The sequence below is a fragment of the Populus alba genome, chromosome 1, assembly GCF_005239225.2.
Source record: "Populus alba chromosome 1, ASM523922v2, whole genome shotgun sequence".
In the NCBI taxonomy this organism is placed as follows: Eukaryota; Viridiplantae; Streptophyta; class Magnoliopsida; order Malpighiales; family Salicaceae; genus Populus; species Populus alba.
Genome location: NC_133284.1, coordinates 10,370,652 through 10,431,599, shown reverse-complemented (window position 1 = coordinate 10,431,599; position 60,948 = coordinate 10,370,652). Strand labels below are relative to the sequence as shown.

General features: G+C 34.9%; 4 protein-coding genes and 1 pseudogene across 8 annotated transcripts; 3 read left to right on the top strand and 2 right to left on the bottom strand.

Moving 5' to 3' along the window:
- Positions 1–386: 386 nt before the first annotated feature.
- On the top strand, positions 387–6,985 carry LOC118036037 (geraniol 8-hydroxylase). 2 transcript variants are annotated; one of them, XM_035041728.2, is made up of 3 exons: positions 387–1,428; positions 1,546–2,152; positions 6,659–6,985. In XM_035041728.2, the coding sequence occupies exons 1-2, from the start codon at positions 526–528 to the stop codon at positions 2,149–2,151; spliced, it is 1,509 nt and encodes a 502-aa protein (XP_034897619.1). In that variant the 5' UTR covers positions 387–525; the 3' UTR covers position 2,152; positions 6,659–6,985. The 2 variants fall into 2 exon arrangements, with proteins under 2 accessions (XP_034897619.1, XP_034897620.1); XM_035041729.2 differs by lacking the exon at positions 6,659–6,985 and adding an exon at positions 2,489–2,921.
- A 656-nt stretch (positions 6,986–7,641) lies between these two features.
- LOC118036038 (copper chaperone for superoxide dismutase, chloroplastic/cytosolic) lies at positions 7,642–10,184 on the bottom strand. Its single transcript, XM_035041731.2, has 6 exons — positions 9,813–10,184; positions 9,696–9,722; positions 9,477–9,549; positions 9,228–9,362; positions 8,288–8,511; positions 7,642–8,029 (listed from the first exon to the last, which is right to left on the bottom strand). Exons 1-6 carry the CDS (start codon positions 10,059–10,061, stop codon positions 7,766–7,768), a joined length of 972 nt encoding a protein of 323 aa, XP_034897622.1. The 5' UTR covers positions 10,062–10,184; the 3' UTR covers positions 7,642–7,765.
- Positions 10,185–14,779: 4,595 nt separating this feature from the next.
- On the top strand, positions 14,780–16,629 carry LOC118036080 (subtilisin-like protease 4; annotated as a pseudogene).
- Positions 16,630–18,685: 2,056 nt separating this feature from the next.
- Positions 18,686–20,582, top strand: LOC118036039 (trihelix transcription factor ENAP1-like). The gene has a single exon (XM_035041732.2). The coding sequence runs from the start codon at positions 19,058–19,060 to the stop codon at positions 19,958–19,960; it is 903 nt and encodes a 300-aa protein (XP_034897623.1). The 5' UTR covers positions 18,686–19,057; the 3' UTR covers positions 19,961–20,582.
- A 9,222-nt stretch (positions 20,583–29,804) lies between these two features.
- On the bottom strand, positions 29,805–35,816 carry LOC118036032 (uncharacterized). 4 transcript variants are annotated; one of them, XM_035041724.2, is made up of 9 exons: positions 35,352–35,812; positions 34,373–34,504; positions 32,691–32,914; positions 32,356–32,607; positions 32,198–32,274; positions 31,742–32,111; positions 31,002–31,058; positions 30,467–30,528; positions 29,805–30,381 (listed from the first exon to the last, which is right to left on the bottom strand). In XM_035041724.2, exons 2-9 carry the CDS (start codon positions 34,461–34,463, stop codon positions 30,309–30,311), a joined length of 1,206 nt encoding a protein of 401 aa, XP_034897615.1. In that variant the 5' UTR covers positions 34,464–34,504; positions 35,352–35,812; the 3' UTR covers positions 29,805–30,308. The 4 variants fall into 4 exon arrangements, with proteins under 4 accessions (XP_034897615.1, XP_034897616.1, XP_073261210.1 ...); XM_035041725.2 differs by having other exon boundaries at positions 31,742–32,102; positions 35,352–35,802; XM_073405109.1 differs by lacking the exon at positions 32,356–32,607 and having other exon boundaries at positions 35,352–35,816.
- Positions 35,817–60,948: the final 25,132 nt, after the last annotated feature.

The window sequence follows — 60,948 nt, the reverse complement described above, 5'->3', positions numbered from 1 at the left end:
GTTAGGAAAACAAAAATCTTTTAGTAATATTTTACATTTCTACCTGCAACTTGTTAGATAATGCCCTACATATACCAATAATTTTTTTTAATTATTATTTTTATTTATAAAAATAGTAATTTGCCAATAATTCAAATAAAATATAATAAAAAAAAAAACACGAGAAAAATACTAAAATATCTTTTAATTTCCTTTACTTTATCGACAATGAAGTATTTGTCCTATTTGAAAAAAGGAAATTACACAAAATTCCTCTTAGCGTTTCATTTTGGTTTTTGTTTTTTTTAAGATAATCTATGCTATTCAATTGTACAAAAAATAAAAATATAAACTACTAAATTTTCCCAATCAATTTGCAAATGACTTCTGGGTTTGGTTTTATAGAAAATATCATCTCACCTTTTTGCAAAATGCCGTGTCCAAATTCTCTACAAACAGACCAGAAAAGAATAAGAGAAGTGTACAAAGATTAGCGATCACAATCGATTGATTTCGGATTTCCAACAGTTTATATTAGAGAGACAAATGGAATCCTTGATAAATCTTGTGCTATGTGTTCTCTTCACATCTCTCTTAGTCAAGATACTTCATTTCATTGCAAGGGGAAGCAAAACTGAGAGTTCGGGAAAGCTTCCTCCAGGTCCAGCCGCTTTACCGATTATAGGCAGCCTCTTGGATCTTGGTGACAAACCTCACAAGTCTCTGGCAAGGCTTGCCAAGATTCATGGTCCCTTGATGAGTTTGAAGTTAGGCCAAATCACCACAGTAGTTGTATCTTCCTCAACCCTGGCAAAAGAAGTCCTCCAAAAGCATGATGTCTCCTTTTCTAACCGAACCATTCCTGATGCAATTCGAGCTCACAAACATCATGAAGTTGGTCTGCCTTGGGTGCCAATAGCCATGCGGTGGAGAAACCTTAGAAAGGTTTGCAACTCCTACATTTTCACAAATCAAAAACTCGACGCTAACCAAGACCTGAGGCGCAAGAAGATTCAAGAGCTGGTTGCTCTTGTTCAAGAGCATTGTCTTGCTGGTGAGGCGATGGATATAGGCCAAGCAGCGTTTACAACCGCAGTAAATGCCTTGTCAAATAGTATTTTTTCCTTGAATCTGTCCGATTCAAATTCTGATACTGCAAGTCAGTTAAAGGAGGTTGTTGGGTGTATCATGGAAGAGGCAGGAAAACCAAACTTAGCAGACTATTTCCCTGTACTTAGAGGGGTTGACCTGCAGGGCATAAAGCGTCGCATGGCAATTCATTTTGGGAAGATACTCAACATCTTTGATGGCATAGTCAATGAACGGTTACAATTAAGAAAAATGCAGGGCTATGTCCCGGTCAATGACATGCTAGATACTCTTCTCACAATCAGCGAAGACAATAACGAGGGCATCATGGAAACTAGTCAGATTAAACATTTGTTCTTGGTTACTTCCTTTTCTCCTCCTTTTACCAACTGTTTCATTTACGTTTTTCATTTGAAGTTTTCGAATTTTCTGTTATTTTAAGAGAATTCTCCTTGTTAACTTCCTTGTTTGTTACAGGATTTATTTGCTGCTGGTACAGATACAACTTCTAGTACACTGGAATGGGCTATGGCAGAACTACTCCACAATCCCAGGACATTATCTAAAGCCAGAACAGAGCTTGAGCAGACTATTGGTAAAGGCAGCTTGATTGAGGAATCAGACATTGTCCGGTTGCCTTATCTGCAAGCAGTTATCAAAGAAACCTTCAGATTGCATCCAGCAGTTCCTCTCCTACTCCCTCGGAAAGCTGGAGAGAACGTAGAAATAAGTGGTTACACTATCCCAAAAGGTGCACAATTGTTTGTTAATGCATGGGCCATAGGTAGAGATCCAAGCTTATGGGAGGATCCAGAGTCATTCGTGCCGGAGAGATTCTTGGGGTCAGATATTGATGCCCGTGGCCGGAATTTTGAGCTTATTCCATTTGGTGCTGGACGGCGAATTTGCCCTGGATTGCCTTTGGCAATGAGGATGTTACACATGATGTTGGGTTCACTTATTCACTCTTTTGATTGGAAGCTAGAAAATGGAGTGACACCAGAGAGCATGGACATGGAAGATAAGTGCAGCCTCACCTTAGAGAAGGCTCAATCCCTGCGAGCCGTACCAATACAATTGTAAGGTAAATTGCTTGTTTTGTTTGAGATTAGTAGAAGAGTAAGGGACATAACGCAATTATTTGAGAGGATATGTTTTGTCTTGGAGCCAAAAACTGGGTCACTATCTATCTTTAGCCATCCGTGCATTTATGGTCTCAATTCATTTCATTTTTCTGTCTCATCTTCTGGCCTCTGTTCAATTACAATAATCTGACAAGAAAAGCAGAAAACTTCAATAATTTAATATCTCTGTCACGCAACGGGCAACTTGTTTGGGCTAAATGCCAGTAAGATTATATATTTATAGCCCTTTTCGACCTTTTGAGATCCTGCTTGAGCTTTATTGTGATTTGTCTCAGGAGTGGCCGAAGGATTTGCATAGATCCGTTTGTGTTCAGAAACTGTAGGTGATAGTAACACTTATGGAATGTTTTTTTTTTTCAATCTCCAGCAATATATATGAATAGACATTTTTCTGAGAAGACTTTCAACACAGCAACAGAGCTGTAAGATTTTCTCAATAAACCTTCAAACTTCAATCAAGATCTCGAATCATTGGAACACTTGTGTAGAAGTGTCAAAGCATTTGTTGATGTTGATATGAAATCTTTCTTTATTCTTTTCAAGAGTAGTGTTAAAAACCATTGTAGAAAATGCACTCAATGATCTTTATGAGGAAATTCGGATCTAATTTTTTTAAAATTTCAGATCTTTATGCACTCAATGATCTTTCTCTCGAGACTTAAATATTCATAGACGGGAAGTGAATTAGGAAGTCGTTATATCAAAGATAGTTTTTTTATTTTATACCTCGCTTGTAAATCACTATTAAATTTACTTGGTTAAATTAATGAATATAATATCTTAAATTATTTAATTTTTCATATGAATTAAGACAATAATATGATATTTACAATATCTAATTTTTTCATGTCAAATTTATTAATCAATAATTTCTTAGTAAATCCAATCATGCATTTATTGTTATCCAAAATTAACTCAAAATTAACTTTTCATCCACATAGAGATATATAATGACATAACTTTATTTATGGTGTTTTTTTTACATAAACATATTTGTTAACCTTGTTAATTTAAACTCATTTGATAACATAACATCATCAAACTTTTATGTTATTATTTAGAAGCTTGTTTCAAACTATATAATAACTTAACAAACTCAAAACTTTATTTTCATTCTCTTTAATGACAAACTTCTAAAGTTGTTCCATGTAAACTTCTTCATTAATGTCATCATTAAGGAAGACTATTTTTACATTTATTTGATATATTTAAAGCTTGTTAATATATAAGATAACTATTAATGTCCATATAAAAGTTATTATTGACACAAGTGAATATGTGTTAAAATAGTTCATATTTTCTTGTTGTTTGAATCCTTTAACAACAAATCTTGCCTTGTAATTTTCAACAATTTCATCAACTTTCATCTTTCACTTGAAAATTCATTCATGTTCTAATAACATACTTCTAAGAGAAAGATTTACTAGCTCTCATGTATGATTTAGCATGATGAACTCAATCTCATTATTTATTGTCTCTTTCCAATAGAAAGTTTCAAAGTAGAGAATTTTCTCAGAGTAGCTTCAATGCTTATTTTCTAACAAGTTAGAAAATCAATACCGAATGTTTTTATCGTCTTCTCCTTGTTACTCTTTCTTAGTTGGATTTCATTGTCAATACAGATTTTTCATCTATAATTTGATGATGACAACTTAAGCTTGCTTCATTTGACCTTTAAGTCAATGAATTTCTTAAGCTTCATTAAAAGAAAACACATCTTCTAAGAATGTAGCATTTCTTACTTCTTTTATTGTATTAGGATAAATATTCTCACTACTTGACTTATGTACGAGAGATTCTTATGCATTATTATCATAAGCATATCCAATGAATACATAATCCATAGTTTTAGACCTTATCCTGACCTTTTTAGGATAAAGTATTGTCACTTTCACATGGTGCTCTATACTTTGATGCATTTACAGGAAGGTCTTTTCCTTTTCATAACTTAGACGAGTCTTTTTTTAACTTTTATAAGGTACTTTATTAAGCATATATTTGGTAGTTAAAATTTTGCTTGATGAACTCAATCTCACTATTTATTGTCTCTTTCCAATAGAAAGCTTTAAGGCAGGACACTACCTTGGAGTAGCTTCAAAGCTCATTTGCTAACAAATAAGTTAGAAAATCAAGATTGAATGTTTTTATTATTTGCACTATCTTACTCCTTCTTAGCTCAATTTCATCATCTTTTACAAATCTTTCATATATAATTTGATGATGACCGCTTAAATTTGGTTTGTTTATCCTTTAAATGAATGGACTTCTTGTGCTTCCTTGAAACACAACATCTTTACAAAGTGATGCAATTAGAATGTGGAAACTAAAGGTTATGAGCATTTGAGTGAGGATATGACGCAACTAGATGAGGATCTGACTTAGACAAACTAATTTAGTTTATGAGCATTCAAGTGAGGATCTGACGCAACTAGATGGGGATCTAACCTAAACAAACTAATTTAGTTTATGAGCATTCGAGTGAGGATTTGATGCAACTAGATGGGGATATAACCTAGACACACTATATGGATAAGCTAATAGAGTCTTTAATAGATTAATAGGATAAATTTAAGTTCAAGAAAAGGTCCGGTCATGCCAAACTAAGTTAACACCTTAAAAAAAAACTCTAAAAAGAGATTCAACTACGATAATCTTCATTACTTATTGAACTACTGTATTTGGGCTAATTTTGTAACTTTTCTTAGATTTTTTTTGGATTTAATATTTTATTTTAGATTCCTTTTTAATTTTCCTCATGTTTTCAAATATTTGAACACTAAGATGGTCTTTATAGCCTATTTAAAGGTCTTGTAAATCTCTAAAGAGAAAAACCACATTATTTTTTTTTTTTTCAGAGAATACAATTATGAATTTAGATTTTACATTTATAGCCTTTTTCGCTCATCAAATCTTCTGTGTTTTATTTGTTGTTGTTATCCTTATAGCTTCTGTCTACATAACAAAGAATGCATCATTCTTTTGTATCATTATTGTGTTGGGATGAATATACTCAATACTTGATTTGTGTACAAGAAACCAATATACACTACTATTATAAGCATATCTAATAAATACAAGATCCATAATTTTTAGTTCTTCTATTGACTTTTTAAAAAATATATGTGCCATTTTTCAAGGCAGTCCCATACTTTAAGGTATTTTAGGGAAGATTATTTTTTTTTTCATAATTTATATGGTATCTTTTCCAACTTCTTATGAGCTACTTTGTTAAGAATATAATTTATAGTAAAAAATTGCCTCTTAAACATGGCATTTGTTATTTATTTTAGAATTATATTTTTATATTAGCAATGTCATTATATTATGGTAAATAAAGAGAAGTTGTTTAATGGATAATATCATTTTGAGAGCAAAATTCATCAAAATATACCTCATATTCTCAACTTATATCATTTTTTATTGTCTTTATCTTTTTATTAAGTTGATTTTTAACTTCATACTTGTGATATTTAAAAATTTCAAGAGTCTTATCTTTACTTAACAAATAGGTATAAGAATACCTTGTATAATCATCTATAAATATAGTATAATATTTTTACTCATTTGCGGTTTGCATAATTCTTAAATTGTCAATATCATATTGAATTAAATATATAGCTTCACTACTTTTAATTATTAGAAAAAAGGGTCTTTTTGAATTTTGAATCTACATAAACTTCACATATATCATTTGATACGATTCAAGTAAGGTTAAATTTAGATTTTGTCTTAAAATTTTATGCTATTTAGTTTTACGCTTTTAAGCATAATTGAAAATTCAACTGTTGGATCGAATTGAAACTTGACTTGAAGATCCCAAAGGCATTGGTCTATGTTGGCGTAACGTTTTAGATGAATAGGGGTTTAAAAAGGACTTGCAATATAGGTCAGAACAAGTTGTATGAATTTTGTTATTTATTTCCTTTTGACTTGTGGACTTTCTATTTGACAAAGATCGTTTTCCTATAAGAATATGGGATCTTGTTTTGAAAATTTCCTAGTTCCATAAGGATTTTTAATGAGTTACACAATGAAAGAAAGGTTGATGGTATTTAATGATATATTAGTTATTTTTATTTTTTTCTTTTATGTTTGAACTTAATTAATCTTAATTAATACTTTGTTTTTCAGCTAGGATCTAAGACTTGCTTGAATTGGGCTATGAGCTTTTCAATTTAGGGTTTTTGGGTCAGTTTTGTATGCAAGTCAGTTTAATCCACTAGGATAGATCTATTAGGGTTAATTTTTAAGAACTGTTTAGACAAATGTAACCAGAATTTTGGCAACCATTGATGAACATTACTTTTGAATTCTTCAGTTTTAACATTTGAGAATGATTTTTGCATTTTTCAGTTCTTGAACGAACTGAATTTGACATATTGAAGATTAATTAGCTTTGTTACATTATTTTACTTCATTCTAATAATGTTGGTTTTTTGGGGTAGGTTTACATTTGTGTCACACAAATTTACCAACATTTTATGTTGTGACATTGGAAGATGGTATCAGATCAAGATTCATTGAGATTGGGAGTCATTGTCTGTTCACAAGAAAGGAACTGGAACTTTCATTGTAGAATAATGCAGGTCTAAATATTTCTTTTCCATTATGCCCCTTCTGTGCCCTTCGTGTTTCAAATGATCAGTGCTATTGTTGGATAACGTTGCATTTGTATCTTTTAACGAATTCAAATTCTACGTTTATGAGTCTTGTAAGCTGTCAAAGTATATGCTTTTGAAATTTTATCCGGCCTTTGAGTTGCTTAACGATCATATATTATCTTGACAAGGATGCCATTCATTTACTCTGTTTTTGGCCCAGTACCATTCAAACGACTTGCTTGCTTTTCCTCGGGTGGGGACGATGCGTTGATAAACAAATTATCATGCCCCGTCCGGGAGAATGCGTTGCACCAAAGTTTCCAAACCAAAAGTTCCCCTTTTGTTTTGCAGCTGTGCGTTAACTGATGGAACGCGGTCTCATGAATTGATCATTCAGACCACGGGAATCCGTCTAGAAATTCCTGCCTTGGATCGGCTCTTGTGGGTACTCGAAATTCGTTCCATGTTTAAAGTACTTGATGAACTTTTTTGATAGAATTCACAAACATTGGCATTGCCAACGGGCTTGGCAAAATCAGTTTTCATGGTCGCGTCCATTTACTTAACACAAACAGGAACCTTCCCAGAATTTAAAACCTGAATAAACCTTGTACAATGGCAGCGCATATAAAGCGGTGCTCAAGCAACATAAAAAGATTTCAGCTTCTCGCGGTCAACATGATGCCCATGGTCATTAAAACCAATCCAATATTACAGCCGCTACTGACTACTACATTAGACGAGTCCATCACCATGACAACTAGGGGAGCGAACAAATTGCAGAGTTCTAAACCCAAGCCCTAATATAGAGCTGGGAGTCGCTGTCCTGATTCAATGTAAAGCATCTTATTCCATAACCAAAACGGTTACACAACAAAGTTATGTGCTCATATACAGTGAACATAGTAAAAAACAAACACAAAGATACTTGTGTGGGGTTTTACTTGAATATCAAACCTTACCAGCAACAAAATCGTTATTACTGGATTCCCATATGGTCGTCCCATCACAGGTACAAATCTTTTTGTAATTCTCACCAACTCCTGCACTTCTAGCAATTACTGCAGCTGTTAGACCTTTATCTGACTTATCTTCAGTTCCATATACTACTAGTGATCTCCCAATCAGATCTGCAACTCTTAGCTTCTGTATGGTGCCCGAGAAGAAGGCATCTCCTTTCTCATCGACAAATAATGTTCCCAGGTCGCCAAGGGGCTATCAAAAAGAAACTCAGTTAGAAAATGCTATTATTACATCACTTCAAATATAATCAAGCAAAAGTACTCAATATAAAAAGAGAAAATCAAAATAAGCTAAATGAAGTTCAAACCACAAATCCCAGGCTTCAAACTAAGCTAAATTAAGTTCACAACCCTAGTCTTAGTACCATCGTATTGATTTGCCAATTGAATATTTGTGGCAAGATAGATAATTGCATGAAGATATTCAGAGAAGGCATGTGCTGATGCAAACCTTTAGTTCAGTTCCTTGATTTGTTGGATTAAACACTTTCCCAGTGCTTGCTGCTCCTTCTGTTAGATCACCAAACTCATTGATAGACCAGCCGTGTTTACCAAGTGACAATCCAGTAAAGTTGGCTTCGATCCTAGCTAGATCCATATTCACCTGAGCAAAGCGAACAACACCAAAAATATCTGGACCTTTGAATTCAGCAACAGCAGCAGACACTAAAAAGTCTGAAATGCAGAGCATGAGGTAAGTTACTTGAGAAACTGAAATTACATTTTGATAAGACACCACGCTTTTCTGATTAGAGAAGCAATGGGCTGGGGAGTGGGGTGGGGGGGTGTTTACAAATGCCACAAAAAATGAATGAGGATTACATTGATGAACTAAAAAAAACAGCTATGGTTGCCAAGAGTGTCTTAATATGATAATGGCTCACAATCAAAGATCTGGTTTCGTTTTGATTTATTTGAAATAATTTATAAAATAATAATTTGTTTATAATTTCATCTTGATACAACTTTTTCATTAGTCAAATTTGATATCCATTCTTTTAATAAACTTTTTTTTTTTAAAACAATTAATAAATATTTTTTTCATAGCATAGTCAAACACTAAAAAGTGTTTTCTAACTCATTTTCATGACACCACCGCACATAGAAAACAATCAACTTTCCATGAAAACCATTTGCCGAAAGAAAACTACTTCCAGCAAATAAAAGAGGCTACTGTATGCCATAGAAACGACCCTCATGCTCAAGACACCTTGTTTGGAAATCAGGTTCGAAAAATATATAAAGTGAATTATACTCTCCATGCAGTTTAGGCACTTCAGAAAAGCACACCGCTTGAGATGGTATGTAAATATTAAAGTTGCATATTAAAAAAAATACAGAAGGGGATATCAAAGTTGCATGTAAAAGAACTGACAATTCAGTTAACCAACCTTCAGGGATCCCTTGGCCAATTAATTTAGCATTTCGACCAGTCTGCTCTAAAGCTTCAGTCATAGTCTTCACTGGAGACGACCCGAGGATTCTCACCACTTGATTCGCTAAATCAACCTCCACATTCTTCACTCCTAATTGTTTTTCCCACAATGGAAAACAAAACACAACACTATAAGAAGAACAAGGAAAACTCCATTTCATACCAGTCAATGATTGAGTATTTAAAAATTGGAGTCACGACATACCATTAACACTCTGTAATTTATTCTTGACTGAATTAACACAACCCTCACACTTCATATCCACCATAAATTCTGTCTGTTTATCAAAACAAGCTCACAAATTTCAATCAACAGAGGTCAACAAAAAGAATCAATGAACAATCAAATAAACACCCAAATGAAAAAACTATCAAATAAAAAGTCAAAGACGAAACGGGGAAAAATGAAAAGGTTTTAACTTACAAATAACTCAGGCAGGGTTACATTATCCTGGAAAAAAAAAGATTAAATATTCAAACTTTAATCCTCAATATGAAAGATTTTGATACAAAAAGAAATGGGTAGATGATAAATTTGAACCTGTGAGATGGACATGTGATTCGATGCAGGTGTTTCCATGCTAAGGGCAGAACGAGGCTGAGTCAAATTCTTTACAAGGCCAGAGGCAGTTGAGGAGAGAAGAGAAGACGATGGGGAGAGAAAAGAGAGGTTTCGGGGTTTGGGATTTGGAGAAGAAGGAGAGATAGATGAGAGAGCAGAGGCATCAGGTAAAGCAGAGGCAGGTATGGCAACCTTTGTTGTGTATGTTACTGACCTGAGAAAAGCCATTTTATTTGTGGGATTTTGATTCTACTGTTGTTGTCTCTCTGTATCTAGATTTTTCCTTTAAACTCTCTCTCTCTCTCTCTCCCTCTCTCCCTGCCTCTCTCTCTCAAACAAATTCTGTAGAATAAATTTTGACATGTTGCAACCCAAATAAGAAAAAAAAAAAAAAAGACTGAACTTCTGAAACAATATTTCTTTTGTAGATTTTTTTTTTTGGTTTTGCCGTTAATTTAAATTCGATTTTTGATATTTAAACTAACTTTTTGTGATATATACTAATAAAAATTGAATACATCTTCACAATTAATTTTGGAATTATTTGAAGGTGGAAATTTTATTTTTTATTTTCTAAACAATAAAAACTCAATAAATTATGAAAAAATAAGCTGGAATTATCTCATTTTTTATCTTTATAGAGGCCGTGTGAATTTATATAGATAATTTTAGTGTAATATTTAACACTTTTGCATGTACGGTGCTTAAAATTAACCTATTTTAAGCTTTGTTTGATGTTACATGTTTGATCATTAAATATTTTAAAAACTCTACTAAAACTAAGTAGATAAATTTATATGATATTTTTAGGATTCCTAACAAAATTCAAGATTATTTCAAATTATTTTTCTATTTTGCTTTGCAATTTTATAATTCTTTAATGTTTAAGAAATTTTATTAATGTAGGTGACATTTTTAGTTCAAAATATCAAAAATTGATTTTTTTAAGGAGTTTTTGGTCAATAATATATAGCGGTTAAATAAAAAAAATTTATTCAAAATAGAATAATTTAAGAATAAAATTAACAAAATTATAATATATACACACACACACACGCCTTAATTTATTCAGTGATCCTATCTATATCTCTATTTATACCACCTTGGAGATAAATAAAAGCGACAACCAATGGACCAGTCGGAATTCCTCATGCATTCAACAGTGGTCGCAGTGTTAATTGGAGGCAAATGATCACCATGTTACTTCATAAATCTAAATAAATATTTTTATTTATTATTTGAGACTATTTACAAGATAAATAAATATTTTATTTAATATGGAACCATTGAAGTTTTTTCCTTTTAGAACACTTGGATCAATCAAAACAATTTTGATGAATAACATAATTGGAATACAATGGAATACAAATCCTTTTTGGTCTTGCATAAATTTTAACTTATTATTGAAAAAAAAAGTAAAAGGGCACTGTCATTAATTATACACCAAGACATAAATAATTATGGATTGAAACAATAAAATGACCATATTCTCATTCTCATACAAAATAAAATAACTTGTTTATAGGGGTAATACAATCTTTTCAATATGATTTATTGGTCATTATTAAATTGATTAGAATAAATTAATTTTTTTAAATTTTTTTCCATACAATAAAATGACTTAATTACCTTTAAAATAAATAAAAATATTAAGCTAGCATTCAAAGGGTGTGTATGTGTGTTCATGTTAACTTAGGAGTGATTTGATAATTTAATTAATATAAATATTATTAAACAAAGATTGTTGATGCATGCACGCATCAACGTGTGGGTCTCAGGGAGCGCACGTAAGCAATCATATGTCAGCTTCTAGCACGATGTTCAAATCATCTTGGATGTCCCTCCATCCTTAGATGGAGCATTTGGTCAACGGACCTTTGGTTTAACATCAACAATTTTTTTTTCCCTTTTATTTTGTCTTTTCTTCTTGATTTCCATGCCTAACTCTCAAGTTTTCAAAAAAGATCTTTAAATTGTTTTCTCTATAAAAACCCAAGCTCTCTTGCACTCTTATAATTCTTATCATTTGATGCTTCAGATTTCTCTATCCCATTAAGTTTTTATTCATCTTTTAAATCTTTAGAAAAGTTTTGAATCCTAAAATGCACAAATTATATTTTTCACTTCCTTAAGTTGGATTATATTTTTATAAAGACTTGAGCTTATCTATTGTAATCTTATCATCTTGTAAGAAGTGAATATTCTTTGCTAGAGACACACTAAATTGTAAAAGTATATGTGACACTTGAACTACTTGGGTTTATTATTTGAGTGTGAGCCAAAAAGAGGTTTTCAATCATGATCATTAAAGAAGATTATTTGTAAGGTTTTCTCATCTTTAGCCCATAAAAAAATTAGGTGATAGGTTTGATCTTAAATCTGTAAAATGATCGAGTTTGATTTTGAGCCCGCAAGAGTATTGGGTTTGATCCTAAACCCAAAAAGCGATTGAGGAAGGTTTTGAATCTTTGATATATGAAAAAGATTGTATAAAGGTTTGATTTTACCTGCTAAAAAGATCATGAGTGATAATGAATACTTCAACAGAGATTCAAGCAGTGGAGAAAACGATTGTCCAAACCACTATAAACTTGGTGTGTCTTTTTCTCTTTATCTCAATTTACTTGTGTATTTGTTAATAATTGTATATTGTTGTTCTCGCCCAATTTGAAGAGAAAAAAATTGTTTTTTAATATTGTTTATAGATTTCTACATTCTTAAAGTAATTAAAGATTTTTTTTAGAAAAGTACTAGAATTTTAGATAAAACCATAATTCACTACCACTAAGGCAATTTTAAAATTTCATAAGTAAAGGAAAAAAACATTTCAATTTATTATGATGGTAAACTCAATAGCACTATGCACTACTATAATGTTGATGAGTCTGACCCATTATTTTCCTTAAAAAACTATTCATTTTGATTACTATTTTTTTTTTTTATATTCCATGTAATATTTACATGATTTTAAGTTTAATAATTTGTTTTGGTTTGTGTGATACATCGTACCATTAAATGCATGCTTAATTTTGCAAAATAGTATTTTATTTTATCAATTATAAAAATGGAAACATGGACCAAATTTAACACAGAAACGAAAAAAAAACCCTTTCTCCTTTTTACTGTTTATGAAGTATTACAAAAATACTATAGTTTGATTTATGATTTTTTTTACATTTTTCATTTTGGTTTCTATTTTTAGAGTTTTTTTATTTTGGTCCTAAAGTTCATTTATTTTATATTTCAGTCTCTAAAATTTGAGAAAAGAGAGAGGGTTACCGGAAAATAGGAGATGAGAAAAAAAAAAGTGGTTGATCAACCATATTTTGACTACCAAAATTAACAATTTTTGTGTTAATGAGTTCGTTTTAAATAGGAATTTGAATGAAAGTAGTGTTTTTATTTGAACATGTCATAAAAACTAGATTAAGACTCGTAAATGTTTTTTTTTTATTGGATTTTTTTATTTTTTTAGAGTGATTATAGGCTTTTTGGATGTTTAGAATGGTTTGTTCAAGTTTGTAGGATGTTGTGAGGTTTTTGTTTTCAAATAAAAGCTAGTTGATTTTTTTTTTTATTATTATGAAGATTCTAGTTTCTAGCCATCAAAGGTGGCTAAAAAACAACACATTATTAAAAAAAAACCTAAGCAAGTGGGCCTAGCCTTCCAGGTCTAAGCCCACTTACCTTGTTTTTCTAGGTCAAGCACACATGGTCTTTTACTTAGATAACATTTGTTTTATTTTTTTTTTAATTTTTGACATGAAATCTCTTTAAATCAATTTATTAAAAATGATATTTAATTGATTACCAAATTATGTCATTGTTTTTAAGAATATTATAGCTTTTAATGATGATATTATCGATTGCTTTACAGAGTATTATGTATTAGCTTAATATGTATAATTTTTAAAATAATTTGTTCATTAAAATTTAATGAGAATAAAATATTTTTTTGAAATTTTTTAATATGATTTTCTTAAATTTATCTTTCTCATATTTTTTTATATAGGTGTTTGAAAATGATAAATTCAATTTTTTTTTATAGATATTTTAATTAAAACTTGCTTTCACGATCATAATAAGTTTTTACTTTAAAAACAAAGCTTCTCATTAAAAAAAAACATATTTTCATTAAGGTAAAAATAAATGTGTGAACAAAAAATATGGTTTTTGATTAAAAAATATGTTATTTTCTTTTTAGTTCAAATCATTATAATTTTTTTAATACATTTTTTTTTTCTAATTACTGTTGTTTTATTGTTCAATGAACCATGATGCTAATAAAAAAACTATTTTATTGTCAAAATTAAAAAAAAAATCATATAAATAGAAAAAAAATAATTTTAATGAAAAAAAATACATTTTTCATTTGTTAATTTTTCTTTTTGCTAATATTTATTTTTATTATTATATACTTAAATAAAAAATAAATTCTTAAGAGTAAAATTATTAAACTCAATTAGACCCATGACTTGGGTCAATTGATGGGTGTGCTATTCCAAGTTAATCTGATTAATTAAAATTATTATCGTTTTAATATTTAAAGTATAAGCTTGATTTTTTTTTAAATAATCAAATTAAATTTTAATTTATGAATTAACCATTAAGTTTATCGACTTAAGCTCAACCTGATTAATTTAAAACCAGACTTGAGCCTCACCAAGTCTTACACTGAGGTTGAATTGAGTTAAATAATACAGCAAAAAAATTCCATGCGGCGAGGCGATAACCATGCTGGTTAGTTTCTATTCAAACAGATCCAAGATTGCTTTGTCCTCAACAATTGAACTTGTACTAAAAGTTATGCACACGAATCCAGCGTATACAGATCGCTCCTTTTAGATGAAAGGGGTCAGCTATGTTCTTAACAAAAAAACATAAACCAGTTGACAATGGAGCACCATCCAAGTATACATAAGATTCATCGCAGCTTCGTTCTGACAATGACTAGCGGGGTTATCGAGTCCTCATACACAATTCTTGGATGTACTTTTGGTGTCTTGTGTAAACAAGTAACAACAAGTTTTGCTACAATGATCCAACCACAAACATATTGATCAAAGAAAGTTTCCAAACACTTGCTGGATGCCGGCTATCGTTGATACCAACAAAGTAAAAACATTATCTTCCTTTGTCTCCCTTTCGTGTCAGCCCATCCCCAGAAGGTTTTCCGCGTGAAGACAACTCATACTTCTAACTTCTTGGGTCTACAGCAAAATTTAGGATTTTGGAACCACTCCAATTATGGAAAAGGAGTGATAATTGGAGTCTTGGACACTGGAATAACACCAAGTCACCCTTCATTTAGTGACGAAGGAATGCCTCCTCCGCCAGCAAAATGGAAAGGGAAATGTGAATTTAATGGAACTCTATGTAAGAACAAGCTTATTGGTGGTGGATCGCTACCATTCTACGAGGATTCAATTGCAATAGGTGCATTTAGTGCAATTCAAAAGGGCATTTTTGTGAGTTGTGCTGCAGGGAATGAAGGACCTTTTAAAGAATCATTATCAAATAAGGTCCCATGGATCCTCACTGTGGGAGCAAGTACCGTTGACAGAAGCACAAGAGCAACGGTGTTGCTTGGAAATAAGGCGTCATATGATGGGCAATCCTTTTTCCAGCCAATAATTTTTTCTTCAACGTTGTTGCCACTTATTTATGCTGGTGCTAATGGTAGTGATACAGTGGCATTCTGCGATCCAGGGTCCTTGAAAGATGTTGATGTCAAGGGAAATGTTGTGTTGTGTGAGAGTGGTGGATTTTCAGAATCAGTTGATAAAGGCCAAGAAGTGAAGAATGCTGGTGGTGCTGCAATGATTATCATGAATGATGAGCTTTCTGGCAACATTACCACAGCCGATTTCCATGTACTGCCGGCATCAGATGTTACTTATGTAGATGGCTTGAGTATCAAAACCTATATAAACTCAACATCATCACCGATGGCCACGATACTTTTCAAAGGAACTGTTTTAGGGGTTCCGTACGCGCCCCCAGCTTGCTTACTTTTCCTCAAGAGGCCCAAGTTTGGAAAGTCCAAGGATCTTGAAGCCAGACATTATAGGCCCTGGCGTTGACATTCTAGCTGCATGGCCCTATGCTGTGGACAACAACAGGAATACAAAATCCACATTTAATATGATTTCAGGCACCTCAATGGCTACTCCTACTCCCCATCTTAGTGGGATTGCAGCATTGCTTAAAAGCTCGCACCCTGACCGGTCACCTGCTGCCATAAAATCTGCAATAATGACTGCTGCTAATTTAACGAATCTTGGAGGAACGCCAATTACTGATGATAGCTTTGGTCCAGTTGATGTGTTTGCCATTGGTTCAGGCCATGTGAACCCAACAAAAGCAGATGATCCAGGGCTTGTTTATGATATCCAACCCGACGATTACATTTCTTACTTATGCGGTCTTGGCTACAGTAACACAGAGGTAGGAATCACCTGTGACATGCTCAAACAGTTCCAGCATACCAGAAGCACAGCTAAACTATCCTTCATTTTCTATAAAATTGGGGTCAAGTCCTCAGACTTACACAAGAACAGCAACAAATGTTGGCCCTTTCAATTCATCTTACATTGCTGGGATCATTGCACCACAAGGTGTTGATGTTAAAGTAACACCCAATGCAATTCCATTTGGCGGGGGGGATCCAAAAGCAACCTCTTCAGTGACATTTTACTCGAACTGCCAGATGAACTTGCCATTTTCTCAGGGATATCTGATTTGGGTTTCTGCTGATCATGTTGTTAGAAACCCAATTGCAGTTACATTTGAATAAGAAAAGTCTTAGGGTCTTGGCCATGTCATCTGATGTTCTTATAGGTTGTGTGATTTATGCCGTTATACATACATCACTTTGAATAAATTGAAACTAAAAACCAACTTGTTTGAGAAATTGATTTGTGTATTTGCAGTGTATATCTACAATAAATATATTGCTATTTTTATCTGACATGAATATATTTTGTACTAGGGTTACTTGTCATCATTTAGATACTGAGTGTAGGAAAAAAAAAAAACCAACCAATCAAAATTTAATTTGATGTCATTTTTATTTTATTTTATTTTTGCATAAAAATAAAATAAAAATAAATTAAAATAAATGACATGAAAAATAAATGAGCTTTTGTATATTTCTTGATCAATGAAAGGTTCACACAAATAATGCCATATTTAATATATTTTATCATAAATATAATATCTCATAAATAAAAAATAACTAATAAAATATTGTCATGTAGTATCGACAAAAAATCTGAGTGTTCTACAAATTTCTATAAATAGAGAATCTCACCCTAAACAAGAAGAAAGAATTTTGCTAGGAGATGCACAAATTTTGTAAAGACAAGCTCTTCAAGTAAGGAATCTTTTCTTAAAAGCTCTTAAATCCTTTTTTATATATATACTTGAAATATACAAGGAACAAAACTCTATTAGATCAAGCTTAAAGTCCCATAAAAATTCTTTAACAAAACTTTAAAGATTAATCAAATATACTTTTCAAAGCATCTAATAATCAAATTTCACTCTACAATGCATATCTAAATTTGTGAATATAACACAAATCTTGTTTGAATTCACAAATTAATAAATCAAGTCACCATAAATTAAATTCAAGGAAAGAATCAAAGAATCGTTTTATCCTTTTGTAAAAATATTTTAAATATGGATTATACTTGATTATATATTTTAATAAAATCAAATATTTGTATATATGTGATTATCTAATTTTCAGATAAGATGTTTTGAGGGTTTCCATTAATTTCAAATATTTAAATATGGATTATACTTGATCATATATTTTAATTATAATCATATTAGCCTTAATTGTATTTTAAAAACCTAAAATCACAACAACAAATAACAAATTTGAATTACAAAATCTTATAATATTAATTTAATAGTTAATACAAATATTTTAATTACAATAAAAAAAATTCCTAATAAAATGGAATTAGAGGCGAAGAAAGAGAAAAAAAATCCTAGACTGGGAGGTCCCGAGAGGGGAGGATAATATACCAAAAAGCATGCTTGTATTTGGTTGCAATACTTCTTACTTTGTTCTTCATGATTTGCCTCTTGATTAGCTTTTAAAAAAGATATCTTTTATCAATTTGTTATTGGATCATCTTTTAAATGACTTAGTGATTACTTATTGGAGTCGGATTGTAAGGTGTCATAATAATAAAAAAAACTACAATCCATCCTTATATTTTATGTCATAATCATAAATATTGTAAACTCAATTTATATAGGGTTTATTAATAGCTCTAGCATTCAATCACAACTGAGAATCGTATTCTAGATTGATTGAAGTGTCATCTTCGTGTTTGTATGTATGCTAGCATTAGTTCTAAAAGCAAAAGGTCAAATTTCATAATCCAAGTAAAATATAAATAATAAAAAAAAATCAAACCTATTATAACTTTTCAAAAAATATTTACAACGAACGTTTCCACTCTGCCGTTGACAAAGAGTTTTCATTTAGCACCTGCCAGAAAATAGTAGTTTGTGAGCAACAAAACAAACATGTTATAAAGTATTTTAAATAATATATTAACATTTTTCACTGTTTATTAAAACTGGCTCCATTCAGTTTAGTTGTAAAATCACTCAGATAGGCTTGGGATGATGAGAAGGAGAGTAACATATCACTATCCTTCTCGTCATCTTTCAGTTTAGTTGTAAAATCACTCATGAACACGGATTTTAACATCTTTTAAAACTCTCGAGATTTTCTTTTTCTTTTTCTTTTATTTTTAGGGTGGGGGGGGGGGGGGTGCTTTATTTTAATCCTCCTCTCTTCTGTAGTTCTGTTCTCTTCTCTTGCCTTGCCTTGCCCCTCCTTTCACTGCTATAAATATTGCAAGTTATTAACGCTCAAGGAATCAGAATAATGACGACGGCTAACCTTATTACAAGAATCTCAATTCTCGACACGACACAACACAACACAACCCTATTACTTGGTCGGACCGACTCGTCACGATATGTCCCACCCCGACACGTCGTCTCAAATACTATTGCTGTTGTTGTTGTTGTTCACGTTGTCCAAAACTACTGTCCGGCGCGTCACCTTCGCCGCACCGAAGTCATCCTCCCTCTTTTTATCTCCCACATTAAAATCCCCAAACGCGAAACCAAAACCTAAAATTCACCTAATCAAACCAATCAGCCGCCATCTCCTTCTCCATCCTTAATTGATTATGGAAGATCTGATCGAATCATCTTCTGTTACTCCGTCAACCGCACCACACTCTCGTTCATTGCCCATCCGTGAAGATTGTTGGAGTGAAGAAGCTACCTCTACTCTTGTTGATGCTTGGGGACGCCGTTATCTTGAACTTAACAGAGGTAATCTCCGTCAGAAGGACTGGCAAGATGTTGCTGATACCGTCAACGCTCTTCACGGCCATACCAAGAAAACGCACCGTACTGATGTCCAGTGCAAGAACCGGATAGACACCATTAAGAAGAAATACAAGATCGAGAAATCTCGTGTCGTTTCCTCCAACGGTACCCTCACGTCGTCTTGGCCCTTTTTTGAACGCCTTGACTCTTTGATTGGATCTAATTTTAATTCATCTATTAAGAAACCGCCCTCTCCGTCCCTCTCCCCGTCTCCTCCCGTGGCTCTCCCGCTGCATCCTTCTTACCGGAGGACTCCTCCGGTTAGTTCTACTCCGCCGCCGCAGCCAGCGGCCCTGGCGGTGGCGTTGCCACAGAAGAGGACTTTGCCGGTGGATGATGGTGGTTATTTTAGGAGGAATTATTCGGCAATGGCAGCGGCAGCGGCAGCACAAGAGTCAGATAGTGAGGAGGAGGAGGAGGAGGAGGAGGAGTTTGAGGCAGGGGAGAGAGAGAGCGTAGAGGAGGACGGGGAGGGGGAAGGGATTAAGAGATTGGCACGTGCGGTAGAGAGATTTGGGGAGGTTTATGAGAGGGTGGAGAGCGACAAGTTGAAGCAAATGGTGGATTTGGAGAAGCAAAGGATGAAGTTTGCTAAGGATTTGGAAATGGAAAGGATGAGGATCTTCACCGAGACGCAGATTCAGATTGAGAAGATCAAGAAGGGTAAGCGTGCACCGGATAATGAGAGGGATTATTGATACTTGAGAAATTGAGAAATCAACAATGAAATTGATCCTTCTTCTTTCTGTAAAAAAACTTTGTTGTAAGATTAGGGTTTGATTTGATGAACGAATTTTAATGTTATAATTGTGGATTTTGTGCACAATTTGATAATGTTCGAGGAAAATTAGTTACAGATAATGATATTTATTTTGTTAGATTAGTTCAATTTAGTTACTTTGTTGTCACCTATTTAATTGGCTGAGCAGTGGGGGAGGGGCTGTTTTGTTGTAAAATTGGAGTTTCTTGAAGAAGGCATCATGAGGGTGGGACATGGTTGTAATGAAACGCTTACTGGGTATGGCAGATTATAATGTCAAGCAGATGGCAATGTTACTTGGTGACCTTCTGCAAAACAGCTCAGGGAAACGATATGGAGTCAACTGTTGGAGGATACTAGAGATGGGTTCCTGTTCGGCTTTGGTTAGAAGGGCCCGGTTTTGTTTCTATCCTCCAGTGAAGATAAGGTACCAGTACCAGATTATTTAAGGTCTGCCGGTAGAGATGGCAATCTGAAAACATATTTGAGTACTGTGTTACACCAGAGGTTCTTGTGCCTGGTTTCAGAGTATTTTCAATGATGAACAACAAACTTGCTTACCTGCTGGTGCAAATGCTCTTCAAATTACATCATCCCGTGCATTCTTTATTTTTTCCTCCCATTATTCACACATGATGCATCTGAATCCTATGATGCTGTGGTTTTAGTTCTAATCTCCTGGATGCTCCTTGTTGTGGAAGTCTATTTTGCTTGTCCTTGTCTGTGTCAAAGTTTGCTGCAGGTTTCTGTTTCTGATAAGTGTTATTGAGCTCTTTTTGTCTCAACATGGTGCCTATGCAAAGCGATTCCAAGTAGTTGCGATCTTTGTCCATTGCTGAACTGCTTGTGCTCTTCATTGGTGAAATTTATTCCTCATGTTTTCTGGTGGTCCATTATTCGTGGTCCTCTCAGCCGAAGTGTTTTGCCCCCCTCCCCCACCCCCTCCTTCTCTTCTTGTCTGCTGGATAGATTAAGTTCTAATATGAAGTTTCCGTAGCTCCCTTTTTGGTGATATGTTTTACTGGTACTCCTACTGCATGCTAGTTGTTACAATTATCTGCAGCAGATGGATTCTGGTTTTGAAATATGGATGTTTTAAAATCGCTGGGAAGCTGCAGCTGCTGCTATCAATGTTTATGTTTGTGCCTCTCCTGTTGCGAGCTCCTTGCACTGGTTCCGTTTATGGTACTGCAGGCCTTTAGTTAATCATTTGTTTTTGTCAGTTTTATGCTATGCCAATATTTGGCCTCTATCAAGTATCAACCTTTGTGTAGCGTGCAGCATATTTATTTCCTGGCATGGAAAGGGTGATGCAATCACCTGGAATAATTAAACAAGATTAAGATCAGCGTCCAAGGTCAATCAAGCATATCGCAGAAGATCAATCACCATTACACCTTGTTGATTGCATAGACAAGCATTGGCAGTGTTACCAAGTTCACACCCCTCCTGCTGTATGTGGCAATTATGTCAAACAGGTTGGAAAAGACCCATCCATCAACTTCCAAAATACCAGAAATGGCGGCCGTCGTTCATTTCCATATGCAAACTCTCTCTACTACGCTATATAAATGCGTGTTTAGGTTCTTGCGTTGACTCACAAAATCTATCATTCTCTAGTTCTTTCCCTAGAATGGAAAACAACAGTTCATGTTTCCAACCATGGGGATTATCTCTCGTTGGTCTCATCTCCATGTTTTTAGCTTCTCTCAAGCGTGCACTTAGGGAGGGGAACCACTAGGAACTTTGGAAACTGATCAAGAAAGCCTATTTGAAACTTACTGTCTTTGTAAAGAAACCAGAGGGGGGAGTCATTCTTACCGGCCACCATTCCAAGTTCAAACCACCAAAAACGCATGGTGTATTCCTACAGAAATATTGTCACTGGGTTTGCTGCAGAACTAACAGCAGAAGAAGCAAAAGCTGTGGAAGATAAGGATGGATTTTTGTCAGCAATGGAACTGTGTGTAACAACAAAGTCATTGGTGCAAGAGATTCCATTTCATCAAAAGCGGCACCATCATTTGACGATGAAGGCCATGGGACTCACACGGCCAGCACAGCAGCTGGAAATTTTGTAAATGACGCCAATGTTAGGCAACGCTAATGGCACAGCAGTTGGTATGACACCTCTGGCTCACTTGACCATTTACAAAGTTTGCTCTGATTTCGGTTGCTTGGACAGTGTTATATTGACTGCAATGGATGCTGCCGTTGAGGATGGGATGGGTGTGCTTTCCCTTTCCCTTGGCGGTGGTTCAGCACCTATTTTTGAAGATTCAATGGCAGGGGGAGCTTTGGAGATGCTCATAGAGGAATTTTCGTGATTTGTTCAGCAGGGAATGAAGGTCCATATAATGGTTCAAATTTTGCAGTGTTTGGCATTGTGGTTACTCACGGGTTTTTAAAAAAATTGATTTGTTTTTATTGTTTTAAATTATTATTTTGTGTTTTTTATTTTAATATTTTAATAAAAAAATTAAATTTTATTTAGAAAAAAATATGATTTTAATACATTATAAAAAACATTTTAAAAATTAATATTTATCACTATTCTAAACACCCGGTTATCAAATGATGCCTCATGGATTCTCACTATTGGAGCGAGCACCATTAATAGAAGCTTAAGAGTAGATGTATTGTTGGCTAATTCTATGCGTTTTTTGGTGAAACCCTCTTTCAGCCAAATTCACCCCATATATGAGTCGTGTTTATACAAATTCTAACGGTTTTGAATCAGCAGCATTTTGTGTACCGGAATCATTGACCGATATAGATGCCTAAGGCAAGATTGTTCTTTGCGAGAGAGGTTGTTTTGAATTGTGTTACTGTGTTTTGTGCAGGTGAAGGGATGAACAATCAAGAACAACAGTGCTGGGTATTGAAGAACACAAACTACACACAAGGTGTTTGATAAAATGTCTCAGTTATTATTTTATTAACTGTATGTCTTTAAATACATGAGAAAACTTAACAAACTTCCCTAATTAACAGCCACTAACTGTAGTGGAAATGTACTGCCACTATCTCAGCAACAACTTCAGAAAAACAAGGGATTTACTTTGACGAAATCAAAACAGAAATGAAAGAAAAGAAAACAGACAATACTTGATTGAATAACAATTAAATAAACTGAAACACTAGAGTTAAAATGTCAATTATCTAAAACTCCTCCTTGACATTTTGAAGACAAATTTCAATCATTTGTCTTAATGTCTCAAATCTCTCTTTAGGTAGTGGTTTGATAAATATATCTGCAAGTTGTTCTTCAAAAGAACAATGAATCAGCATCACTTCATTAGATTGTTGAACTTCTCTAATAAAATGAAACTTGATTTTGATATGCTTTGTACGTCCATGAAAGACTGGATTCTTTGAAATTGATACTGCAGAACTATTATCACACATGATTTTAGTAGCTTCAACATGTTCATGTCCCAAATTCTTTAACATTTTCCTTAACCAAATTGCTTAGTTGACAGCAGAGGCAGCAGCAATGTACTCTGCTTCTGTAGTGGACTGAGCTGTTGTCTCTTGCTTCTTTGAACTCCAAGTGAAGACACCTGAATTGACTGAGAATAAATACCCTGAAGTGCTTCTTGAATCATCAAAACAGCCTCCCTAGTCAATGTCAGTATAGCCTCTTAGTTCCACAACCCCTTACAATGATCTTGGACAGAAAATACCAAGATTAATGGTACCTTTGATGTATCTAAGTATCCTTTTTGCTGCAATAACATGAGTCTCCCTTAGAGAATGCATGAACCTTGAAAGAATACTTACAACAAACAATATGTCAGGTCTGCTTATTGTGAGATATTGAAGGCTGCCAATTAAGCATTTATACAAACTTTCATCCACTTTTTCATATTCATCATCCTTGTTAAGCTTGATACTTATTGTCATAGGAGTCCCCACTGGTTTACAATCCTACATTTTGAATATTTTTAGGATGTCTAAAGCATACTTTTTTTGACATGTAAAACTGTTATGGCTAGATTGCATCACTTCCATTCCAAGGAAGTAATTCATCATTCCAAGGTCAGACATCTCAAACATCTTCTTCATTTCATCTTTGAACTCTTGGATCATTCCAAGTTCACTTCCTGTGATAAACATATCATCTATATAAATAGATACAATTAGAAAATGGTTACCACAGGATTTCACATATAAAATTGCTTCATTTTGCCTTCTGCTGAACCCAAGTTGAAGCAGATGTGTGTCCATTCTATCATACCAAGCTCGGGGAGCTTGTTTCAACCCATAAAAGGCCTTCTTAAGTAGATACACATGATCTTCTTTATCTTTAAAAACATATCCATCGGGTTGCTCTACAAAGATTTCTTTAGTAAGAAATCCATTCAAGAAGGTAGACTTGACATCAAGTTGGTGAATCTGCCAAGAGTTATGTGCTACAAGTGCAATGAAAAGTCTAATAGTATCATACATTGCTACTGGAGCAAAGGTCTCTAGGTAGTCCACACCATATTGCGAGCATAACCTTTTACCACCAATCTAGCCTTGTGTTTGCATATTGACCCATCTGGATTGAGTTTTGTTTTAAAAACCCATCCTACACTTATTACCTTGTGATACTTAGGCCTTTCAATCAGCTGCTATATTGTATTTTTATTGATCATTTATATTTCTGCCTTCATTGCTCTCCTTCATACTGGAAATTCTTGAGCTTCAGTATAGCTGGTTGGTTCTAGAATTGCCATATTGCATCTTAGGTGAATATCTTTCACTGATCTTGTGCCTTTAACTGGAAAGTCATCCACTGATTTATCAGCTACCAGCTGAGGCTGAATGGTGAATGGTTGATCAGAAATCATATTTTTCTGATGTTCCCAATCCTATGTGGTTGCTTCATCAACCTTCACATCTCTGCTGAGAATTACCTTCTCTGTTCGTAAGCAAAGGATTATGTATCCTTTGGTTGTCGTTCCATAGCCCACAAGAACTCTCTTCTAAGCTTTGTTGTCAAGTTTGCTCCTCTTTGGCTCAACTATATGATCATAACATATGCTGCCAAAGATTTGAAGATGATTTACAACAGGTTTAACACCATTCTAGCCTTCATACGGTGTCTTGTCCTCAAGTGCTTTGGTTGGAAGTCGGTTCAACAAGTAAACAAAGGTATTGACTGCCTCTACCCATAATTTGTTTGGCATTTTCTTTTCAAGTAAAAGACATCTAGCCATCTTTATTACTGTCTTGTTCTTCCTCTCACACACACCATTTTGTTGTGGTGTGTATGGTGTAATGTACTAGTGCATAATGCCTCTACTGTTGCAATACTCAAGAAACTGATTTGAGGTATATTCAGTATCATTGTCAGATCTTAAGCATTTAATTAGCATGTCACTTTAATTCTCAACTAAAGCTTTAAATGTTTGAAAGATTGTAAATACTTCACTTTTAAATTTGATGAAATACACCCAACACATCCTAGTATAATCATCAATAAAGAGAATGAAATACTTGTTACCACATAATGAGGTTATCTTCATAGGTCCACACAAGTCAGTGTGGATGAGCTGAAGCTTTTAGCTGGCTTTTCAAGCTTGCTTTTTAGGAAATGGTGGCCTTGATTGCTTACCAAATTGACTTGTTTCACATAATTGAATCTCACCTTTCAATATGGGTAATGCTTCAACCATTTATTTTTGTTTCAGAATTAATAAGCCCTTTTGATTGAAATGTCCAAATCTTTTATGCTAAAGATTTAAAACATCCTGAGTAGGACTCACATATGCATGATTGGATACTTTATACCAGTCAACAACAAAGCTTCTGTTTTTCATCTTTATACAGAACACTTGTTCTCTAGAAGGATAAAAAATAGTTCATTTATGATCCTTAAACTGAAGAGAATAGTTTTTCTCCATCATTTGTCCAACACTTAACAAATTTTGACTGATTTCAGGTATAAATAATACATCAGGAATGATTTTGATACCTGAACTTGTTTGAACATTTACTGACCCTTTGCCTTTGACCTCAAGAAATTCTCCATTGCCAACCTCTACTTTGGATTTATAAGATTCATCAAGTGTTTTGAACATTCTAGCATCATTGCACAAATGGTGTGTGCATCCACTATCAATAAGCCAAGTATAAGTTGAATCATTTGTTGAGAAACAAGTGATAACAAAGAATTGCTCCTCCTGTGTATCAACTTCATCTGCTAGGTAAGCTTAATGAGGTTTTGGATCTGAATTTTTAAACTTGCAGACCTTTGTGATGTGCCCTGATTGCTTGCAATTTCCACAAATTGCATCTAGCCTCCACCAACAATATTTTTTTGAATGTGTGTTTCTTTTACAGTGAGTGCAAAGAAGAACCTTTTTTTTTTTTTTTTTGAACCTTCATTAGTGTTGCCCCCTTCATTTCTGCCTTTAATTCTCAGATTAAGCAACTTTTTTCCTTTTCTAGCCTTTTGTTTTTGCACATAAAAGGCTCCATCAGTCAATCTGTCTTGCCTGATTATTCTTCGTTGATCTTGTGCTTGAAGAGCACTTATTAGTTCACCTAATGAGATTTTATTAAGGTCCTTTGATTCTTCTAGAGAGGAGATTTTAGATTCAAACCTCTTAGGAAGAGTCACAAGAACCTTCTCCACAATCCTACTGTCAGAAAAGTCTTCTCCAAGTAATCTGATGTTGTTGATAATTAGTGAAATTCGATCAGAATACTTGGAGATTGTTTCATCTTCTTGAATGTTAAGTGCCTCAAAATCTCTCTTCAAATTCAACACTTGCATTTGCCTTGTTCTATCAATGCCTTGGTATTCTTCTTTTAGTTTGTTCCAAGCCTCTTTGGCTGAATTGCATGCCATAATTCTGTAGAAAATGCTTTCTGCCACAGAATTCTGGATGATTAATTTTGCCTTGGATTTCTTTGCCTTTTCCTCACTGCTGAACTTGATTTGAGCCACAATGGGATTTGTTAGTAAAAGGGCTACTGGTTTGTCTTCGAAAACAATTTCCCAAAGATCATAAGCTTCAAGAAAAGCTTGCATCTTCACTGACCAAATGTGGTAGTTTTCGCCGGTGAACATAATGGGGGAGTTTAAAAGTAGGTTGTTGGATGTCATTTTGAGATTTTGAAAAAAGTGTTTTGGTCCTATAAGATCTAAGAGTGCTCTGATACCACTGTTTTGAATTGTATTGCTATGTTTTGTGCAGATGAAGGGATACACAATCAAGAACAACAATGCTAGGTATTGAAGAATACGAACTACACACAAGGTGTTTGATAAAATATCTCAGTTATTATTGTATTAATTGCATGTCTTTAAATACATGAGAAAACTTAACAAACTTCTCTAGTTAATAGCCACTAACTGTAGTGGACAATGTGCTGCTACTAACTCAGCAACAACTTTAGAAAAACAAGGGATTTACTTTGACATTTAACATTATTTCAGGAACCTCAATGTCTTGCCCACTTCTCAATGGCATTGCTGCTCTGCTTAACCACTGATGCAGCTATCCATGATGGAGTCAATGTGCTTTGACTTTCCCTTGAAGGAGATTCAATTCCATTCTTTAAGGATAGGGTTTCCATATGCTCATTTGTAGCCATATAGAAGGGAATATTTGTAAGCTGAGTAGCTAGAAATTTTGGCCCTTTTAAAATCACATTATCTAATGAAGTTCCATGGATTCTAACAGTTGGAGCAAGCACTCTAGACAGAAGAATTGTTGCTACTGCAAAGCTTGGAAATGGTGAACGGATTGATGGTGAATTTATTTCCTTCCCTACATAGCAACGATAATTCAATAGTCTTACCTCTTATTTATGCTAGCATGAAAGGTAAGTCGAATTCCTCTTTATATGGTGAGGGAGCTTTGGAAGGTTAAGCATGGATGTGAAAGGCAAAATAAAGTGTGTTTGGTATTGTAGTAACTGTTGTGGTTGTGGTTTGAAAAAATTTGTTTTTATAAAAAGTACTTTTAGTTGAGGTTGGTTTGAAAAAATAGATGTTTGGTTAAAACTGTAGTTGAAATTGAGGTTGAAGAAAAAGTAGTTTAATGTGTTTGGTTAAGAATGCTTTTAAAATTGAGGTTATAAAATAATTTTAAAAAATATATATATTAATATTGATAATTTTTAATTTAAATATTGTGGATTTAACTATTGTTATTACATCATAAAATAAATCATACTTTATATAAAATATTTTTATTATTATTTCATTGAACTATTACAATTCCATCACGTCTGAAATACATCTGACAATTTTCTTGGTTTCTTTAACACGCAACAACATAACTTGTAAAATATAATCAGGAACAAATTACAATTGTGATCAAATTCTGCAAATACTACGTTATCAAGCGAATAAAACACAATTAAAAAATAAAAAAATATTTTTTTATTACTTGGTCAGCAATTCAATGCATTTTATGTGCGCTGCTCCATTGTACACTGTTCACTGGACACTTGCCTCCACACCGTTCAATGAACAAATTAAATCCCGATACAGGTTTTTTGAAAAAGGAACACTTGTATGTGAATTGAGAGATACAATCGAATAGGGTAGGCATTTGTCCATGTAATTATTTAACTTATTTTTTATGAAGTTTATATTTGACGTATAGGGATTTTTTTTTTTTAAATCATTCAATGACTAAATTGTATGTGGCTATAAATATGATAACAAAAGATATTTCAATTAAAGACTTGTTTATAAGACAAACATAATACAATGACCAAAATAAAGTTTTCAAAATTATATGGAATGAAATGTGCTTTAGAGAAGAATCATGTTTTAAGCATGTGACACGTGCCAATTTATAATGGTGTTAGTGATACAACTAATAAAATGATGTACAAATAATAAAAATTTAAAGTACATAGTTGATATTAAAATAAAAAATATTAAATAAACCTTTTTAAATATAAAATAAAAATTACAGGGATGAGAGAAGCATTGACCTATTTACTTTAACCTGTGTTTTTTTTTAATCATTTGAGTATGTGCGTGTGTGTGTGTGTATATGTATATTATTTTCTAGCGACATTAAAATCAAAATTATTAATAAAAAACTAGTCACTTGAGAGCATTCTTTTCTAAAATTTTATAGTGACTTACTTTCTCTCCCATGTTTTAAAATTTAGGGATTAAAATATAAAAACAATAATTAAATAAATTTTAGTATCAAAATGAAAAATCCAAAAATAAAAGGGATCAAAAATTAAAAACTTAGGGATTAGAGTGTAATTTTGCATGCATTATAAACAATAGACATGGGGAAAAAAGGCTTTATTTTTATAATGAACTTTGTGATTTAACCGTCCCCTATTTGTTAATAATAAACACAATATAGACAAATCATTCATGTCTAAATCTGTTCCCAAGCCTTTTCCCGAGATATTATAACGTGAAGAGCAAAATACCCGGGTCCATGGCTCAAAATCAGAAGTATTTTCTAACATTTTTTTGTTACAAATGCATACAAGAGAGATCTGGATCCCAAATTCTAGTTCCACCATTATCAATTCAGAGGAAACCGAGCCACAGTACCACCATATTCATACACATAGAACCTAACATTTTTCGCTTATAATTTGGGCTCTTCAGTGCACAAGAATTTTCCATTTTCAATCAAATTCTCAGCTAAATCCTCAAACTATGGATGGTGATTCACAAAGGTAAGCTGGGAACTGGATCCCCAGACGAGGCCAGGACCTGCCACCTGCCACCTGCCACCTGCCTTAAAATTTGTAGAATTCAGAGAGTACAAGAACTACAATACCAATGCCAATCATTCTGAAAAGTGCTTCCAAACCTGTGTACATGCTCTTAATATTCTATTCACAACAGTTGGTTCAGAGTTATACGGCATTGGAAGACATACTAAAAGGTTGACTATTTTACATCCCTTTTTTCTACTGTCCTTCAGTCAAAAGAATGTTATGCCTAACCAAAACGAAGGCATTTGAGTATCTAAATCTAGTTCAGCACTACACAATTCCACCCTCCATCAGAGAGGAGAGGGTGAAAAAAAATGAAATAACACAATTAGTAAAAATAGGAGGGACAGCGTAGCCAATTTAATCTGTACAGGTTGGTCACAAACCCCCAGTAAAAATCTACTATGTAATCAGATCATCGAATAGAGTACATAAGTATACAACATAACAACATGAGTCCCGATTCCTGGGATACAACTGACTGAGTGCCTGCCTTATGGCAAATTCCAACACTCTACCAGATACAACCCCTTCATCAGGAGAAACTCCAGCAACCTCAACCTCTGGTGCATATTCAATCATTTCTCAGATGAATTACGCGAGTGTGACCTTTTACGAGGGCGGCCAAGGTCGGTTACAAAACTTGAGTTTCTGCAAAATACATCATTAAATCAGCGAAGAAAGATTTATAGGATCACAAATTTGGGTTTCCAGAAATAAAAAGACATGAACTTACAAATTGTCATCATGTTTCCTACTTCTTGATGGCTCTTGTGTTGTCTGAGATGGTCCAGCTGCCTGTCAAAGGTACAATAGCTTAGTTTATATACTTTGCATTGGCAGGTGTAGATTTTCATGTTTCATTGAAAGATGCATGTCAGCACCAATACTGTATATAATGGTAATTGCAATAGCTGTATTTATGACACTGCTGACATCAACTGATGAGTTTTCACACCATATATCTGAAGGCCCAACTAATGGACCAGTGGTATACTTGAAAAATAGGCACATGATAAAAAATTACTAATAAAACAATTCAATACTAAGAAGATATCATTTGCTTAGAAAAAATCAAAACAACAAATATTGGAAGATAGAAGTTCTGAAATAGAATACTGTCCCGCTGATCTGCATAGTATAAATCACTTGTAAGAAGCACCAATTGCTGGTGGGGTACATAAATATTTTGACAGGATTATTATATCAATATATATCTTCAGAAAGCACTCGTTCAATTCTGTAAGATTTTTGCAGATAAGCATACTAACAGGGGGATTTAATTGCTTGATGCTCCTGCTATGGGCTTCCAGGTACTCTTCATATGTCTGCAAAAATCAGGAAAAAGACATTTAAGGGTGTAAAAGATGTAAGGATAATCTATCATCATTAAGTTTTCTCAACAGAAGATAATTGTGCCAATTTCACATACAATAACAGATGATCATCTAGAAAAAGATAAATTTGAGTGTCGAGAACAATGAATATCCATAGCCATTCACCACAACCACTCTTCATAGTTTATCTTGCAGCAGCCAGGAATGGGATAAAGCATGTGAACCTAAAATTTATTGTGGATTCGATGTCTATTTGACCAGATGTGTGTATTGCTTGATGAACATTTTGGCAGCATGCTACATCCTTGTTGATCTATAAAGATTAACATTAGAATGAATAATTCTTCCTTTAGACATTAAAGAAAGATGATGATGCAGGGGTTGGAGTTCAATTAATTATGTAATCTAATCCGATGAAAATTGAATTTTTCTTCATGAGAGATTCAGAATTGTTGACTAATATGAAAATAAGTAGAAGAAAACAATGGGATAATAACGCTAACAAATTGAGAATCAGATGCAAGATGTTGAGATCACTTACTACTTGTGTTTACTTCATCTATCTAATTCACAGAAAAGTGCATTCAATATCTCATAAAAGAAGAGACACAAAAAACCAGGTGTATATATGCTTTATTCCAAGTTCAGAGAAACTAAGGTGGGAAACGTCATACCATTTCAAGAAAATCATCATCAGTCAGAGTACTAGTAAGAGGGCTTTCTGCTGACAAACCCCAAATATCAGTTCGTGAAGGCATTTCACAGTGTATTCGCAAATTAGTGGAGTTTCGAGACTGTTTCATCCTTGCAACTTTTGAAGCACCAGAGCTAAGAGCATTGTCAGTGAAACCAGCAGCAGTAGGTCCCTGATGCGCTAAATGAAATCTACTTGCTTCATCATGTTGCTGGTAGAGGAAGGAAGGATAAGGTGTGGGTGTCCTGCCCCAAGGCATCTGCAGTGGAGGGACAGTATACTCTCCATCTCCTGTGTAAGATGAAGGATCAATGCAAGGCCTTTTCATAGGAAGATCATCCCTGGGAAAACTGTTACTATGAGAATTCAAAACAAAAAACTCAATTGCTTAATTTTGGCAAAATGCATAAGCTTGAAGCTTACAGGAAAATAATACCTTTTCACCATGCCATCAGTGTCTCTCTCCCCATCAATTAGCTCACAAAGGGCTTCTCCTATATCTTCAGGTAGTTCCTGGAAAAACAGAATTGCAGTTAAACAATTAACTTAGAAGTGCAGCAAGGAGTATAAAAGCACTCTACAAAAAAGAGACACCTGGCAGTCTCTGCTAATTTTAACAGGTTTGTAGTCATTCAGTGGATTCTTGAGATGAAGCGTCTTTTGGAAAGGCAAGTCATTTAATCGCAGCCACTTAACCTTAAAACTGCGACCCCAAGGATTACTTTTACCACTTCCTTCGCTCCATAAATTGTCGTGCCTCCACCCAACAGAAGATATCATTTGGGCATACCCTTGGAAGAAACCACTCATGTTGACACTATATATTAGAATGACTCTACCAGAATTCTGCAAGACAGGCATATGCTTCTCTATAAAGCATCAAGATTAAGAAAGCACCACATGACATTTTAAAATTAATGGGATCTTACATGAAAGGCTTCTTCCAAAATTGGTTCATTCCTGACTTGAGTAGCCCATATCCCATTCTCAATTGATAGTTGGATATTATGATGATTCAAACTCTTAATGATGAAATATCTTGTATTACACAATTTTCCCTTTTTGTTTATAGATGAATTTCCCACCCGATCATGACCTGCTTTTTCAGCCATATTAGGATAGCCATCCTCATTACCTTTGTAGCTTGGGCTTTCTGACAAGAAACAAAGATCCTATGTTAAACTTAATATGCATTCTGACACATGAATATGATTGTGAAAAGTTCAAGAAGAAGAGGGGAAAAAGTCAGAAAAGAGAAAGAGAAAATGCATGGCTGAAAAAGGGCTGAGAAAATATAATCACTATCATCTCTACCTCTTATATCATCGCAAGCAGTAGCCCAAAGCTTACAAACCTTAACTGAAATGTATGCCAATGCTCATATAGTGGGCAAATCAAGCCCGCATTGAACTCTGAATTGCCAGGTTACATAAAAAACAGTACAACATCAAGAGTAGACCTTTTTCATCAACAGAACCAACCCAATCAACACCCATGCATGGTTTCACCTTCTAGTGTCCATGGTTGGAGAATAGTGGTCCTGTCAATGATCCCCCCAGTCCTGTGATTTGCTCAGTATAAGTATCAACATGCTTGTATCCCACCATCTGAGTTTTCTTCAATACAATATAGCACATATTTCTTAAGGAGTAAAATATACATTATTCTAATCTGGCTCCCTCAAGTCCAAGTATCTAGGCAAAATTTCAAACTATTCACTTCCTCGGCATCATTTCCAACCACAATAAAGTAAGCAAGGTGTACAATGAGAGCTCATTTAAATGACAAATGAAGAGCATAGTCCACCTATTCTGCTCAAGTTCGAGTTTCAACATGGCCCTTCAATACCTATCAAGCCAAACCATAGGAGCTCACCTTAATCCATGTAGTAACCTTATTCCATGTGGTAACATTCACAATTCCCTTATGCATAGAGATAAGAAATCAAAATCAACACCAATACATAAGTCATCTCCTACGTCCCATGAAGTAGCAAATTCTTCAAAAATCATTAGTGGAAACTACCTAGGAATGCTTGAGCCCTTCCATCATCCTGTATAGGTTTGCAGAGTCTAATTTATACTAGCCAGTCCCAAGCCCAGTAAAGGATGAAGTCAAGTAAATTGATGGCCAACAGAACCAAGATGCTGACACCTCTATCTACATCACTTCTGATAGGAATCATCCCAAAAGGAAAATATCGGTATTGATTAAATGATATCTATGATCCACCTATGATTTTTAAACTACTCAATAAAAAATTCTAGCCACTGAATCACTGCAGTCTGGCTGTAGTTGGATACATTAATGTAATTCTTGACATGAATCAGATGGATATTTGCAGATCATTCATGAAAGAATTCCCAGGCTGATACAAGAGCGTCCCAAATAAATGCCTATTGTGCTTAAAAAGGAGAGCATCAAGAAAAGGGGGGAGCAGGAAAGAGATGGTTAGCATTCCAGCCCACTATCATCTCCTTGACGATGCATCCATGCCGATGGGGATGATGAAAGTTTAAGGGAGTAGATATGCATCAAAGGCATTATAGAATAAGGAAACTACAATACATGAGGAAAATATAACGAGAAAGCACTTGTACTGTTTTGTTACCTGGATCGTCAGAGTTTCCCATGTCATGCTTCCATTCAGTCACCGAAGAATCAACTACGGATGCATTTTCCTTTGCACTATCAGAAGACATATCCTTCTTGGCCTCCTATGTCCCAACTCACAATGCAGGACCTATCCAAAAAAATTTTATATTGTTCATTTCAATGTATCAAAAATTTAAAAGCACTGAAAAAGAGGTGTGCCTCTAGAAAACAAGATGTATACAGAGCACACACAAAAAAAATAACACCAAAAAAAGCCAGAACAATGACAGTACAATAAAATAGTCTAGCAAAAATGCGTTCTCTGAAACTCAAAACAACTACCAAGACATTACTTAACAGAAGCCAATACCATATTGTTTTGGTTTGAAACTCAACCCCAACTCCCTGAATCTTCTAAGGGAGGGAGATTACAAGGTGCCAATTGACGTCTATCTCATTGTCAGAAAAAGGAAACAGCAATACCAGCAGTAAGAATACAAATACAATGCGCACTTTCCAAACTTGCCCCGTAAATCCAATTTACTAGGTAACTACAAAAGCAATGTTTCTAGAAGTAAGCCCGGTATAAAAAGCTCTTTGATCATTATATTTTCCACCTCCGCCAAACCATTTCATTCAACCCTAAACTCTCCGGTCCAATAATCGAAATTACCAATAAAAAACTCATCACAATTTACCCTCGTTTTCATCACTCAAAAGGAAAAGGAAAGAAATCCTATGTTTGGTCAATGAGAAAGATTAGAGGAAAATTAAAAAACAGTTAGCAACAAAATAGCATTTGGCTCGGAAACTCCCAATTGATATTCAAGCATCAGTTTATCAAGATTTTCCTGCATTTTCACATATTTTCTTATTCAAGAAGGGGAAAAAAACCTAATTCAAGAAGAAGAAATAATCCCCTTCACCTTCACAACAAACAGCAAACAAAACAAAGCTGAGAAATCTAAAGTAAAAATGGAAGTGAGAACTCTTACCTTTCCAAGAGACGAGCGAAGCGAAGTGAAGAGAGGAACAGACGGATTTTTACGCGTGTCGGTTTTTCTTTTTTTTTTGAAGATAAGTGTGTGTGTGTGTACTGTTGGACTTGTTTCTTGGAGCCCTAGCCCTTTTCTTTTTTGTTTCCCCTCCCCTCTTCCCTCTTCCAAACTGAAGAAAAACACACCCTGCTATTTCTACACCCACGCACGTGTACACTCTTGATTTTTTACCGCTATTTGTTTGTTTATTCTGGGTTTCTTTTTTTTTTTTCTTTTTATTGGTCGGTGCGGATTGATTTGGTTGAAACCATCTGATGGTGTGGAGCGTTGTATATATATACATAAGTTTTTTATATATGTTCTACATGTAATGCTTACCCATGCCTTTGACATTCTGTGTTAACCATTCATATAAGATAATTAACTTAAAAATCTTACATATGATAAAATAATTAGTTAATATTTTTATTTTAGAAAACTTAATATTAAATCACTATATTTTTATACTTCATTGCAACTTAGTTTTTTTGGTTCTTTTTTTTATATTTTAATTAAATTGTAAAAACAAAATTAAAATCATGTTCATCAATGAACTTACTTGTATCTTTTAAAAAGATTAATTTACAAAATTATAAAAAAACATGGGCTAAATTATAATTTACTCAACAAATAACAATCAATTTATTAATGAGTCAATAAAGAAGGTATTTCAAAGTAGAAAAACATTTTCCTTTTACTAGCGTAGAAAAATGATCTTCTTTAACTCCCAATTTCACAAAATAAATAAGGTCTTAAATTAAAATTGAAATATATTTATAACTCAAGCAGTAAAAATATTTTAAATCAAGATTTATAGGAAACATAATTTTCTTGGAGTGAAATTGCTATATTACAAGTTCCCATAGAGTTTTTGAAAGGCAGCTTTCCAAATGGAGTTCCAGTAGTGAAAAATAAAAGATGGGAAAAATTACACTGAATATTTTATAGTTTATTCAATTTTATACTTTGATTTTATAGTTTTGAAAATGACATAAAATAATATAAAGACGTTAAAAAATTAACAAAAAAAATATTTAATTATATTTCATTTAATGATTACAGAATTCTTAGTGCATCAAAATAACAAAAACATCACTTTAATTAAAAAAAAAATGGCAAATCTAATAATTATTTATTATAGCATGCTTTCAAAGCTTGATGTTCAGTGAAGTATTTTAACAAACATATCATATGCCATTTTTGTCGGTATGTAATCTCTCTGCAAACGTATACAAGCTATGAACCTCTCTGCCAAAGGATTCAAAGAAGAACCTGATATCTCCTGGGTGATTTTTTTGTCAATATTTGTATAATAAACAGCCCTTGCACGTATCCCGCGCTCGTCTTCAGACTGGGCAAAAATGTTGGGATAACAGGTGCGATAACAATTTTTCAAGGCAACCTGGAAAAGAACATGTAATATATGAGAAGAAAGGGTAACATGACCAATTGCATTCAAGATTAAGATCGATGTGAACAAATTAAAGAACAGATAAATAAGCTTAAAAAGTATGTGGAGTTTTTGAAGAATGGGTCATCAGTGAAACAAATAAATAAAAAAAACCATTGAAGACTTGGCAAATCTCTAGTTTCCGCTTCCTTACAGAAGTATAGCAACAATTTTTTTAAAAAAATATTTTTTATTTGAAAATATATAAAAAAAAATTAAATTTTTTTTTTATACCAACACATCAAAACAGTCAAAAACATATATATATATATATATATATATATATATATATATATATAATATTTTTTATAAGACATTATTCAAAACACAATTTCAAACAAAGTCTAAGCACCTTTAGTAGATAAATTCCAAAACATAATTAATTGAAATCAGAGGTAAAATTATAAAAAAATCAAAGTTTTGGATCAATTATTAAAGGCTAAATTGAAGAAATTTAAGGATAAGGACCGCCTTGGAAAAGGCATTAAACTCTAAGCACCTAATTTATTGAAACCAGGTGTGAAATTGAAGAGATTTGCAAGTTTAATGGCCAATTAAATGTTAAATTGAAAAAAATCTGAAACTAAAAAGCAAAATGAAAAGGGCGTTAAAATCCAAGGTTGAAATTAAAGTTTGTTAGGGGTGAAATTGAACAAAATTGAAGGTTTGAAGCCAATCGGATGTGCAATTGAGAGAAATCAAAAATCAAAAATCAAAAGACTAAAACAACGCCATTTAGGGTTAACTGTTCATCTTCTTCTCTAGAGAATCTACTCGAGTGGTCTCCTTCCCAAGACATTTAATGCTTCATCCCTCCATTAAATTTGACAAAATTTGCACGTAAACAATCACCTCATACCTAACTACATGCTAGTGTGATCCTTTCTGACCAATTGACATCACCGCGGCTGTGGCACTGTCTCAAAGTGACCAACCCAACCAACCCTTATCTGCAGCAAATCTGACAACCCATGATAGCCATTTTGAACCAACGATTGGGATCCTTTCAAGTTAAATCAAGGGCCAAGATTTGACAACAGTAAAGACAAAACATCTATTTTCCACCCTTTATAAATAGGGGTGGATTTCATGGACTAAGGGAGGAAATCAATCCAAAGTCGGCAAGAAAAATCAACCCCTTTAATTTCGTTTCCACCACGGTCTTTTTTCTTTTCCCTCTATTTCTGTTGTCTCTTCAGCCACTTCCACCACAACATTGTCGTGAACAAAAACGTCTCAACCTTCTGCACCAACCCAACTCCTCGTTGGCGACAGAATAGCCACCATGAGCTCCTCTCTCTAATCTACAAGCTTCTTCTCTTTCCTCCCACAGCTGACATCGGCCACCATTTCTTCCACCGATGCCTCCTAAGCCACCAACCGGACGTCCTCATCAAGATAAATGACCACCAAACTAGGTAACTTTCCTCTCCTTCTCCTTCATTTTCTCTTTCCCCCTTCCTTTTTGTGGCAACTGCATGCAGCGATCAAAATAATTAACTCATGACCTAGATTGGAACAGTGTCAGCCCCACCCAAAAAAAAAAAAAAAAAAAGGTCAGACTTGTTGGGTTAATGGTGGCACAAGTCAGTTGGGTCCATCCCAGCTCAATATAAATAATAATATAATATTATATATATTAAAAAAAAAAGTCTTTTCAAAAAAGTTTTGATTTTATTACATATTTTTCTATCAATGTTGCATAATATTGGACTATATATTTACACTATAAGATACAAATTCAATATTAAAATACCTAGTTTTCTCCAAAACATTCCCAAATTTTTATTTTTTTTTAATTAAAAAAAAATCTCAATTTTTAAAATTAATTTCCTCTTTTAAAAAACAAAACAAAAACATTCATGCATATGGCTAAATCCTAAAAGTTTTCTAAGTATACTTTTTATAAAAAAAAAAAAAATGAATCTTTTTCATATTTTAAAAATCCAAAAAAATAGATATCATAAATAATTTATGATTATTCATTAGGATTTGACAAAAAAAATCAAAAAACCCTTCACCAATCATTTTATTCATTTTATATTAGGGTTTAGATATAGACTTTAATATATAGAGGTGTAAAACTACATAATAAAGTACATTCTCTGATATTCAAGATACAAAGTGCAAAATAAATGCAATGCTAAAATTTTAATTTTAGAACGGTTAGGACTTCACCCAATAAGATTGAGACTTCTTTACAAAAGAAGATATGTCTTAGACCTTAGAAAATGACCAACGAATATAAACTTGACTTATAAAAACAATCAAACAATAATGCAACTTATATCAGGTACGGTGTATTAAGGGTGGTGCATCTTCCCCTTACACAACCAATTCTTTACCCGGACTTTCACAAACCATAGGTTTCTTAGTAACTATAATACTAGATGGCAACTTTTGAACCTTAATCATACAATTAAACCTAAAACCCTTTTCCTTCCTCTTCCAACACCTCTCGGGAGGCATACTTTTAGTGTTGCCAATCCCAACAACGGGCTTAGGTTTTTTATGCTCATAATTGCTTCTTTTTTTTATCACTTTGTATGTTTGGTTTTTATTTTCAAATTTATTCTTCAATATTTAATTAGTTGAATATTAGACCTCGAGGTTTTTTCAAACTTGTTACTTCAAGTCAATTGACTCGGGTCACAGACTTAATAGGTTACCATGGGTTGTCATAATTTTTTTAGCATATTTTCTTTTGTGTTTTTATCATTAAACATTGTTTCTTTTTTAAAACATGATTACATCTTTTAAACATAATTTTTTGTTCAATTTTTTTTTATTTGACCCGCGACAAACACGATTCAAATAATTGGTTATTAATAAAAGGTGTTGAATTTCAAAGTAACTAGTGAACTTGATCCTTTCATCAGTATATGCCTTTCATGATAACTCTTTTTCTTTTTTTTTTTTGCATGATAATTTGTTTTTGACTATTTATAATTTTGGTTGAGTGGAAACTAATTCCATTCCTTTAATGGCTGATCCAAGAGAAAATTATAATAAAGAAAAAGGTGGTGTTATTCCTACTTCACCATTCTTGTAATGACTTTTACCATATTAAATATATGTCTTAATTGCTCTATATATAATATTAAATTCTAAAATATTTTCTTTTTATGCTCCTTTAAAAATAATAATATGATGAAAAAAGATTGCACACAACAAATTCATATTTCAAAAATTTTATTTTATTTTTAATTAGCTCAAAATTTACAATATATAAAATATTTTTTTTAATAATATATTTTGAAGGATCTAAATTACAAAATAGGGATTGTTATCTATAATTACTATATTTGTTTTCATGATATATATAACTTTTACAGTGAAGTCATTACATCATAAAAAAAATATAAATAAATTAATAATAATAATTTATTAATTATTTTATATGATACTTGGTACCTTAAAAATTCATTGACTTTTCAAAAAAATTAAAGTATCTTTTAAATCAATTTTATGTTTGTAAAAAAAAATATTTTACATGACTTATATTTTTAGAAAATAAAGAACAAAGAAATTTAGGCATAATGTAATCTTCTTGTTTTTGTTTTTAGAATAAAGAGCAATCATTTTGAAATTTATTACTTTTTAAGATTTTAATTAAATACATGAATCACATTTTATGAGGTTATTTTTGTCTCTATGATGAATAATAAATAATGAAGTATGAATAATAAAAAAAAAATGAAGTGGAAATAACACCACCCTAAAGACTATTAAGAAACACTATTTTAGCTACCTGATTAAATCAATTCTTATGTCTTATTTATTTCATGTAAAGTGGTTTTTTAGATATTATTTTTTAAATTTTCATGTGTTTATTTATTATTTAAAAAATTAATTAATGAAAAAATATTTTCTATATAGTTAAAGGAAAATTTGGTTTGGTTTTCAAGAAATTATTTTTTTTTTTTATTTTGAACATAAAATACTTTCCAGAAGTTTTGAAAAATTCAGAAATGTTTTGTTATTTGTTGTTTATATTAAATTTAGTCTTCAGTATATTTTGATTGGTATATATTTTTGTTTTGAATCCTATTTTTTTTTCAATTTTATCCCTTAGATTTTGATTTAATTTGATTTTTATATCAAATTTGGCCCATAGTTTTAAAACTCAGCCCAACCCAACAGGTTGACCCAGGACCCGGCCGACCCAGGACTGGAACTAGTCGGGTTTAAGAAAAAATAAGGAAAATAAAAAACCTAGGTGACCTGGCAAGACCCGGTCAAAAACTATGTTGCAATCCATTGACTATTTTTTTTTTTAATTAAAACAATATCGTTTTGATTTATATATAAAAAAAAAAAAATAACCCGAGTGACCTGATTAAAATCTAATGACTTGGGCCAAACCCGTGACCCCGAACCTTAGTTTTTAATTACTAACTTGATATAACTCGTTGTGATTTATAGATAACATATCTCGTGTAACATGAACTGGCTAGCTAGTACTTCGTTTTTTTTCTAAATAATTCACAATTAATTTTTGAAGGTTTGGTTGACATCTCATGCATGGCTTACGGGTTACTAAAATATGCAAGGGGATAGTATTCGATGTCATAGTCAAACAAGTACATTCAACCAAAAGTTGAAGACAGCAAATCTCATTTCATATACTTTGAGGCTGAGAAAATATCGAGGGAAAACACAAATCATATATAGTAAGAACAATTTGGTAGGATGCCCCTCCCTCGTGGGCTCATTAAATAAATTATGAATTTGACCCTATATAATATATATATATATATATATATATATATATATATATATATATATATGTTTACTGGCAGATCGTCAATATTATGCCAGAAAGAATGGGTCTAAGTATCCACACACTTCTGAATGATAAAAAAGATCGCTGGACCCTCCTTACCAAAAATTCACACCTCATCATGTTCCCTCTCCTACTCAACAATGATCGATATCATTAAACAATGAGCAGCCCTCCCCATCACTTCCTGTATTGGCAAATGATTTTGTCTAGATCTTGCCTTGAAACAATGTCACACATGTTAATCCATTTTCCATTTCGAAGAAGATCCATATTAAGATATTATTCACATTTTCTATTCTGCATATCTTCTTTATGTTGTGGGATATTATCTTCTCCATACCATCCCCTCTTGCCTTTTTTTTTTTTTTTTCCTTAAAAAAATGTTGAGCAAATGGTTGATAATATGTCTGCTTTCTGTAAGGTTTTTTGGTTCCAACTAATTTTCCAGATGGGAACTAAATTAAGATGCTGAACCTATTCCATGTCCCACACTGCAGAAGGCTAGCGCTGTTTCCTTCTTGCATGTGAATGTGAATAGATTTAGGAAATTAGCAGCCCTCAAACGTACATTGCATTAAATACCAGGTAAGTTTTATGAAAAAACAAATATATAAAAGAAACCCTGCTAGGGTGGTTTGGAAAGCGAAGTCACCGTGAGATAAGCTTGTTCATGTAATTAAAAACACTAAATCTTTGGAACCTTAGGCCCCTTAAAGAGATATCCCATTCCAAGGATCGACTTACACTTCGATAGAATAGTGGGCGTGCAAAAGGGGAAAAAAGGGAGAATATTTTGGGCATTGATCATGGATTATATTTCATCAGTTTTTCAGATAGACTACAATAGCACTGATGATCTTGACCAATATTTCTCTTCTTTTCCATCCCAACAACTGACAACCCCTAAAGATAAAGCTCCATTAAGACCTTATGAAGATTGCCATGAACTTGCCAACAAAACTCAACATGGCCGGCGCCGTAAATCACCCATCGCTCTTGGATCTATCCAAGATGAAAACCCTGATGACAACAAGAAGAAGAAAATCATCCATAGAGACATTGAGAGACAAAGAAGGCAAGAAATGGCTAACCTTTATGGGTTCCTACGACGTCTTCTCCCCCTTAAATATCTCAAGGTCAGCTTTTGTTCCTAGTTGATCGAACATCAAATTAATGATGAAAGAAATTTAGTTTTTTTTCCCCCTTCAATCTTAATTTGTTGTGTTAATTACAGAGTTTACTTTTTTTTTTCTTTTGTTTGGCCAAGCTAATTAGTTTTATGTATAGATTGATTAACAGATAGATAATATACGTTTTTGATGTTTTCAGGGAAAGAGATCTACATCAGATCACATTCACCAGACAGTTAACTATATAAAACATCAAGAGGAAAAGATCCAAAAGCTGATTGACAAGAAAGATGAACTACAAAGGTACTTGTCTACTTCCTCTGCACTTGAAAACTTGGAAGGTTGTGAGTGGGATACCTTGACAGTCAGAACTCGTTGTGTTGGAGTTGAGGTTGACATTAACACTGCCTTGAAAAAGGGGTTTCCTCTTTCAAGAGTGCTTGAAATTCTAATCGAAGAAGGGTTCAGTGTTGTTAGCTGCATTTCAACTAAAGCAAACGAGAGGATGCTCCACAATATTATATCTGAGGTATGTTTTAGGGTTTTGGAACCAGTTATTTCTTCTTCTTGGTATGATTCTTCTGATGATCAAAATTGTTTCTCGCTCTTCTTTGCTATATATTAACAAATAGCTCCAACTAATCTTGAAAGTTTACACACAGGTCACTGATGGAAGAAGTCTGGATATTTCTGAGCTGCAACAGAAGCTAACAAGCGCAGTAGTCTAGTGATCTTGATCTACAAATTAGTCGAGGAAGTGTTGGGTTATTTGCTTGGGGAGATTTATTCCACTGAAGAAAGATAGATTTGTGTCCTTACTAGCTAGACTTCCTCTTCCTGGCACCTCAGGTTGGTCAGCCTTAACTACCGAGTGTTTTTCATTTGATGAAAAATATCATAGAGATGTATAAGAGAAATAACTCTGAGGTGTTGCTTAATTAGGTTATGTTCTTCATCCTTCACTGATGTATTATGTAATTTCTTTGTATATATGATTTATGTGCATTTCGTTTCAGAGTAACTGCAACATGTGTTGGCCAACTCGCACAGTGACCTGAACCATTTTTTTTCGCCTGATTCAATTAGTTTTCCCATATACAAACACTTGTCACTTTTTATCACCTGATTCAATTTATTCTCCTAAATCCTTCTTTAATTTTTGTTGGTAGTTTAGGTAAATTTGTGGTGTTTTATGTCAAATAGCATCCAATCTGATCATGTCTGCTAGTTGTGGCAGCGTATTGGCAAACTAGTAGATCTCTTCTCAAGGCAATATATGGAACTCATTTATTCACTCAGTATATAGAACTATTCATGCTTTTGTTGCAAGGGTATGCACGGTATCACTTCCTTCTACCACTGATATTTTGATATTAACTTGTTATAAGTTTCTTTGTTGCCTGTGGTGATCAGCTTTTCCAGGCTTTATAGAAATAACAACACTCCCTACCTAAATTCATAGCTTTTCTTCTACTTAAGCTGAAGGAGCTTTTGTAAGATTGGTGGTCGCTTGACTTGAGGATGCCATGCATTTTTAATTTTCAATGCTTGATACACACGCACTCTCTCTCTCTCTCTCTCTCGTGCCGAGTGGGAAAATAGCTATATATAGCATCATTTTCTTTTTCATAGGAAATAATCCATGATGATGATCCGTTCATGTAATATTCATCATCATATGCACTGCCTTTGAAGCATCAAACCAACACACTAATATTCAACAATAATTTTGAAGTAATTGGAAATGAATAGTGTTAGAGAAATATCAAAAACAATTCTCGAACCCTTATCAAACAATTTAAAGTTTTGATTTACTTGATATTATTATAGCTATAATAACAAAGCTGTTAAAATTTTAAATTTCATCATTTTTATTCTTTAACAAAATTAAACATAAGGTAGTAATAAATTTAATTATATAAGCTTCAAATTCAAAAAAAATTCACTTAAAAAGATGTGATAAAAAAATATAAAATTGAAACCTCATTCAATATCTTACATTTTTTTTAATTTAAATGGTTCTTTAATGGCGTTAAACACATTATATTCTCGAGTCATGAGTGTTTGTTTTTTCTACATAATTAATCACAAACATATTTAAAAATGAGATCCAATCACATCTAAGATTTAGGTTTTGTTGAAAAAAAAAAATATTTTAACATGTCTAAAACCAATTATAAACCAACAAAAATTTGATCTTAAATAATACCAAGTTGACAAAAAAAATTAAAATAAAAACCAACGAAAAATTATAAAATTTTTACATTAATCACTTATATACTAGTGCATTGAAAGTAAAAATTAGCCTGGCAGAGCACCAAAATTTGTAGAAGAGAAAGGCAATGTGGAGTTTGGTTCAAAACTACACGTGTAGGCTTAGCTCAGGCTTAGATTAATCGTCAGAGTTAATTTAAGTAGTCTAGGTCCCCACAGAGGATGGGAGAGTGTCCATAGCCACAACAACAAATCGAGCAACTACTGCTATCTATTTTCATTATGCCTTCCTTTTCATTCTATCAAATATGTAATTTTAGAGCTTTATATTTGGTTATCGTAGAGAGAAAATTGAGTCTATCTTTGTAATTCAAAGATCTTGATAGGTAGTGCAATTTCTTGAGGTGTTATTGTTAGAATTCTTGGAGGCTGCTCGCGTTGAAACAATTTACATCAATTTATAATAATTGACAACAAGATTCTTCATTTCTTATTTTTCATATGAGATTTTACTAGTATTTGTTCTAATTTTTTGTACTTATTTAATTTCATGTTGCTTGATGCCTCGCAAAGCCAATTGGCTACAAATTAACTATACACTCAAAGAGATTGGCGGTTCACTAAGCATCTAGTGTTTATTCTCTCATGTTTTTCTGTTCCTCCCATTGTTTTTTTGTTTTCAATCCTTGGATCTGTTAACTTCTATCCCTAAACTTATTTTCCTTTTATTTTTCTCCCTTTTGAATTTTGTTTTCATGGATTTATGCACTCGGATCTTTTCCCATTTATGTTATCTCACTTACCCTGAATTTCGTAAAATAATCCAACATTGGATTAATGACCAATTCTAATAGATTGAGTTTTAGCTTATAAAAAAAAATTGAAAGATAAAGTACTGGATTTGACATAAAAGATGGAGCCCTTGACATATAAGGCACACAAAACTGTTAATTTTGCACCTCAAATTGATTATTTTATATAATTTGTCATTGTTCTTTTAGTTTAGTGCATTTGGATCCTAAAATTTAATTTTTTTACATTCTTAGTCATGGAGTTTTGAGAGAAAAGATAACAAGTGACTGAAAAATATAAGAAGAGGGAGAAAGAAGTTGGCTCGCTAAAACCTAACCAAAAAAAAAAATAGAAATTGATTTTGGTGTCATTATCTCTTGACAAGAAAAGTCCATTTTTTTATTTACTATCATTTTGTCAAATAAAGTAAATTAAGTCTTAGGAAACTTCTTATTATTCAATTTAATTTTGATTTTTCTTATCCATTTAAGGATGTTTCAATATCAAAAAATAGGTTTATTTAGGTGTTTTTTTTATTATTATTTATGTTTTTAGGTGTTTTCAAGTTAAAGATTTGTTCAATTAGGTTTTTAGGTCCCAGAACTCACACCTTAACTTTTTAGCCATCAAAATCTTAACAAGTTGACAATGTATTGTTTCCTAATTTTGTTTTAAAAACAAGACAAACATTGTGTCGTTTGCCTTATAAAAGAAAAAAAAAGTGAGAAGGCTAGGCATACAGGCTTGGCCTTTGTAGGCCAACATGCACCTGGCCTTTTTTTTATTTTGGTCTAGGAATATGGGCCCAACTTCTAAGCCCACAAGCCTAGCCTCATTTTAATATGCCTTTTAACTTTTTAAAAAAAGTTATTTTTTTAAATACTAATTAGAAATAAAATAATAAAAATAATGTTTAAAATGTTATTCCATTAAATATCATTTAATTTTTTCTATTTTTTTCAAATAAGATTATAACATTTTAAAAAAAAAACAAATACCAGTAATCATTTCATTAATTATTATACATGAACCTAATATTAAATTTATTTTTAAATTTTTGATTAAAAATATTCAATAAAAATAAAATTTGTGATCATGATAATATTTTGTTAATTTTTTTAATAATTTTTTATCAAATTAATTATTTGATATGCTGGACAATATTGGTTGGATTGGACTGAACAAAATAACGCTCTTCTCTTATGTTAGGAATGCCTTGGACTGAACTAGATAATTTGTATCATTTCGTGTTTGGTAGATACTGAATAGGACTCGAACTACCTGCGGTCTAAACCAGTTTGGATTTAAGAAAAAATAGAGGATGAATTGATCTAACATGACTCGATCAAAAACTCAAGTCAACATGCAACCCGGTCTACCCAAGATAAAACACATTTAAAAAATCACTTGACTTTTTTTAAAATCTGTTTTTTTTTTTTTGTCAAAATGAGGTTGCTTTGATTTTATTTTTTTTAATTTGAGTCAACTTAGATTGATTCTCCCAACCCGTGACCCGAGCTTTTTTCAAGGTCGACTTCCGAGTCAAGTTTTAAAACTTTAATAACAATTTTTATCCATATATTAACTTGGATCAACCTGGGTTGACCCTCCCAACACATGGCCCCTTGTCGTGAATCAACCATCAAGCTAAGTTTTAAAACTATGATAATAACAACTTTTATCCACATGTAGGCTTTGGTTAGCCTGAGTTGACCCTCCTAATCGCTAACCTAGGCCTTGCCTCGTATCAACCCCTAAGTCAGGTTTTAAAACTATGATAATAGTCATTTTTATTTTTACTTTGCCTCGGGTCAACTCGGGTTGACTATCATGACTCGTGACCCGGGTTGATCTCTAAGTCAAATTTTAAAATTATGATAATAACCACTTTTATCCTTACATTGATTCGGTTTAATGGTCAACCCGACTCATGAATTGGGCTTAACCTTGGGTTGACTCACAAGTCAAGTTTTAAAACTATAATAATAATCACTTTTATCTTTACTTTGACATGAGTTAATGGTAAACTCGACTCATGACTTGGGCCTTACTCTAGGTAGACTTTCGAGTTGAGTTTTAAAATTATAATAATAATCATCTTTTTCCTTACTTGACCCAGGTCAATTGTTTAATCCGGGATGATTCCCAAGTTGAATTTTAAAACTGTCACACCCCGTACAAAAAATTTATGAAGGCACGACATCGGCTGGCGATTTTCGTTGTGTTCTAAGGATTTGGTTCTTTGGAGTCGCCACCTAGTATTTGGTCACTAGGAACCCTAACTGGTCTTTCAGAGATTCTAAGGCAAGGGACTGGTTGCGTAAAGGGAAGGTACTAGCACCCCTAATACGCCCTACCTAAGGTAAGCTGCTTGGTGTTTGGTTTGCTCCATAGTCTATGGTGTTGGTGTCTTCTAAACCCGTCAATTTATTTTAGATAGAAATCTAAGGAAATTCCATGTGCTATGAAAGTTCGTTTTTTCCTTTAGTATTTCAAAAGTCGGTGACTCGTAAATCGCAAGGAAAAGAGAATAAAAAGAACGAAGAAAATTTCACAATTCCTAAAAAAATTACTTTTCACGGCTCGTAAACCGTGGAGAAAAAAAATAATTTTTTTTTATCCTCGATTGCAGCCAAAGCTTCTTTCAAACATGTGCGTTGATTTATTACTCCCGATAATATTTTGGATGTTCGTCCTTTTAAGGATTTCTTCATCCAAACATTAGCGGTGAACAATAATCACAACTTCTCCTCCCAAAATAAGATTTTTATATTTTTTGGAATATTGGCCAATACCCTTTGGAGTTTTACAAACGAGTTGTAAAATCCACAAATGCAAAAAATGATTTTTTGTGTTTAAGAAATCTATGCGAAAACACATTTTCAAAGCTTCCAATATTTTTTTTTTTTTTATTATAAAAGAACATTCAAAACATGCTAGTGTATTGGCCGTATGCATGAAAACAAAACATTTTTTTTTTTACGAAAACAGGTGTTTTTTAAATACTGAAATTATATCCCCATAGTAAAAAAAAAAACAAATCAATATATATACCAAGAAACAACAATATTTTTTTTTTTTACTTTTTCAAAATTTTTTTTATTTTTTAGAAAAAAAATATATATACACACACATGCATAATATAATAATATAATAATATAATATAATATATTAAATGGGCTGGGCCGGCCCAATTAATTGGGCCGGACTCCAGCCCCAAAAGACGTTGGCCGGACTCGGCCCAACAGTGTCTTGTCTTCTGGCCGGAGCGGCCCAGACCCGCAATCTGGGCCAGACCGGCCCAGCCCCAAATCATTGGGCCAGACCCTGTCTGGCCCAAAAGAAAAAAAAGAAATGAACGGGGGGGAATTATTTTCCCCCCATGCTCCTGCATGCAGAAACGATTCTGCATGCAGGAGGCCAAACCACGCCGGCCTCACAATAAAATGCAGGGGGGTCAGGATGGCGTACCTGGCGCGGCGGAGACGGTGGCTTGCTGGCGGTGCTGCGGTGGAGCGGCTCGTGGATGGCGGTTTAGGGCGGCGTTGCTGCTGTTTCAGTGGCGAAAAATTCTTCCTCCTCCCTTCTCCTTCGTTTTTTTCGTTCTCAGTGGCTGTCGGTTCTTGGTTTGGTTTTGGGTTCTTTTTTTTTTTTTGGTTTCGGTTTCTTTCTTCTTGGTTTGTTTCTGCTCTTCTCTCTCTATTCGGGTCGTTCTCTCTCCTTCTCTCTCCCGGTCCTCTCTCTCTCAACTGTCTCGGTTTTTTGTTGTTTTTTTTTTCGGGTCACTCCATCGGTCCTCCTCCTCTTCTCACTCTGCTTCTTCTCTATTTATAGGCAATATCGGGGCATGCACGGGGGAACAAGGCGTGCTGGTCGGCAGGCGCCGCTGCCAAGGTGCTTCTCTCGGGTTCGGTGGCGCGGCGGGTGGTCGGCCAGCGGCTTCGGCTTCGGGGGTCCCAAAGTGTGGGGCGTCGGGCCATGGCACGTGAGGAGAGAGGCGGGGACAAAAACCCCGGTTTTCCTCTCCTCTGCTACGCCTGCGGGGGGGAAGAAGAAGAGAAACAGTGCCGTTCAAAACGGCACCGTTTGGTCTTTTTTTTTTTTTTTAAACGCATGAAACGGCGTCGTTTTGGAGAAAACGCGCCGTTTCAATTAAATTTGGCGCCAGAAATGCGCCAACGTTCACATCAGTCCCCCAATTATTTTTTGTTCCTTTCAATTGCGTCCCTGACAATTTCGGTCTTGTCCGCCAAGTTGGCCGCCTTTTCCACTTTGGTCCTTGGCCTCTAAATTATGCAATTTAGCCCTCAATTGATCAATAAACTTCCAATTTCTTCAATTAGGCCCCTCAATCAACTCCAAACAGCCCCCCTATCTTTGCGCCTTTTCCAAATTGGTCCCTGGTTTCGGATTTTCACAATTAAACCCCTAATTGGCCATTAAACTTCAATATTTATGCAATTAAGCCCCTGATTTGGCTTAATAAATTCCTAAAAATCATAATTTGGCCCCAGAACTTTAATTTCTTCAATTTAAAGCCCAAATTGACTTAAAAAATCAATTTTCTTGCAATCAAATCCCCTATAAATCCAATAAAAATCAATTAAACCCATAAACATCCAAATTTGGGCTTCTCTCCTCAAAATTCAAAATTTTCTTCTCAATAGGGTTCTCATCCTTCAAGAATATTTTGTCAAAAATCCAATCTTTGTATCTTTATACTCCTTGACCAATTTTCTGACCATTTTCCGAACGCTTCTGCCTCTTGTCATTTTTCTAAACCTTCTTTGGCTATTTATTTTATTTTTTTTTATTTTTTTTTTTTTTTTTGCGGGGACCCTAAAATGGGTTACAACAGATGCCCCCTCTTATAGAGCTTACGGAGCGAAGGTTTTGCGCAGTAAGTTTTATAAAGATAGTCCCCAACTAAACTCCCGAAAACTGATCTGGTCAAGCTTGATCGATCTGAAACTCTTTCTTTACAACAATCCTCTTCGGCCATCGGAATCCCATCTGGAAATTCCCTTTAACAAAAATGAAATATGAGGTCCCTTCTGGCGACCCCTTTTTTGAAAAATATCGAAATGCGAGATCCCTTCTGGCGATCTCCTTTAATCAAACTTATAATCCCATCTGGGATTCCTATTAACAAACATGAAGTATGAGGTCCCATCCGGCGACCTCCCAAAATAGTGAAATGCGAAACCCCTTCTGGCGATTTCAAACAACCTGGAATCCCATCTGGCGATTCCTTTTAACCAACAATAAGTGTGAGGTCCCATCTGGCGACCTCCACAATAGTGAAACACGAGATCCCTTCTGGCGATCTCAAGCAACCTGGAATCCCATCTGGCGATTCCTTTTAACCAACGTGAAGTGTGAGGTCCCATCTGGCGACCTCCATAATAGTGAAACATGAGATCCCTTCTGGCGATCTCCAGCAACCTGGAATCCCATCTGGCGATTCCTTTTAACCAACATGAAATACGAGATCCCATCATGGCGACCTCCAAATAGTGAAACATGAGATCCCTTCTGGCGATCTCAAACAACATGGAATCCCATCTGGCGATTCCCTTTTATTCAAAGCTGAAATATGAAGTCCCTTCTGGCGATCTTCATCGAAAAACGAGATCCCTTCTTGCGATCTCTTTTAACCAAACAACTTGGAATCTCATCTGACGATTCCCTTTTACCAATTGCTATCGATGTCGTTCTTCCTGTTGGCAGGGTCTGAAAAAATATTATCTTCTCTTTTTTCTGTTCTAGACTCAACTCAATAATTCTTTCTTCGTCCACAATCTCGTTAGAATGCACTAAGATCTCCTCCTGTAACGATAAAAAAAACATACGTGCAATGACTTTATGATTAGATGCAATGCATGCATTCATACCTGGTTTTGAAACATAGGCCCCCATCCTCTTTTCTATGTTCATGAGACTTCCTCGTAACATGAGCGTGCTTTTGAAGTCGTATGCCGGATTCATCTCTCGTGTTGCCTTTTTTCTTATCATATTCTTGGAGAAAAAGTATTTGACTTTCCTCAAGTAGCCCTTTTCTCAAAATGTAAGACTTGTTCTTGCTTTTATGTCATTGCTTTTGTCAAATGCTTTAGCTTGGTTTTCAAATCTATAGGCTTCCGTAAAACTTTTCATAAAACATCTTGTATTGCCCCCAGTGTAGAGGTGTGATCCTAGTTTGAGCTTTTATATAGAGAAGAAATTCGTTCAGTCGATGCTAAACTTTTTAAATGAGTGAGGAGATGCACTGTTGGGATTAATGCAAAAAATGATTTGTTGTGAGATCAATGCACAAAAGGAAAGAAATCAATGGCCAAACTTTGCTTTATTAATTTAGGGAACTACATCAAGCGTAATATCTTTTTACAGAGTCAGAATTCACAGGCCGAGCTAGATCTTTCTCCATCCATTCTAGCTAACTTCAACGCTCCTCCTGAGAATGCCTTTGTTACTACATAAGGACCCTCGTAATTTGGTGCCCATTTGCTTCGATCATCTCCTGGTAATGACAATATTTTCTTCAATACTAGATCCCTTCTTGAAACATACGCGGTCTAACATTCTTATCATACGCCTTAGCCATTCGTTTCTGGTAAAGTTGGTGATGACATATTGCGGCCATCCTCTTCTCACTGATTAAGTTCAATTTGCTCGTATCTCACTCTGGCCCACTCGGCCTCTTCTATCTCAGAATCTATTAACACTCTTAACGATGGGAATTTCCACTTCCAAAGGCATCACTGCCTCCATACCGTTATACCAAAGAATATGGGGTAGTCCCTGTTGAGGTTCGAACTGCGGTGCGATATGCATGAAGGGCAAATGGTAACATCTCATGCCAATCCTTATAGGTGACTACCATCTTCTGAACAATCTTTTTGACATTCTTGTTAGCAGCTTCTACCGCCCCATTCATCTTTGGTCTATATGGCGAAGAATTGGAATGCTTGATTTTCCATTTAGTGCAGAGCTCTATTATCATCTTGCCGTTGAAATTCTGGGCATTATCAGTTATAATCTGTTCTGGGGGACCATACCGACATATCAAATCTCTCTCAATAAATTTCTTTCACCACTTTTTGTGTCACATGAGCAAATGACCCGGCTTCTACCCATTTTGTGAAGTAGTCAATAGCCACGAGGATAAATCTATGACCATTGCTCGCTTTTGGGTTTACAGGTCCAATCACATCAATTCCCCACATCGCGAAAGGCCATGGAGATGTTAAGTTAAACAGAGGAGCTGGTGGCATATTGACCTTATCACTGTAAATTTGACATTTGTGACATTTTCTGACATAGTTGATACAATCTTTTTCTAGTGTCATCCAAAAATAACCAGCCTTTGGATTTTCCTTGCCATCATGTGCCCGCTAGCATGGTTGAGCAAATCCCTCATGGACCTCTCTTAATGCCTTTCTAGCATCTTGCTTCCTCCAAACACCTTAACAGGGTACCATCAAATGATCTTTTTATATAAAATCTCTCCATCTAAATAGAAGTCTATAGCCAACCTTCTCAAGGTTTTCTTATCCGTTTTAGAAGCTCCCACCGGATATTCCTGATTTCCGCACAAGATTCTTGATATCGTAATACCAAGGTTGTCCGTTCCACCTCTCCTTCGACTAAACAACAGTGCGCTGGATCATTTCTAATATCAATGTGTACCGGTTGTACCTTGCATTTGAGGTCAATGGTAGTCATAGCAGCTAGTGTGGCCAAAGCATCCGCAAAATGGTTCCCTTCCCTTCCTAGATGGGTGAAATCTAATTTCTTCAAATTCTTTGCTAGCATGGATAGGTATTTCCTGGTACGGCCTCAACTTTTCCTCTTTGGTTTGCCATTCCCTTTGACCTGGCAGATGATCAACATTGAAATCCCCATATACATCTATCTTCTTTATCTTTAACTCCAATGCCGCTTCTAAAACCGAGTATACAAGCTTCGTACTCAGCTGTATTGTTGGTGCACTCAAAATGTAGTTTGACCGAAACTGGGTATTGTTTTCTTATTAGGAGAGATTATTACGTGCCCCCTTGCCCCCCCCGTTACCATGTACATTTATTGCCCCGTCAAAAAAACATGGTCCACCAATCTGTCTTCTCTTCTTCCTTTTCTATTGACATATAATCTTCATCAGGGAAATCAAAATCCAAAGGTTCGTAATCTTCATAGCATTATCGGCCAAATGGTCTGCAATGGCACTCCCTTTTACGGCTTTCCTTGTCATGTACACTATGTCATATTCTGCTAATAAAACCTGCCACCTTGCAATTCGACTTGAGAGAAAAGGCTTATTACAAATATACCTCAGGATCCAATTTTGAAATCAACCAAGTGGTATACGGTATAACATGTAATGTCGCAACCTCTTTGCCGCCCACACCAATGCACAACACAGCTTTTCTATCTCCGTGTATCTGGACTCACATTCAGTGAATTTTCTTACTCAAGTAATAAATAGCTCTTTCCTTCCTTCCGGTTTCATCATGCTGACCCAAATACACATTCCCATGGCTTACTTCAGTTACGGTTAGATATAATACTAGAGGTTTCCCTGATACAGGAGGCACCAGTAAGGTGGATTTTGTAAATAATGCTTGATTTTATTTGAAACGCCTCCTCACACTCCTCATTCCAGGTTCCAGGGTTCTTTTTCCTTAGTAGTCGGAATATAGGCTCGCATGTTGTTGTTAGCTGAGCTATAAATCGAGCAATGTAATTCAACCTTCCCAAAGAACCTCTTACTTTCTTTTCTCCGTCTTAGGGGATGACATAGCTTGAATGGCCCTTACTTTTGTCTGGATCCACCTCTATGCCTCTATCGCTTACCACAAATCCCAACAGCTTGCCCGATTTAACTCCGAATGAACATTTTGCAGGATTAAGCCTTAGTTCATACTTCCTCAACCTCTCAATAATTCCTAAAACTTCCACATGATCTTTGTCCTTTTTAGACTTGGCAATCATATCATCTACATACACCTCAATTTCTTTGTGCATATGTCGTGGAATAGAGTCACCATTGCTCTTTGATATGTTGCAACCCGCATTCTTTAAACCCAAATGGCATGACCTTGTAGCAGTAGGTCCCCCAAGGTGTGACAAAAGTTGTTTTTCTGCCTTATCCTCGGGAGCCATTTTTATTTGATTGTATCCTGAAAAACCGTCCATAAAGGAATAAGTGGAACTTCGGGCAGCGTTTATCCACTAAAACATTCTATGTGTGGGTAGAGGAAAATCATCCTTTAGGACTAGCTCTATTTCAAAATTCCGAAAAATCTACACAAACTCTAATCTTCCCTTCCTTCTTAGGCACCACAACAATGTTAGATACCCATTGCGGATATCTAACTACTTCTAGAAAAGCCAGCATCCCATTGCTTTTCGAGTTCTGCCTTTGACCTTGATCCAGACGTCCGGGTGGGCCCTTATCCTCAGTTTCTGCTTGACTGGCTTATACCCTTCTTCCAACGGTATCTTGTGTTCTACAAAATACTTGTATCCAAACCGAGGCATATTTCTTCATATGACCAAGCAAAGACATCCGAATATTCTTGTAATAGGGTGATCAGGTTTTATCCTTTGTTCAAAGAAGTAATTAAAGGTACCTATTTTCAACTCTTTCCTGAGCTGACCATTGCCCACATTGATAGTTTCGAGTTCCTCGGTGGCAGGCTTCCACGTCTGTTCCTGTTGTTCTACTAGCCTGGTGAATTCACTGATATTGCTTTCATCCCACTCTCTTCTTCTTCCATAGATATTACATGCTCGTTCAAGTTTGGCCATTTATTCTTGATGCTAGATGTAATGTGATGTTGTAGGAGATCCGCTTTCAGGATTCCTGAAAGCGGAAGTGCTTGGTGTAAATGCATATATAAAATAATCAATTTTTGAAAAAGTGCATGATCTCACATTTATTCAAAGGGAAAAGGTGGGCTCCATGACAAACATAGAATCTAGCTGACATCATGAGCCTCGATTGTCAACTAGAGAAAATAAAGCAAAGCATAAGCAAATGACAAAAACATTCTAAAGGCAAACAAAGTTGGTTTACATTTTGAAAACCACTGGAGCTTCTTGTGTCACCCAATTCTGAACTTTTCGCCTGGAGCCAGCTTGCGCACAACAGGTCTTGGGCGGAGACTTCTTCTAGTGTATGGATCGTCAGTTGTGGCAGCACTTCATCTTCTTTTCTTGCTATTTCTTTCGCATCACCTTTTTCCTTCTCCTTCCCCTCCAAGGTGTTTATGCTCATTATTTGCCACTCTAAGACCAGGCTTTCAGCTCCCTTATCATGTTTGCACTATGTATGCAGCTCTTGGAATGATACGCTAAGGGGAGGGATTTCCAGCTGTTCTTCTTCAAGATCTCTTCCTTTAATTCTAGCCATCCTTCTTTGTCCTTCTCCGACAGCAGCCCAACGATAATCTCTTGGTTAGGTTGATATCCTAGCCCAAATCTTTGGATCAGCCTTTCTCTTCCTTGTCGGATTAGCCCCTTCTGGTATTCCGCAAGCGAGGTTATATCGACGTGGGGACCCCACGGTTCAATAAACATAGACTTGCCATCATCTGGCTGCTTTCTGAGATCCTTGGTCTTCTTAACACGGTGTTTTCTGGTACCCAGTCAGTGTTCACGATCTCAAAAGCATGGATATTGTTATCCTTGCAATCCTCCGCTTCGATGAAAGGCACACAGCCACATATCTTTGTCATGGCTATTGCCTTTCCTCAGCCCTGACGGTTACTAACATCCCATTCATGATGTACTTCAACATTGGTGTAATGATGAAGCTACTGCCCCCCGCTGCGTGGATCCAAGGTCTTCCCAACAACATACTATAGGAAAGGGTGAATATCCATAAAACCTGAAGTGTCACTAGGAACATCTGCGGTCCCACAATTATAGCTCCACTTCTAAAGTCCCAAGTATTGGCCTAGGTGAGCCATTCATATGCTCTAGCCATCATAGTACTTGGGCTTCATATGAGATTCATCAATCGGCACATTTCTTCTCCAAAATGTGCTTTGGCAATACGTTCAGGGCCGAGCCATTATCGACGAGCACCTTCCCTACGAGGCAGTCTTTGCACCTAACCGTGATGTATAAAGGCTTGTTGTGTGTCCGGTACCTTCAGCATCAAGCTCATCAGCCGTGAAGTAGAGGTAACAGTTGCATGGATCCTCCCCACTAAATGCTCCATAGTTTTATGCTTCAATGTCCTGATGGTACATATGCCTCATTAATACCTTTTGCAAGGCATTCCGATGCGGCTCAGAGCTGAGTATCAAGGACATAAGGGAAAGATCCGAGCTGGAGTCTTTTTTAGTTGATCCACTATGCAATATTCGCTATGCTTGATCAACTTCAAAAATTCATTTGATTCCTCTTCCGTTACTGGCTTATTAACTTCTGTGTGCTTTTCCAGATCTACCACTTTCTTTACCCTTTTCCTTCCTCCATTCTTCAGGCGTAAAGCAACGACCACTTCTGGTCAAACCACTTATCTCCGTCTGGAACAAAGGAAGAGGAGCTCGAACGTTGGAGGCATACCCATAATTGTACGGCATGGCCATTGTGAGTTCTCTTTGTGCAGGACGGTTTAACCAAGATCAGCCTTGGGGGCCCATTAGCAGTCTGTTGAACCCTGCAAACTCCTGCCATCTTGATCTTGACCTTCCATCATACTTACTTCACACCTGCTCTCCATGTGGTTCATCCTTAAATTGTCCCATCCTTCAACATTTTAGCAATCTTTTCGCAAAACTCGGTGCAATCCTCAATGTGATGTCCTTCTCTTTCCATGAACTCACAGTAGTCACCCTCTCCAATTGTGACTTACCTCCTTCACCGCTAGAAAATACCTGATTGTACTAAAACATGTGTAGCAACCTTTTCATCGGCACCTTTCAACACCTTGCATTGATTTCCCACTTTCGATCATGCCTATTCCGCCACTGTTTGAGAAACATGTTTAGGCAATGGGTTTAATTAACATTTGGGCTATGTCTTCGAAGGATACCCCATCCTAACTAATAAGCTCCAAATAACCTCTTCTTGAATGCCATAGCAGGTTCAATCCCATGCCCAGGATTACCCCCCGGTGGTACTCGCAAGTCAAATCGGGCTTGTACCAAATTGGGAATGGTGGTTTGTAGTGGTAGTGTAGGGATAGGAGCTATTTGAGCGTGTTCCAATGCTTCAAAAAGTTTGGCATACATGTCGCTTCAAAAGGCAATGGGTAATCGGTGGCAATTGTTCTGAGGTGGTATCCTGAGTGGGTCCTTTGGTAATGATTTGTGTAGTTTGGTTGGTTATTTGTTCGGGTTAGGGTGAAAAAAGATTGGTTGAAAGTTTATGGTGGGGATTGAGAGGTAGGTGCTTGTGGGCTGTGGAAATTTACTTTCTTGCCTTTATATCCGCCTTCCAAATTGTTAACGTCCCCTTCTCTTTTCCTTCCCATAAAACCTTTCTTCTCTAAGGCCTCGCTATGCGGCGCCCTGCTTTAATTCCCTTGCTCGATTCTTTCCGCCACACGTACAACATCATAGAAATGTTTGAGATGAGCTACCCCATTAAATGCTCATAGTAAGGTGCCTTGAATGTTATTGGCGAACAAAGTCACCATCTCCGTTTCTATCAAAGGGGGTTGCACCGTGCGTGGCCTCGTCCCTCCATCTTTTGTGGCATAAGCCCTCACTGACTCTTGGCTTCTTCTTTTCCATCGACATGAGGCTCGTTCGATCTGGAGCAATTTCCAAATTGAACTTGTATTGCATTAGGAAAGCCTCCACTAAATCCTTCCATTTCTTAATCTTGACATTATCAGCCTCATGTACCAACTTAGCGCAGATCCCGATAGACTGTCTTGGGAAAAAGTAGATCATTAACTTATCGTCAATGAATTACTTTCAGCCATCTTGTTGCAATAAGATCGAGGTGAGTGTTTGGGCATTTCCAACCCAGTTATACCTTATAAACTCTGGTAATCCTAAAATCTTTGGTACCGGTGAGGTTTAGGTACCAAGCATATTTCCGACGTTCGCAGGGGGTTCAAACCAATCATTTCCCTCGACTTGCTCTTTAACCTTTCTTCCTAATGCTGATATCTTGTCATCATTCACAAAACCCGTGGACTATTTATCGGAAGGCCCCTCGGCTGTTTAATCTATCTACAGTGATATGAGCTTGAGGGGGCTGAATGGGAATAACAGGTGTAAGAGGTGCTGCCCCGTTGCTGAATCTGCCCCCTATATTCTGAGATACCCCCGGGTGCAGGGGCCGACGGTGCTCCTATAGGTGGTTGGGTAGATGTTCCCTCCCCATTCTTGGCTTTTAAAGTTGCTCAAGCAGATTGGTCAACCGGGAAACTTCATTTTTCAACTGGGGATTCCAACTCGGTCTGGTAGTGTGACTCTAACTGAGCTCTTTTCTTCGTTTTTCCATTCTTGGATCTGGACCGGGTTTTGGTGGACTCTGGATGTGGGACCTATTGTTTCACGATCTGGAGATGCATGCATAGATGTATGAGAAAATGTATGATTGTGATGGATGCATGCATGTATTTATTGTGAACGAAAAAAATAACCAAAATCCCATTATAAGCATTCTTCTTGTCACATTGCTTTGATAGAAGTTCTGCCTTTCGAGTCGTTTTGCTAGAATCATGTTCACCAAGAGACAGATTTTGCATAAGAAGATGGGTCAACGCCCCTTTTCATTAATGCTTGGATAAAAATACATTTTTAAAAAAAATACAACATGCTATATCTCTTTCCTCATAAACTCCTTAGCCAAAGGTAAGAAAGCAAAGCCGCGGTTCTCAATCTTCCCTAAAAGGCATCGGTTTCGGCTAGGCTTCGGCGATAGCGAATGATGTCTCCTCCCACATTCCGTGCAATTGATTCTAATTAATTCGAGCATGTGCAGCAGCTTCGTCCATTTGGCTCATCGGTTTTTGGTCATTTTTTCTATGAGCAACATGTTTGTTCTGTTCAAAGCAATGTTGTTGGCCGATTCGATCCTTGTTCTTTTCCGTTGCTACTAGCTTCTGTCCCAAATACTTTCGACTTTTCGCGTTCTTTGTCGAGCTTTATCCTTGCAACTTTTATTCTCATTCCTCTTGGCTGCTAACTCCGCTTTCATCCTCGAATCCTCCCCTTTTTGCTTTCCAACTCTATTATATTTCTTATTCAAATCCTTATACCTCTTAATCCTATCCATTAGTTCGAATTGCACTTGCACAAATTTTCTTTCTTGGTAATATTTTTGCACTTTCTTGGCAATCGCTAAAGTCATTCTCCATTGCTTCAAGTTTTTAGAACAACTTTGCATTCCAATTCCAAACTCAACCCTTTAAGCTCCTTCTCACTCCTTTCCCTAGCAATCTTCTCCTCAACCAAACTTAACTCAAGCTTGGTTTATTTTCGCATCTCTAGACTGTATTTGCTCATCTAGAAATGTTCTCCTTTTATCATTTCTAACATCATTTCTTCCAACGTCGCCTTGTCCTTCTCTGCTCTTGCTCAACTCTATCCTTAGTTTGTCCACTTGCCTTCTCCAATTCACCGTTACCCTCTTTTCTTTTGATGGGGTTCCTCTATGGTTTGAGGAGATTTGACTTCTATCAACGAGGCATGGCTGAAGCAGCTAAATCATCTTCAATATTAACCTCTTTTCCTTAATAGGGCTCCAATCTCTATAAGGCGGCAAGGCATGGCTGAAGCAGCTGAGGCTCTCCATTATTACATATCCTTCGCTCACACTTGGATCTCTCAAACCTTCTATTTCCACCAACACTAGATGCTTCCAATCTGTTTTGATGATCTCCAAAAACTTCTTTTGCCATGGGATCTTTTGGAATAGACCAAAGAATTGAGCAAATTCCCCATATTCTGGGAACAAACTGTATGCCCCCTTATTTTGAATTGTCTTACCACTAAAGTCGGAGCATAACTCACATAACCCGTTAATCCCCACCAATGGTACCCAATGCCTTTTGTCCACAACTCATTTAGGAACCTTCGTTGTCGGTTACATGGTGCTTCTCCATTTAAAATCGCTATTAGTTCGGTAATCCTTCCAATTTATCAACGCCAACCCTGGTTGTCTAGATCTCCCCATTCTTCTCTTCCACAATCTTTAGGGGTTTTTGAGTGA

Excerpts from the sequence above, each read along its gene's own strand:
- LOC118036037 (XM_035041728.2), top strand. The coding sequence starts at position 526 with ATGGAATCCTTGATAAATCTTGTGCTATGTGTTCTCTTCACATCTCTC. Across the intron at positions 1,429-1,545 it reads AGATTAAACATTTGTTCTTG|GATTTATTTGCTGCTGGTAC; the intron begins GTTACTTCCTTT and ends TGTTTGTTACAG.
- LOC118036038 (XM_035041731.2), bottom strand. The coding sequence starts at position 10,061 with ATGGCTTTTCTCAGGTCAGTAACATACACAACAAAGGTTGCCATACCT. Across the intron at positions 9,550-9,695 it reads TAACCCTGCCTGAGTTATTT|ACAGAATTTATGGTGGATAT; the intron begins GTAAGTTAAAAC and ends TTTGATAAACAG. Across the intron at positions 9,363-9,476 it reads TAAATTACAGAGTGTTAATG|GAGTGAAGAATGTGGAGGTT; the intron begins GTATGTCGTGAC and ends AAAAACAATTAG.
- LOC118036039 (XM_035041732.2), top strand. The coding sequence starts at position 19,058 with ATGGAAGATCTGATCGAATCATCTTCTGTTACTCCGTCAACCGCACCA.
- LOC118036032 (XM_035041724.2), bottom strand. The coding sequence starts at position 34,463 with ATGTCTTCTGATAGTGCAAAGGAAAATGCATCCGTAGTTGATTCTTCG. Across the intron at positions 32,608-32,690 it reads TTTTGGAAGAAGCCTTTCAT|AATTCTGGTAGAGTCATTCT; the intron begins GTAAGATCCCAT and ends CCTGTCTTGCAG. Across the intron at positions 30,529-31,001 it reads TCAAGCAATTAAATCCCCCT|GCAGCTGGACCATCTCAGAC; the intron begins GTTAGTATGCTT and ends TACCTTTGACAG.